This window comes from Monodelphis domestica, chromosome 8 (genome assembly GCF_027887165.1).
Source record: "Monodelphis domestica isolate mMonDom1 chromosome 8, mMonDom1.pri, whole genome shotgun sequence".
NCBI lineage: Eukaryota > Metazoa > Chordata > Mammalia > Didelphimorphia > Didelphidae > Monodelphis > Monodelphis domestica.
Genome location: NC_077234.1, coordinates 234,315,324 through 234,387,412, shown reverse-complemented (window position 1 = coordinate 234,387,412; position 72,089 = coordinate 234,315,324). Strand labels below are relative to the sequence as shown.

At 36.3% G+C, this 72,089-nt stretch overlaps 1 long non-coding RNA gene across 2 annotated transcripts; it reads right to left on the bottom strand.

The window, feature by feature from the left end:
* Nucleotides 1–31,792: 31,792 nt before the first annotated feature.
* Nucleotides 31,793–50,154, bottom strand: LOC103101334 (uncharacterized). 2 transcript variants are annotated; one of them, XR_008914044.1, is made up of 6 exons: nucleotides 50,070–50,154; nucleotides 45,132–45,256; nucleotides 42,367–42,460; nucleotides 40,273–40,397; nucleotides 33,900–34,046; nucleotides 31,793–32,681 (listed from the first exon to the last, which is right to left on the bottom strand). It is a non-coding gene; the product is annotated as an uncharacterized LOC103101334 (long non-coding RNA). The 2 variants fall into 2 exon arrangements; XR_008914043.1 differs by having other exon boundaries at nucleotides 31,794–32,681; nucleotides 50,020–50,140.
* Between the last annotated feature and the right edge of the window lie 21,935 nt (nucleotides 50,155–72,089).

Below are 72,089 nucleotides of genomic sequence, written 5' to 3'. Positions count from 1 at the left end.
ATATATTTTACATTAAGAAATTATAATGTATAGATATATCTACATATAAACCTAATAAATCCATTTTCCTACAAGCTTTCATATATATATATATATATATATATATACATATATATGTGTGTGTGTATGTGTGTGTGCACATATATATATATATAGAGAGAGAGAGAGAGACACAAATATGATTTTATCTATAGCTATATTCCTTACATTTATATAGGAGAGGGGTATTATGAACTTGAGATCAATGTAGTGACCAGTCATGATTCTAGAAGATTGATGATAAAATCATGTTATGTATTTCCTGAAGGAGGTAACAAACTTAATATGTTGAATGAGACACAATTTAGGTGAAATTCAATAAAGGGATTTGTTTTGCTTGAAAATGAAGATTTGTTCATAGAGTTTTGTTTTGATTTTTCTTCTTTTTATTTTTTTTAGAGGAAAGAGGAAGTGAAAATAAATTCGTGCTAACTGAAAAAAAGTCAATTTCTATAAAAGCATGGTTCTGTCTAGGTTGTGAAAGTCTTAAAAAGCAAAGGAAAGTCTGTAGGCAACTTCTCTGATGTCTTCCATACTTTGATCTGTATGGACGGACCTTTTAACCAGCTGCTGCTCATGAACTGAGATCATGGTTTTCTTTTTTTTTTCTTCATTGCCCCTAAAGCTGATATTTTTTTATCTAAATTCCTCATTTTGAACTTTGCATTGTTTTTCTGCTTTCTTGTGGAGTTCTTTGATTTTGACAATGCATTTAAGTTGTAACAAGAGATCTAAAACCTCTCAGGATTGTTGAATAGCTCTTTTATTGCCAAAACTCAGAGATAAACCTGTTATATAAACCCGATATACCCCACTCCCCCCGTCTATTCCTATATGGACCAGAGGAGATAGAACAGTGCCTTAGGGCCTCCAAAGTCAGGTGTTCTCATAAGTTTGGGGTTCAAGATTCTTTTAAATGTCTCAAAATTTTGAGCACCCTTCAAAGAGCTTTTCTTTAGGTGAGTTATATTTATTGATGTTTCCTGGGGGCAGCTGGGTAGCTCAGTGGATTGAAAGCCAGGCCCAGAGATGGGAGGTCCTAGGTTCACATCTGGCCTCAGATATTCCCAGCTGTGTGACCCTGGGCAAGTCCCTTAACCCCCATTGCCTAGCCCTGACCACTCTTCTGCCTTGGAGCCAATACACAATATTGACTCTAAGAAGGAAGGTGAGGGTTTAAAAGAAATTAAAGTGTTTTGACCTTGAAAAGCCCCTGAAAGACTATGAGGGACTCCCATGTGTTCCCAGACCACAGTTTGAAAACCACTGATCTTTATAGTAATTTTCAATGATTTAAAAAACAATCCCCCCCAAAAAAACTTTCTTATTGAACCTAAAATTTTCTATATATATAATCAGATCCAGGTGTTGTGGACCAAGTATAGAAGATACTATATTCTTTCAAAGGCAACACGCCATTCTCCCAATCATTTATTGTTCATTTTTCTGTCCATGTTTTAAAATTCGGATAGTCATAGCAAGGACTGCATGTATTGACATGACAACTCTTAGCTCATGAAATTTGACAAGAATACAGCAGATGGTCATATAGTTACTGGAGAGATTCTTTGTTGAGTTTTTTGTAATAGCCATTTATAAATAAGAGTCTTCATCATCAATTTTCCCATTTGTAAAGATGGGAAATTGTCCTTGCCACCTGCTTCTTCACAGGGGTCTGATGAGAATATGTCTTGATATTTGTATCGTATGTTCAGCTCATCTGAAGGAAATAGGTATATGGCTAACTGCAGAACCTGATGGGTTGCCAGAAATAGCATGTATATTAGAAGTGAGAGAACTTGCGTATTGTGTTGTTTCAATAATTTTCCTTCTGCATTTTGCAGACAGAGAAATAGATGTGATTAAGTAATTGCCTTAATTAAAATCCCACTTAAAAGAGAGTTGTGAGACTGGAACCAAGGACTTCAAATTCCTAACTAGGCTGCCATCTGATGTACTGATGCCCTTGGGCTTCACCCTTTATGCTCCTGACATATCCATAGAACTTCTTTCCAGAACTTTCCTTCGGCTCTTCAGCTTAACTCTCTCCTTGTATATTTTGTCTACTCCAAATAGAATTGTGAGTAACATTTCTATTTTTCTTCCAAGGGCTTATCACCATGGTAGACCCATAATAAGCACTTAATAAAAGAATTTTATTTCATTCATATAGTGGTGTTTTTGTACCTAAGAAAAGGCATAGAGAACAGGAAGCATGGAGATTAGGATATGTGAACTTGAATCCACAAGTTCCACTCACTGAAGTATTACTATATGCAGGATATAGAGCCATCATATAGATTGTCATATTCTTTTTTGAATTATAGTTGTGCTATTTTTCCAGTAAAGTTGTAAGCTCTTTGAGGGTAGGGAATATGTTGTTTTTCTAAATATGTTTTCTAAGACTTGCATTTAGGGGGGTCCTTGAGGAGAAGAGGCGGTGTGTGGTTATCCACTTTCATTTGTCTCTTACTACTGGAAATGCTACCAGGCTTCCCATATGGGATCTGGGCATCAAATAGCAGCCTTTGAAAGAAAAGGACCTTGGAGAGCGTCTGCTCCACCTCATTTACAAATGAGAAATCTCATATTAAAGAGATAAGATAACTGTCCCACAGTCATATAGGCATTAAAAATCAGAGACTAGTTTCAAACTCAAGCTCTCTGATGTCAGAACTCATTCCTTTATACTTTGCTACAGTAATTCAGCAAGTATTTATGAATCACCTATAGTGTGCCCTACATTGTATTTTGGGTGGATACAAAAGAAATTTAGCCAGAGGAGATCAATGGAAAACTTTGATGCTAGTCAGAGGAATTGTATTCAAGCCTTGCCACTTGTGCGACCTTGAGCAAATCATTTCCTTTCTTGAGATCAGTGCCTTCATCCATAAAATAGCGTTGTTCCAAACAATCTCTAAATCTTATTGATTTTATACCTAGGAATATGGTTCATCCCTTTGAAAATTTGATGGTCTTTTTGGGAAATGACACACATATGCACATCAATCAGAGAACTCAATATATAATAAGATGCTAAATTATATGGTATAAACTGGAAGTGAATAAGGAATTCTAAGAAGGGAGAAATGAATGTACAGTAGAAAACAGTGATTCGTTGAGGAAGGAGTTCAGGAATGACTTAAAAGATTCTAGTAGGCTAGAAGGTGTAGTATTTTAGACATGGGACAGGACATAACATAAGCAAAAGCACAGGCAGAAAAGTTATCAGGACACATGGGTATTCAGTAAGGAAAGACATTTTATTGGCTTGAAGTAAATGATAGAGAGGTCTGCTGTCTACCTGTTCAGGTATATTGGATGTGACGAACAAACTGCTGATACTTGTCATACTTGATGGCCTCCACCTAGTCTTGCTGATTCATGAGACATAAGCCACTATGAGACAAGACTTCAAAGGCATTGCTAAGGATGATGAAATATTGGCAAAGGAACAAAAGACCTTAGGAGCTTAGGTGTTCAATCACTGATTTTGATTGAAATAAGAACTTCAGAAGATAAAGTTAAGGTATATGCAGTCAGTGGTTAAAAATATGATGCTTGCAGCTGAGATATGGATTACTGGAGCATAATTTAAAATAAGGGAATAATGGCTTGCTAGTCAGGGACAGGGTGTGCAAAATGATCAGTGACAAGCAAAACTATTCGCCTGGAGTGTTTTGAATCTTTTCAGGATAACTTTAAATTGAAAAGGGAATAGCAAGGGGAGAAAACAGCCTCTAGAATAAACTACAAAATAAGTAGAAAGTAAATATAATATAATAAGAAAATAAAACATAATATAATATGTATATTGCATATTATAGCAGTCAAGAGGTCCAGTAACTTACAAGGCCCACTCTAGGGTACTTAGAGTATAGCTATAGTATTATATTTAGTCCTAAATGTTGCCAAGAGGGACATTGACTAGTTAGAGGACATAGAGAGGAAAGGGGAAGGATTAGAAACCATATCTAAGAGGAAATAGGTATGATTATCCTAAAGAAAGGAAAATATTGAGAATGAAAGAGATGTGCTAAATATTTTCAAATATTTGAGGGTCTATCATAGAGGAAAAGAGTCAAATTTGCTTTACTTAGCCCTAGAGGGCAGAATTAGGAGTCATATGTGGAAGTCACAGAGAGGCAGATTAAATCTAGATGTCATTTTTTTCTAGCCCTACTGTTAGAACTACCAAAACATGACAGGAGGTGCATGAGAGAGAAGAGAATCTACTTTTACTATAGTTCTTCAAGGGAAAAGTTTGGAAACTTTGTACAGAGAAAATTATTGTAGATATTATGGAGACAATTCCTATTTGATTATGGAATGGCCATGGTCATTTCTTTAACCCCTTCCAACTCTGATAGGAATGGCTCCATGCCTGTGATAATCCATAAAGATAGTGTTATATTTAAAAAGAGTTTGAGCCTTAAACTGTAATAATTAAAATGGTGAAGGCCATAAGCTGTAAGAGTTAAAATAGTTGTGGCATAAACTGTAGTGATTTAAATGGTGGAAGATATAAATTGTGATAGATATAAAGAGTGAGTGAGTAAAATGTGACCAGAGAAAATATGTTTTCACCACAGTGTCTTGTTTCAAATCAAATATAAGGTGGTCGCCAGGGAAATATTCCCAATTATGAATATACCCAAGTCAACTGGGTTTTATAGAGAATTTAATTAATAATACAATGAGGAATCAAAGAAAGAGAGAGAGAGAGAAAAAAAATGAAATAAATGAGAAAAGAATAGCCCGTCCCAGGCAGCCCTGGCCAACCCAGGCCTAAGCCCTAAAAGAAAAGGTCAGTCAGTCCTTATATCTAAATCACTCACCACAAGATCTGTCCAAGCAAGGATTCTAGTGACACCAGGTCAGCATCATCTCAGCTGCTTTCACCAGCTCAATCCTCAATCTGAATATTTCATAATGAGTCCCTTGAGCTCCTATCTGAGCTCCTATTTAAAGGGCAATTTCTCCTAAGTCACCTCCCCTAAGTCCTTACATCTACCAATCACAGTAAATGTTTTCCAAAGGACAGACCATTCTGAATTCACACCTGAGTAGACTAATCCTTTTAGTAATCCACACCTGAGTAGCTTAGAATCTCTGAGTAAGTTTCTCACCTCTTTGTCCCATGTAAGTTTGCCTGACCTTTATAGGTACTTAGCACCCCTTTGCATTAATTCTAAAAATAGGCATGTCTTAAGTATGGGTGTAAGTATTTTTCATTGTTCAGCAAGGAGTTTTCTCCCCTAAAGCAGTCTTAAGTATGGGTGGAGTAGAGGTCTTCACATTTCTGATCTAAGTAGAGTTCTCACTTTCCAAATAGGGAATGGTCCCAGTAGGGAATTGTTCCAATGGAGAATTCCCCAATGGGAAATTTTTTTAACATTCACAAGTCTGAGAAATTTCAAGACTCACAATAGCTATCAATAAATTCTATAGATCAGAAGTCAATGTAGATGCATAAAGAATGAGTATTAAGATGAATGAACTTCATCCTAATGACATCCTAATGCAAGGAAGCAAATTCAACCTTTATGTTTAACTGAGACTTGATGGAATAGAACTCATGACTAGAATATAGATATGGAAGGCTATGTTTAACTTATTACCCAAATCTCAAAGTGAATTTGAATGAGATTGCTTATTGGTGTGGAGGTTGATTAATCACTGCTCAACCTATACATGGGGTCATAGATGATAAGAACTTCAGAAAATAGAAGTATTAGTTTTCTGACTTTCCAGATTCAAGGAAAAATATATTCAGTTCCAGACTCTCTTTTCAAAGCACTAACTAAATAAAAAGACTCTGGGAAGAAGTCAACTGGTAGAGGAGACGGCACTTTGATCATGTCTTTATGCCCCTCTTACTACACTAGACTTCAGAGAATTTTCCCTTAGATGAGATATGGGATTTTCTTCGTTGTACTGATATACCTTGCTTCCAGTGAGAGAGAGTTACTTTGCTCTGTAAATTGTCTGGTATATATACTCATCTATATACTTTCTCTGATTTTTTTTTTTTTGCTACTGTTTTGGATAATTGAGTTTACTTGATATTTGCTAAGTGTGTAACTGATATTTGGTAGAGAAGGAGTCAAGCCTTGATTATATTACTTTGGACTATCCTTCTGCATTAAAGGATAGCAATCAGGTGCTTGTATTGAGCATAAAAATTGAAAGATTAATTATATTGGGGGGAAGATGATTTTAGCCTGATATATTTTAGCCTGATACCCACTTTCTTTGAGAAGAACAGAGTGGCCAGTCTCTGGCTCTAAATATCTGCTTCTGCTCTTGGAAAAAATCAAAGTTTCCTTGGAGAGGGGTGGGTGGAGGAGACTCTAGCTACATCTATTTTTATCTCCTGGTGAACCACATCTAGAAAGACTCATATGGACACATAACTTAAATGAGCAACATACCACACACATTTAAAAAAAGAAAAGAACAGGTGGGACTGAGTAGCATATACATACATGTATGTGGATGTGTGTATATATAACATATATACAAATATACATATATATACACTTATATGATATATTTATTATATATGATATATTTATAGTTATACAAGGAATCCCAGGGAAGCAGGAAGGTGGACATGAAGGGAAGTATGGATGAAAACATTAATTTGAGGGTCAGTGAAGAGGAAAAAAAGGAATTGAATTAATATGTGGGATAATAAAGAACACTTGGACATAAGGAGGAAACAGATGAGAGAAAAGAGAAAGTTATGTGGAACAGAAAAGAAATGGTAGTGGTGGGAGATTTCAGGTATCCAGATACTAACAGGAGATCTCTTTCTGTTCAAGGCAAAAAATTTGACAAATAATTGTCTTGTTTTTGAAAAATATTTCATTCCTTATAAAGGTTAAGGAAGTGATTAGAATGACTGTTCTAGATCAATAAGTAGAAACTAGTTTCTTAAGTAGAAGTGTTTGAACCCTTAGAAAGGGAAAGCAAGTGAGCACTCCATTTCTTCATCTGTATACTAAGGGAGGGACTAGATACCCTTCAAGCTCTGTATCTATTGTCCTCTAATCCAATATCTGTTGACTCCCTGACAACACCTTGGTAAAGGGGAGGGGTAAAATTATCTAGGACTTTAGAAAATTACCTAACTTCAGGTTTCTCTGAAAAACCTTTTCATTGTTTGGAAATTACAGGGATATGGTATACAGGTATATGGTCTATCCGTTTGCCTGAGGCTTGCAAGGGGATAAACATGGAAAGGTCATACATTAGACTTTAAAGTTGCATTCATTCCTAAAATCATCACACTCTCAACTACAGCTCCTTAAAACCTGATCCAAATGAGGGATCTGTCTCGTTGATCTTTCTGACACTCTGGGTAAACTCTTAGGGTTAAAGAGCTAATGCTTCTCTGCCTTAATTGCCAGATCATAAAAGAGTCCAGAAGGTATTGACCAGTGGAGAATTTAAATCTTCCTAATGCTCCAGGAAGGCAGTCTCTGTGGTTAGTATCAAGGACAGGCTTGCAATAAATAGAACTCAGGCAGAGAAAAGGATATGGGCAATTAATGACACCCTTTCAGGAGGGAATTTAAAATCATGTCAGATAGACAATCTCCCCAGTAGTTTGATTACACTTGCAAATTCGTTCCATTTTTTTTTAAACCAAACAGAAGAAGAAAAGACTTCTTTGACCAGTGCAGTGATTTTTACCAGTCTTACAGCCTATCGAAAATTATATTATCATATCATTACATTTTAAATTAGACAGTAGAAATGTTATAAACATAAAAATTTAAAATTAAATAGCCTGTGCATGTTATTCAAAGGTCCCACTTTTTGCAGACTGGTGTATAGAGTATTTTCTCAATGAATGGCTAATATTTCTTCTGGGTGAAAATTACTTAATTTTGCAATACACTCAAATAGCAACTCTCAGAATCATCCCACCCTTTACCCTTAGACACTCTCTTACGGAAGGGAGGAAATTTTATATAGATGTTCCTCATTTATCCATTAGATATGCATTTATTATACTAAATGTCTATGATAGGCAAGGTACTGGGGGCTAGTTAAAAATAATTTTATAGTTGTGACTTGAAATCTAAATTAATTATTGGTCACCAGGGAAAATCCCAAATAAAATACCCAAGTCGGCTGGAAATTTATGGTGATTTGAATTAATATAGAGGAAAAAAATTTAAGGGGGGGGGGTTGAGTTAATTTAAACTGCTCTGGCTCAGGCTGAGCCAGGCAGGAGTTCAAGGCCTTGGCCAAGGGACCTCCACTTAGAGCCAAGGGAAAAGGGAGTCAGTCTTATCACTCACCATGTGACTGTCCCAAGGAAGTTGTCTGAGGGAGCTCCTCCAGGCTCAAGTTCTAGGATCAAACTGGTGCCCAGGCCTGCTCACAGGAAGTGACCAGCCAGAGCCACCTCTCCGGGGAAACATCCGGAAGAGAGGAAGTGACGCAAAATATATGGACGGTTTTACATCACTTTCCTGCATCTCATCTGTACCAATGGTAGCTTAAGCTTCACTTAGGACAGCCCTGGGGTCTGTCAGCTGTTTTCTTCACATGTCTATCAAAGACCTTCTTCCTGAATACTTAATCCTTAAGTATGGGTATAGACATTCTTGATTTTGTCAGACTAAGTATCTTTATTGTTACAATCAGCAGATAGCAAAATCCAATCTTCACAGGCTAAAGATACAAAGACAAAAAGAAACAATCTCTGCCTTCAAGGAGCTCTTTTTCTGGGAAGTATAAAATATACATAATTAACTAAGTGCAAAATAATTTCTTGATGGGGTGGGGTAGGCCCTAAAAACTGTACATGTGGGAGAGGGCTACAGGGATCAGGAAAGAGCTATATTGTTGATGGAAGCTGAGCTGAACTTTTGAAGAGAGCTAGGGATTTCAAGAGAAGAAGGTGAGGAATTTGATGTATGGGGTTATAGTTAGGTCTGTACAAAGATCCAGAGGGGTGGAGTCAAGATAGCCACTTAAAAGCAGCAAAAGTCAAATCTTCTGTAAAAATCCTCCCTCACCAATCAAAAACAAAGTGCTTTGATGGGACAGAAAACCAAATTTAACAACAGGACAGAGCCTGGGTTCCGGCTCAATGCAACTTAAAAGGTATGCAAAGAACCCTGGATTCTCAGGTTTAAGTTAAAGGAAGAAGGAAGGTCCCAGGACCCCTCCCCCACCTACTGTTCTGAGTCTCCAGCAGTTACTGGAATCTTGGGGTGGAGGGCTCCATCTAAGAGGGAGTGCCTTGCTGCCACAGCTGGACCAGGCTCAGGGCATTGACCACAGCCTGCAGGGAGGCAGCTAGAGGAGAGGCACAGACAGGAAGACAGCCTGGTGCAGCCACCACTCTCTATCTTGGCAGCCCTGGCTTCTCCAGGTTTTGGCCTCAGGACACATACAGTTCCATAGATAAGCCCCACACTCAGATTAATCAATTCTATCAATAGGGCAGATAAGAAGCCTTCAGAGGGCAGGGAAGCTCAATCTCCAATTGATACAATTCTCTGCCCAGGTGGATCTGATTGTTCTTCCCTCTCTGAGTCAATTTCAATGTGCTTAAGGTTTAAGTATTACCTGTCTCCAAAGTCTTTTACCCTTCCATTGTATTGGTCTTCTCCCCCCACCCCCCAGTGCCTAGATCAATGAAAGAGGAAATAGAATACTTAAGCAATCCCATCTCAGTCAAAGAAATTGAACAAACCATCAAGCAACTTCCTAAGAAAAAATCCCCAGGGCCAGATGTATTCACAAATGACTTCTATCAGACATTTAAAGATCAACTAATCCCAGTATTATACAAACTATTTGACAAAATAAGCAAAGAAGTTGTTTTACCAAATTCCTTTTATGACACAAATATGGTACTGATTCCAAAGCAGGCAGTCTAAAAACAGAGAAAGAAAACTACAGACCAATCTCCTTAATGAATATAGATGCAAAAATCTTAAATACAATACTAGCAAAAAGACTCCAGTAAGTTATCAGGAGGATTATTCACTATGCCCTGTGAGATTTATACCAGAAATACAAGGATGGTTTAATATTAGGAAAACCATCTACAAAACTGACCATATCAACAATCATATCAACAGAAATTACATGGTTATCTCAATAGATTCAGAAAAAGAAACCTTTGAAAAAGTACAATATTTGTTCCTATTAAAAACTCTATAGGAATAGATGGACTTTTCCTAAAAATAATAAAGAGTATATATTTAAAATCATCAGCAAGCATCATCTGTACTGGGGACAAATTTCCAATAAGATCAGGAGTGAAACAAGGATGTCCATTATCATCTCTATTATTTAACACTGTACTGGAAATGCTAGCAGTAGCAATTAGAGGAGAAAAAGGAATTAAAGGTATTAAAATAGGCAATGAGGAGACTAAATTATCACTCTTTGCAGTAATATGATGATCTACTTAACGAATCCTAGAGAATCAACTAAAAAGCTAATAGGAATAATCTTCAGTTTTAACAAAGTTGCAGAATACAAAATAAACGCACATAAGTCATCAACATTTCTATATGTTTCCAACACAACTCAGCAGCAAGAGTAAGAAAGAGAAATTCCATTTAAAATCACTTTAGGCAATATAAAATATTTAGGAATCTATTTAACAAGACAAACACAAGAACTATATGAACACAACTACAAAACACTTTCCACACAATTAAAAATAGATTTAAATCATTGGAAAACATTAATTGCTTATGAATAGGATGAGCTAATATAATAAAAATGCTAATAATACCCAAATTAATTTACTTATTTATTGCCATACCTATCAAACTCCCAAGACACTTTTTTACTGAATTAGAAACAAATATAACAAAGGGCATTTGGAAGAACAAAAGATCAAGCATATCAAGGGAACTAATGAAAAAAAATGTGAAGGATGGGAGCTGAACAATACCAAATCTTAAACTGCACTATTAAGCAGTGATCATCAAAACAATATGATACTGCCTAAGAGATAGGATGTGGGATCAATGAAATAGACGTGTAAAAATTAAATCTCTAATAATGAAAACATTATATTTTATGAGGTTTATTAAGGATCATTAGAAATCAAGGAATAAAGAAGATACAAAATAAAAATCACGTGCCCATGGCTGATCAGCCAGTTCAAACCCTCACCTTAGCAACACTAAGCTTGGGACAGGAAGTAAAGAGGTGGGACCCTTCACATACTTGCCTACTATCCCCCATCTACAGGAAGTACATAAGGACAGGGAGTCAGTGGGCTCCTGGGAAATGTAGTTCTTTTTTTAGGGTAACAGATTTTCAATTATACATTCCCCCCTGAGATCCATGGAAGACTAGGCTCTCCAATGGATCTTGTAAACATAACCAAATTTGAAATTACAATAATTTGAGAATAAGAGGGAAAGAGAACAAAACCAATGATTGCTAGAAACGTTGACAAAAAAAAAAAACAGTTAGGGGGCAGTCCCCTTTGGCATAAGAATATACATGCAAAAAAAATGCATTCAACCCCACACAGTTCAAATCACCACATCCCAAATTTCACTCTGGATCTTCTGGTGCAGTTTGTGGTCTGTATAGGCATCTTCATGGTGCCTTCTCCAAACAGTTCACTTTTTAGATTCAGAGATATATCATGTTTCTTAACCTAAAATTACTCTCAAAAAGAATTTAAACTTTGCAGTTTAGAATAATTATACATTCCCTCCTGAAGAGGGTATTGAAAAACACAGGGATAACTTAGGAATGCATGGCTGAGTTATGAGGTGTATGATTCAAGTGGCAAGAAAAATAAAAACATTTTAAAAATCCACATAAAAAAAGATAATTTCTAGATGAAATATGGACTATCAAAGTCTTATGTGTAAAAATTCTATCTAAGTAAAGAAAAAGAAATCCATAACAGGTCCTTGAATCAGGGCCCAGTTAAAATGATTTAAGCAATTATGCATTTACCCAGTCAGTAGCCAGGACTATAGAAAGTTTGCCACACCATGAAAGACAGAAAAGGGACTAGATTATAGGAGCCAGGTAGGAGCCAAATTTGAGATACTTGGTAGAATGTGAGAAAAGGAAGACCTGCCTTTAACACCTGTCAAACAGCCACAACCCCAAACAAATTCAAGTCCTCTTGTCTTGGCTCAAAATTTTCATCAATCCCATCAGGATTGTTTGATCTCTTTGACCTTGTGCTTAATTGGCACTATGCAGTTTAGCTTTGTGCTTCTTTGGCACTGTGAAATGGTTCTTTTTTATTCTCTTGTCCTGGAATCAGACAGAATCATTAAGCAAAGTCCCATATTTTTTTTTTAAACAATCAGTGGCACCATTTTTATAGTCTCAAGTTTTTTGGGTATGCATTCACATTATAGCAAATATATTTTTAACTTATATTACTGCAAAATAAAAAAAAGTTAAAGAAAATTATTCTCATCAAAAAAATGATATCCATCCATCATCTATGTGACAATTAGCAAATGAAAAATGGGAGGAAAACTATTTATGGGCTTTAACAATATTTTGTTTAGTAGCCATAGGGGAAAGGTAACAGAATATATCTAACAGTTAAAACACAGTAGATTAAAATGATTCAGTGTAACAGAACAATATCAAATACATTAATATATGAACTTAAAACAACAAAATTAAATCTTAAACAAAACAATCAGCAAAATACAATAAAACACAGAAGCTTTTTATAAAAAATTAGAGTCTGAAAAGGCTCGAAAATTTCATCTCCAGTCTCTTTAAAGTTCCTTTTCTCATCCTTTGAAATTCCTTTTGTCAGTACTGTGGGATCTCCCATAGCAAGGGAGAACATGGGTTTTAGGAAACTCAAACTGGGCAGGACCAAATGGCAAAGAAAGAGTTGCAGGGTGATGAATTCCTCCCCTGAATCTTGGGTAAGATAAGTAAAAGGATCAGTGCACTCATGAATGGTAGAAGCTGTTTGAAATAGGCAATGCACTGCTCTTTCATAGAATACTGCTTGCTTGTAATCATCTTCCTCTTTGGAAGAGTCTCTTCCTTCTCCTTGTCCCCCCACCCTGCCCCAAAGTACCCTGCCACATGGAAGCTAATTGTTGCCTAAGGAACAAACACCCCAGTTTTTTACCATCTGCCCTGACTCCTAGCTTCTTGGTGGCATCAATCAGCAACGACAGTAGGGATCAAGGTTGGGTCGGAGGCCGATTTTAGGATTAGAGTCACTGTGGGACTGGGCCTGGAGGCCAGATGAGTGATTAGGGTCAGGGGCTGGAAGAAGCAGTATCAGCAACGCCAGAGTCAGCAGTGAGGAACGGGAAACAAAGGAGGAATGAGGAACGAAGGACTCAAGCAGTTGGGTGAGAGAAGTGGTTTCTCTCTTCTTCCCCAAGAGTCCCCCAGCTAAAAATAGTCTGGCCAGCAGGGAGAGCAAGCAACCTGGAAAAAAGTAGGAAAAGAAAAACGCAGCAGCTCCAAAGAGAGTTGGATTTTGCAAGGGTGAGTGGGGTGGGCAAAAAGCCTTGGCAGGTGGCAGGAGAAACTTGGTTTAAAAAAAATTTTATCTAGGCTATCTTTAAAAAAAATTGAGAGAGTTTCTCATTTCTTCTGGTCGCCAACTGTAAAAATTAAATCTCTAATAATAAAAATATTATATTTTTGAGGTTCATTAAGGATCATTAGCAATCAAGGAATAAAGAAGATACAACATAAAAACCACATGCCCATGGCTGATCAGCCAGGTCAACCAAGCTCAGGACAGGAATAAAGAGGTGGACCCTTCTCATCCTTGCCTAATATCCCCTTGTCTACAGGAAGTACATAAGGATAGGAAGTCAGTGGACTCCTGGGAAACATAGTTCTTTTTTTAGGGTAACAGATTTTCAATTATACAGACTTAGGGTAAATGTCCTCAGCAAGATATAGTATGATAAACCCAAAGATCCCAGCTTTGGGGACAAAAACACACCATTTGACAAAACCTGATGTTAAAATTGGAAACAGTATGGGAGAGATTAGGTTTAGATCAACATCTCACACCCTACACCAAGATAAACTCAGAATGGGTGAATGACTTGAATATAAAGAAGGAAACTATAAGTAAATTAGGTGAACTCAGAATAGTATATCTGTCAGATCTATGGGAAAGGAAAGATTTGAAGACCAAGGAAGAGAAAGAGAATATCACAAAATGTAAAAGAAATGATTTTGATTTCATTAAATTAAAAAGGTTTCACACAAACAAAACCAATACAACCAAAATTAGAAGTAAAGCAACAAATTAGGAAAAAATCTTTATAACAAAAATCTGACAAAGGTCTATTACTCAAAATTTATAAGGAGCTAAATCAATTGTAAACAAAAAAAAAATCAACCCATTCCCCAATTGATAAATGGGCAAGGGACATGAATAAACTTATTTTCAGATAAAGAAATCAAAACTATCAATAAGCACATGAAAAAGTGTTCTAAATCTCTTATAATTAAAGAAATGCAAATCAAAACAACTCTGAGGTATCACCTCACACCTAGCATATTGGCTATTATGACAGCAAAGAAAGTAATAAATGTTGGAGGGGATGGGCAAAATTGGGACATTAATGCACTGCTGATGGAGTTGTGAATTGATCCAACCATTCTGGAAAGACTGCCTGCCCTTTGATCCAGCCATATCCCTGCTGGGTTTATACCCCAAAGAGATAATAAGGAAAAAAAGACTTGTACAAAAATTTTTATGCCATGCTTTTTGTGTTGGCAAAAAAAAAATTGGAAAATGAGGGGATGCTCTTTGATTGAGAATGGCTGAACAAATTGTGGTATCGGTTTGTGATGGAATACTACTGTGTTGAAAGTAATAATGAACTAGAGGAATTCCATGTGAACTGGAACAACCTCCAGGAATTGAGGCAGAGTGAAAGGAGCAGAACCTGGAGAACATTGTACACATGGACTGATACACTGTGGAACAATCGAATGTAATGGACTTCTCTACTAGCAGCAATGCATTGATACAGGACAATTCTGAGGGACTTATGAGAAAGAACACTATCCATATCTCGAGAAAGAACTGTGGGAGTAGAAACACAGAAGAAAAACATTTCCTCAATCGATCACATGGTTCTATGGGGATATTATTGGGGATGTAGACTTTAAACAATCATTGTACTGTGAATATTAGTAATATGAAACTAAGTCTTGATCAATGATACGTGTAAAACTCAGTGGAATTGCTTGTTGGCTACAGAAAGGGGTGGGGGAGAAGAACATGAATCATGTAACCAGCGAAAAATATTCTAAATTAATTAATTAAATAAACAAATTTTTTTTTAAAAGTTCAGAGACCAGAGATGAAGTACTGCATGTAGGGAAATAACAATTTGGCTAGTTTGGGATGCTTAATGTCTTTGTGGCTCTGACATTCTTTTTTAAAGATCTTTTTTTCCAACTGTATTCCTCTCCCTTAGACAGCTCCAAATAGTCAATTATCTTCCCACTGGAAAAGGACTCTGGGATCATAATCATCTTCAGTCCCCAAGAATGGGTAAATAGGACAGAGATCTGACCCATGGATGGCAAATAGGGTAGTTGGTTATTCCATGGAAAGTTACCAGGGAATCAGTTTCATGGTTTCCCTTCCCTTTCCTTAGCTTTCCCACATGGATACTGAGAATGTCAAAGGTCCTTTCCTCATAACCCAAGGTTCAGATAAGCTAAGTGCCTTGCAAAGCTCACAGGTTGTAACGGTCACAGGTATTAGAACTAGGGCTCAAATCCACCTCAGATGAGTCCAAAATTCAGAGCTTTTCCCACTTGACCACATTGTTTCTCAGGACTCAGAAAAATCTCAATATGAAAAATAAAAGCTAGAGACATGATTCTTCCTTTTACAAAAGGATTCATTATATTTTTAAAAATAAAGTCTGATTTGTAGTCATTCAGTCACATACCCTTGGAGGGGAATCCTTCCATGGTAGAAAATGAACCCCCAAAAAAGTGGTGTGTGTTTCCTTCTTCATTAGTGCTCCATGAAACATAAACTAGTCTCACCTAATGCAACCATTTTTACTTTTTACCAGTTCAAAATAAAGAGAACAGTAGAAACAAAGGAATGGACACTTCATTTGAAATCAAGAAAATCCACTACCAATTAAATATCACATATGATAAGAGACCTAATGCTAGAAGGCACAGTAGAGGTCATCAGCTCCAGCTCCCTCACTTTATAAATAAGGAAACAGAAGCAGAGTTGAGTCCAGAGTTAAACATAGTAATAACTGGAAAAGCATTTTAAAATTGCTAAGTGTATGCCAAGCATAGAAGGTTTGCTAAGCTCTAGGGATACAAATATCAAATTTAAGACAACCCTTGCTCTCAAGGAACTCACACTAATTAAGGGTGTCCATAGAGTAATTCTGTTTTAGAGCAAATGGAAAGATCTAGAGTATTTTAGAAGCACTGAGCCCAACTCTCCTAAACTCTAAGTCTAGAACTCCATTTCCTATTCCTATTCCACCAGGTAGTGCTGGGTCTGAAGTCAAGAAGACCAGAGTTCAAATTCAGCCTTAGACAGTTAGCACCTGTGTGACTCTGGATAAGTGACTTAACCCCATTTGTCTCAGTCTCCTCATCTGTGAAGGAAATGATAAGTCACTCTTGTATCCTAGCCAAGATAATCCCAAATGGGGTCACAAAGAGCCACACACTAGATTGAGATACAACGGAACAACAATAACAAAAAAAAATCTGTTTCTTACAGCAAACTAGGTAGTAGAGAATTTGATATATGTTTATTTTTCTGCAGTAGAATTTTGTCCTTTAAAAAAGAGAAAAGTAGGGCAGCTCTGTGGCCCAGTGGATTGAGAGTTAAGCCTAGAGATGAAATCTGGCCCTCACACACTTCCTAGCTGTGTGACTCTAGGCAAGTCATTTAACTCCCAATGCCTAGCCCTTACCATTATTCTGCCTTAGAACCAATAAACAGTTTTGATTCTAAGATGGAAGCTGAGTATTTTAAAATAAATTAATAAAATTTTTTAAAATAAAAACAGACAATGAGGAAAAAAGATAGATACTTATTTGGTTGTTTTGTTTGGGGTTTTGGGGGGGACACGCTAAATTCTTCAAATAATTAGATTTGTTCTTTCCTATAGTTCTTAGTATCAATACCTTTCTAGAATTTACCCATTATAAATAATTGAGTGACCTTTGAAAAAATACAACAGATAGCAAAGACCCATTTTATTTGTTGAAATACAATGGAGCCAAAAGAATCGTCATTCTTAAAAGAAAAAGATGTTCATATTTTACATTATATCTGCTGTTTGAGAATCATTAAATCAAAGCTTGTCAACTTGGCCTTTTTAGTGGTAGAACAAAAGGAGAAAATTACCTCGATATGATTGGGGGTAAATTAATGGAACTGTTAAAAATCAAACTTCTAAAACTTAGATCCTGCTATATTTTGTTGCACAGAAATTCGCTTTCTACAAATCTCAATGAATTCTTACAGATTTATTGAGTAATTGATAATTGGGTTTTAGAGCCATATTGATGATTAAATTACATCCTTATTGTATCCATATATAAATACAAAGGTTTTACTATGTTACTCTTCTGTTCAAAAACCTAGCATGACACTCCCTTATCCTTACAGTAAAATACAAACTCTTCTGTAAACATTTAATGTTAAATGTTATCATTTAAAGATCTTTACTATCCGTCTTTGGGCAGCTAGGTGGCACAGTATGTAGAGTACCTGGAGTCAAGAAGACTCATCCTCCTGAGTTCTAATTCAACCTCAGACACTAACTAGTTTTGTGACCCTGAGCAAGTCACCTAACCCTGTTCGCCCCAGGACCTAATCTTTAAAATGAGCTGGAGTAGGAAATGGTATACCAGCACAGTATCTTTGTCAAGAAAACCCCAAATAAGGTCACAAAGTCACACAACTGAAAAAACAAAATAACAGGTCCTCCCTCCACTCACACTTTTCAGCAAATTAGTTTGCAAACTATTGTTTTAATTTATTCTATCCCTGGTTTGGGGTTGTAAATATCCTATAATGAACATTGAACTTCACATTGTAAATTTTTTTGTTTTATTCCTTATATTTATATAATTCTTATGTATATGAAAATGCCTAATAAATATATTTGCTTTTCATTGAAAAAACGCATGTTTTCTTCCCCAGCTAAACTTTAAACTTCTTAGGGAAAGGAACAAATTTTGTCTTTCTATCCTCAATGCCTAACCCAGTGCCTGGCACTTAGTATGTGTTTATGAAATACTTTTTAACTGACTAACTGACGGACTAAACTCTTAAGTACTCCCAGAGAATCCTCTATGTTTCTAAATGGCAAAGCAGATTCAGATCTGCCTGTTAAAGGGGCTTTCCTCAATGAGAATTTCCTTTACTTATGAAATTACAGGCCAGACACAAAAGAAAATGCACTTGACACTCAAAATGTGGTGGATGGAATTTAATCCTTGATGATTTAGAAGGGATTTCGAGACTTTAGAGTTCATCGTTATGAATACCAGTCCTCATTTTCCTCCCTCCCTTCCTTTCTCCCTGCTCCCTTTTGTTCTCATCCCCTTCCTTTCTTTCTTAAATATGTATTGAACATCTCTCTGTAAATCATGGTAACAAAGTAAATCAGGGAAATTCAATCAAGGACTCAAATTAAATCAGGATAAGGCGCATTCAACTAACTTTAATACCAGGCAGAATGTGATACGGTGGTTTCTAGCTAAGGGGATATGGTGCGACTTCATAGAAGATGCATTTGCCCCAACTAATTGTTGGGTTTGGGCAGTTTTGACAGGTGGAAGGGCAAAAATAGGGACAGGAAGGGGCATTCAAAGAATGGCAGTAGACAACTGGCTAGAACACAGGCTATGAGGGTGGAGGGGAGCCGGGGCAGCGAAGGCTGAAAGGATGGGTTGAACTAAAATTGAAGAGGGCTTTGAAGGTCATTTTAGGGATCATTAACTTCATTTTCCAGAGGGAAATGGGGGAGGGATCCTCTAAAGTGGGTTCGTTTGTTTTTTAAACAGGAAGGGGGCAAGTTCATAGCCATGCTTAAAAAATGTTCTACTGATAGAAATGTGGAGAGTGAATCAAAGGGACAAGAAATGAGGAGAGAATCATTCCTGTTTCAAGGTTGTTATGATGATACAGTTAAGAAATAATATTGCCCCAAGCATTTAGAGGAGGGATTCTTAACCTGGAGTCTGTAAAATTTGAACAGATATCTTGATAACTGAATTTCAATTATAAATGATTTTCTTTGTAATTGTATGCATTGGCTTCTACAACCTAAGTATGGTTTAGACAGAGGGAAAGGAGCAATAAGAGAAGGAGATATTGAAGATTTAAGAAATGGAAGGGATAATTTGATGGAGAAAAAGTCCCAAGGTGAGAGGATCTTCTAATCACCTGCCTTCATCAGAAGATGTATCCTCGTATCCACTGACTGCTTGGACTTATTCTCCAATTGTTGCCATAAAATGAATTCCTTTGACTCTCTCTCTCCATTCCAGTAATGCTGTCCTGCACCTCCACTGCTAAAGAACAAATTTTCTTGCTCAATCTCTATCTCATTTTCCCTCATTTTCTACCTACCTCAACCTTATACCTCCTCTCCTCAACATTTATCTGCTGACCCCTTTCGCTGTGCCTGGCTTCCTAGGTTTGATTCAATTCCTAATTAAAATGCTAGCTTTTATAGGGAGACTTTTTTCAGTCCTTAATACTGTTGTCTTCCCTCATTTATTTCCAATTTATCTGATATTTAGCTTGTTTGTTAGCTGTTAGCATGTTTTATCTTTAGGGGATTGTCTTTTGTTTTGCTTTGAATCTCCAGTGATTTGCACGGTTCTTGGCACATAGTAGATACTTATTTTTTAATTAATAAAGAATTTTAATTACATGCTAAATCCACGGTATTTTCCTAAGTCCTGTGTAATTAAAATACAATATTTGAATAATGGTAACAATAAGCATCCTTGCTTAACCCCTGATTTACTGGAAAGGCTTCTAACTTATCTCCATTAAATAATACTTTCTCACAGTTTTAAATAGATGCCACTCATCATATTAAGGAATGCTTCAATTACACTTATGCTTTCTAGTATTTTTAATAGGAATTAGTGTTGCATTATGTAAAAGCTTCTTCTGTAAGTATTCAGATAATTATTATTAAGTATTAAGTGACTGCCTGGAACTTTTGCTATATAATTTACCAACATCCTTTCATTTGAGATCCCTTCCTTTCATGTTCCTTCAACTTCTGGCTTTCGCTGGGGCCTATTTGGTCCTTAGAAGACATTGGATTTTCAGGTAGTCTTTCCAGTACTGTTATTACTTTCTCTCACATCCCCATATCCTGGTCAGAGAGTCAGAATATAATTCATTCTCCATTATCACTTCAGAATTCTCCATTTATAACCATAATTTTGCAACTTCGACTTCCCTTAAGTTCAATCCATATTTTTCACTATCTATATCGAGTATAAAAATGGAGGTTCCTGAGGTATTAATAAAGGTTCACTCCACTGATTTTGAAGGTATATCAGTGGAGTAATCAGAGTGCTTCTGGAGATGGATCTGTATAATGAGGGAGAGAGCTAAGGCTTGAATGAACTAGCCTCTGTCCCCCTCTCGCCTCTCTTAAGAGATGGGGCAATTGTCAGTTACTACACAAGGTATATGGAGGTTCCCTAAGGAAAGGGGTGGTCAAGAGTTGAAGACAGGTCACCCCTTACCAACTAAACCCAAGGATGACCTCAGTTCCTCCGGCACAGAGAGGCTTTGGAGACAAGTCCCTGCGGAAGCTTTGCCTCAATGGGGGATGGTCCTGATGACTCTCTGTTGATCTTGGATCATGTACCTATTCAGATATAATCAAGAGACATGGTGTTAAGGGTAAAATTAGGGTTGTTGACTGAATCTATTATTTTAGTGGTCGCCAGGGATTTAAATTAAATCCCAACAAAATAGTCAAGTCAGTTTGGGATTTTTATGATGGTTTAATTACAATAGTAGGAAGAAATTAGGAAGAATAGAGAGAGAGGAAAGGGTATAAGATTTCTCCAGCTTAGCCCAAGCCAAGGGAAGTTCAGAGGCTTCAGCCAAGGGACCTTCTCAGAAGATTAAATCTAGCTCAGCTTCTAGCCACAAGGTCTACTCTGAGATGAGGGGCCTCCTAGGAGGTCAAGGAAAGGAGGAATCAACCTAACCACTCACCAAGGTCACTCAGGGAAGATGCTGCACCTAAACCATGCTACAGAACCAAAACATTTCAAGCCCACCAAAACACCAACCAGAGAGAGAGAGAGAGAGAGAGAGAGAGAGAGAGAGAGAGAGAGAGAGAGAGAGAGAGAGAGAGAAAGTGATGTGAAATATATAGGCAGTTCTTTACATCACTTCCTGAGTCTCACATGTACCAATGGCAGCTTAAGCTTGGCTTAGGATGGCCAAGGGTCTGTCAGTTGTTTCTGATTTGTCACTTGCTAGCACATGTTGTTCATAGGCTATCCTCCTCAACACTTAAACCTTAAGTGAGGGTGTAGACATTACAGTTTGTTAGGATTTTAAAGATTTAATCAGGGTGGAGAAAATCTAAAAGTGACAAAATCTGACTGTTGTTGTAAGATTTAATGTAGGATTTATAGGTAGACTGGGAGAGGGAAAGTGGGGTTTGGCTACCCTAATATTTTCCTACATGGTCTCTCACCTGAGTAGTGAGTTATCATGGGCTCAGGTTTCTCTGTCCCGTTTCCCAACTAAACAATCCCACTATTATTTTATGTAACTACATGGCCTAAAAAAAACTAAAAAGATATAGGTACAAGAAGGCAGGATGGGGCAAGGGAGCTGGGCTCTCTCCTCCATGAGTCCACAGCCTCCCTTTGGGGTTTGAGGTATCCTCTCCTCAGTTGAGAGGTGGTTAGAGGTATCAGACAGATGATAGGTTTGTGGAAGAACAAGATATTCTCTGGTGACCCTTAGTGAAATCCTCAGCCCAGGAACAGGTCTTGTTAGGTCAAGGACTCAGCTCAAAAGCCAAGCATTCCCAATAGACCTTTCTCAGGTCAGTTTCCTTTCCCAGAATCCTTTGCTCTCCATCCAACGATTTTCTCCCTCAACTCTGATATCAAGGTTCCAAAAATCTTCTCTCGTGCACCCATCATTACATGAGGTAGTCATTTTCTTACTTCCAAAATACCCTCCCTCTTTTCTCAATGATTTCAATGTCTGGCTTATACCCTCTCTACCCAAATTCCTGTCTTCCTGTTAAGAGACTTTATCATACACTGATGTTCTTTCAAATACTCTAATTTCCCAGTTTTTCAACCATTCCATTCCCTTGACCTCTACCTCATATATGCACAGGAATAGTTATATCATTGATCTTGCCATCACCCCAAAAGTCTTTCTCTTCAATGTCCAATAACTGAAGTTTATTTAAGTGCCCATATTTTTCTATCATTCTAACTTTCACTATCCTTTTTTTTTACCTCTCAACCTATTCTTCACCTTCATCATGACTTCTAATTCCTCCATCCTTCAGTATTTTCCCTGAGTCATCACCCTGTTACCTACAACACACTTTTCCCCCTAATATTCACCTCTAATAAATAAGTTCAACTCAATGCCATTTTCTGCTTTCAAACATTTTACATCCTGATTCAAAAGCCACTCATTCCTTGCCAAATCCCAATCTCAGTTCATTTACACCATCTGCTTTCTTCATTCCTGCTTACATGCTACTTAGAAGAACTAGAAGAAGACATGCCACCATACTAACTAGGTCCAAGACAAATTCATGTATTCTTCCTATCTTGACTGAACCTTCCACTACATCAAGACAATTGTTATTCTTCTCTAATTGATTTTTTAAGCCACTTACCATGACATCTCTTCTAGATCTCTCATCAAACTTTCCACACACATACATATTCTTAGCTAAGAATCTTGTTTCCTAATTTACCAAGAAAATTAGTCCATTCTAATGGTCTTTCTCTCTTCATCTTACATGTTCCTGAAACAACTTTCTTACATCATTTCCTATTACCTCCATTTTTACTCTAGGTGACTCTTCTCCCTTAAACATATCATTTTCATTTGTTATTCTCATTTTTTTCCAGATTACATGTTACTCCAGTTTTTAATTTGTTTTTTGACATTTTGCCATCCATGTTCTCTTCCTCCTCCCTCCCCAAGAAGGCAAGTAATATGATGTAGGTTGTACACACATTATCATATAATACATGTTACCACATACATCATATTGTGAAACAAGACACATATTGCTTACACTAGAGAAAAATTCATGGAAGAAATAAAGTGAAGAATGGTGAATTTCAGTCTTCATTCAGACTTCATCTTTTTCTTTCTTCTTTTTTATCATATGTCACTTTGAGTTGTCTTGTATGTTGCCTTTTGAAAAAAATTGTCATTCACAGTTGATCATCATACATTATTGTTGTTACTGTGTATAGCATCCTCCTGGTTCTGCTCACTTTATTTTTCATCACTTCATGTAAATCTTTCCAGGTTTTTGTGATCATCTTGTTTGTCACTTCTTATGACTTAATAGTATTCCATTACAATCATATACCTTAAATTGTTCATCCATTTCCCAAATGACAGACATCCATTCAGTTCCAGTTCTTTACCACCACAAAATGAGCTACTATAAATATTTTTGTACAGGTAGGTTCTTTTCCTCTATCTTTAATTTCTTTGGATACAGACCTAGTAGTGGTATGGCTAGGTCAAAGGGTATGTACAGTTTTATGGCGCTTTGGGCACACTTCCAAATTGCTCTCCAGAATGGTTATATAAGGTTAGATCTTCACCAATGGTGTTTTAGAATCCCAGTTTTCCACATCCTCTCCAACCTTTACCATTTTCCCTTTTTGACATGTGTCTACATGTATTCTTGATCCCATCCCCTCCCATCTTCTCAATTAGATTGCTCTATACATTCCTCTCCTACTTCCTTAACACCCTCTCCCTATCTGCTCTGTCTTTTTCTGCAGTCTACAAGCATGCCCAAATCTTTTCCATCATAAAAACAACCCTTAGTGGATCTGACCATCCTTGCAAGATATTGCCCTATATCTCTCCCCTTTTCAATTAACATCCTTTGAATTTTTTTCTAACATTTAGTACTTCATATCTTCTCTCCTCTTGCTTTCTTCTAGATCCCCTATAAACTGGATTTTTCTGCAACTAACTGAAACTGATTTCTCCCAAGTTAGTAATGATCACTTACTCTTTCTTATCCTTCTTGAACTATTTTTCTTGATACTATTGGCATAACCCTCTCCTCCTGAATATTCTTTTCTCACTGGGTTTTTGTGACACTGATCTCTTCAATTTTTTTTCTCTACTCTATCTAATCACTTATTTCTTAGACTCTTTTACTGGATCTTTATCTGTATCTTTAACTATGGATATACTTTAAGATTCTGTCCTTAGCCCTCTTCTCTTTTCTCCTTGAGCTGAGCTCCAATCCCATATCACAAACTCAACTGTCTTTTAGATAGTTCAAACTAGATAACTCATAGGCATCTTCAATTCTTCCAAAACAAAACTCACTATCTCTTCCTCTAAACTCATTCTTTCAAAAACTTCCCTGTAACTTTTAATGATACCATAATATTTCCACTCATCCAGTTTCACAGCCCTCAATGTCTTATTCTCATTCACCCCACATATAAAAATCAGTTGCTAAATCTCCACAATATATGCAGCCTTTCCATTCACTCAGCCATTATCCAAGTTCTGGCTTTGTAACCTTTTAACTAGACTTTTGAAGTAGACTCCAAATTGATCTCTGCCTCAAATTTCACCCCACTCCAACTTCATAGAGTTGCCAAAATGATTTTCTAAAACATTAATTTGACCATGTCAAGCCCTTTACTCAACAAAATCCAATGATTCCATGTTATCCATAGGATCCCCTAAGTATATCCTTACTTATTATTCCTCTTCACATACTGTAGAGTCTAATTATTCTGACACCCTTGCTGCTTTCCTACAGAATGATCCATCTCCTACACCATTGCTGTTTCCCATATCTTTAATTCTTCTTCCTCACCTCTGCCTCACACAATCTCGAGCTTCCTTCTATGGTCATCTCAAGTGCCACATCCTGCCAGAGACCTTTCCTGATTCTCCTAGATGTTAGTCCTGCTACCACCAATGCCTGGTAACTATATATTTCTTGTATATATTCCATATTTATCTTTGAATTTTATCTAGACTTTATGGCAAGATCTGTTTCATTTTTGTCTTTCCATCCCAAGTGCTTAGCACAGTACCTGATACTTGGCAAGCATTTACCAAATGTTTGTTGACTGATTCTTTGGAAGACATGGATGAGATGAACAGGTATGGATGGATTAAAATTTGCAGCACAGGAAGCAGTGGGTGCATGTATGAGATCACAGATCCATTGATGTAAGGGAGTATTGTAAGACCAATAGGTCAATAAAAATAGTAAGGGATACAATATCTTACAACATAGCTTCTGCCCAAAAGTAACTAGTGGTCCAGGCAATTAAACCATCAAGAATAAAACAATGCCACTTCTCTTTAATTTTCTGTAAAAGAACTATTTTCCAACTCTATAGTCTTGTTGGAGCTAATCTCTGGATCCTTCCCAAATTTTCTACATCTTTTTTTAATTCCCAAGAGACCAAATAGGACACACTCCTCTAATTGTGTCAGAACAGTTCAGTTGAAGTGACTAAAAGTTAAAAATTAAATGAAGAGAAAACAAATTACACTGGTTTTTATTTGTTTATACCTAAATCCTTTTTTGTGCCAAGGCTGCTAAGTGAAAATTACTTTTCAGTGAGAACCTGTCTTGATAATTAAGAATTTAGCAATGGCTTCATGCTCAAAAGATTAAAAATAATAACTATATAACTCATTTTATTTGGGGCCTAAAGTATTTACTCTATTTGTTTTTAAAAGCCCTTCATTCAGAGATAGGTAGATGGCTCAATGGATAGAGTGGCAGGCCTGGTGCCAGGAGCACCTGAGTTCAAATCTGATATTTGACAATTCCTAGACATGTGATATGGCACAATTCACAACTCCAATTTTCTAACCCTCACAACTATTCTGGCTTGGAATCCTCTACTTAGTGTTAATTCAAAAACCACAGGTAAGGGTTTAAAAAATGAAGAAAGAAAAGTCCTTTATTCCAATCAAGAATACCTTAGTATAGTCCTTGTTATACACTTTGCTTTTGTTGTGTTTGTTTCTATAATCTTGTCCTTGACAAACACCACCAGATGTGAACATTTCCATAGACAAGAAGCATAGAGAAAGAAAATTGTGTGTTTGTTAAACCATAAGTCTCTTTTGTTTGTAGCTTTTTTTAAATAATAAATTCAACATGGTAGTTTAAAAATTGTCCTATGTGCCTCTTCTCTGCATAACCTTTTTGTCCTTCTCCTTATGCTCTTTTTCTTTTTCTTCCCCAGTTTCCTCATGCTCCTCAGATATCAAGATTCTATTAATATAATAGAATGAATTTGGTAGGCTCTTTTTAACTTCTATTTTCATAGCCAGTTAATATAATATTGGAATTAATTGGGGTTTTTTTCAAAGCTTTATAGATGAAAATCCATCATGTCCCTGATTTTTTCCTTGCTTGTTCAGTGATGACATTCAATTTCTTTGTCTGAGATTAGGTAATTTAAATTCATTTTCTTCTATTGATTTGAATATTTTATATTTTATAAATGTTCATCCACTTCAATAGTATTTTAGAAAAATACATGGGCAAATAGTTTCTGATAATTCATTTCTTCTTTGTTTATTGTGAATTCTTTTTTTATTTTTAAGTTGCAAACTTAATTGTTCTCATAAAAATCTTATCTTATTCTCTTATAAAAATCAAATAAATTAACAGTGTATTGTATATGTAGTGTATTTTTAACCAGTTTCTAGTTTTATTTATCAATGTAATGGTGTTTTTGCTTTCAACTTTCTTCATTCTTTGATTTTCAGAATTTCTATTTTGTTGTTTAGTTGAGAGGTGGTTTTTGTTGTTTTTTCTAATTTTCCTTTTTTTTTTAGTTACATGCTCAATTCATTTTTATCTCTTTTTTTGTGGATAATAGTGTTTTAGGGAAAATAAATCCCCTTCAATGGTTGATTTGGTTACCTCTCAAGAGTTTTGGTATGTTATTTCATTTCCATCATTTTCCTTTATGAAATTTTCCATGATTTATTCTTTGTTCTACCAATTCTTTATGATTATAACTGTTTTACTGTAACTTGAATCTACTCTTTATAAACCTTTCATTGATTATAACATAAACATGATGCATTTACTAGTTGAGCTTTTCTACATTTATGGGGTTTATATTCCCTTGTACATGATGATTTTTTGGTAAAGGTGCCACTGAGAAATATGCTTATTCATTTCTATTCCCATTCATTAATTACCAGAGAACTATTGTACATAACTTTTCTAAAACTCTATTCAGGCCTTTTCCTTCTTTAATTCTCTGTCTTTCTTATTCAGTTTTATTGTTCTAAAAGAGATATTTTGAGGTCTCCAACTATTAGAGTTTTGTTCTCTTTTTCTCCTAGTAATTTGATTATTTTTCATTTAAGTACTTAAATTTTATGTTATCTGTCTAAAACATCTTAAGCAGTAATATCAGTTCATTATTTATGATGCCTTTAAGCAAAATTACTTTCCCTGACTATCTCACTTGACTACATTTATTTTCACTGTTGTCTTATTTCTACCTCTATTTTTTTAATTCATTTAGGCAGCGATAAAATCTGCACCTTCATTTGTGAGTCTTCATTTTCAGAGTATTTCTTCTAAGCAACGTATAGTTGATTTTTACTTTCTAATCCATTCTTCCATTCCCTTCCATTAGACAAATAAGTTCATCCCCTTCACATTCATAATTAATTATGTATTTTCCCAGACATCTGAAGTATCTTAGCTCTGGAAGACTCTTGGCTTGTTTCTTTAAATTTGCTCTGTGTTTTCTGGCAGGACTCTTTTTCCCACTGACCACAGACTGCTGGCTATTTTTTTTCATGTGTGCATTTCTTGGCTTCCTGAAGACATTCACTGTGCTTTGTGTGTTTTTACATTATTAGTTAGTCTCTTCTTCTTTTTAGATCTTTGCTAGAGTACGCTTGGGAAAGCTGAGCCCTTCTATGACCTTTCATCTAACTAGCTTAATCAGTAGCTATCTTCCTTATTGATCACTGTAGAAGTTAAGTACAATTCCATTCCTAAGCATTTTTAACAACCTATATTACAATCAATATTGAGGCTTCATATGTAAAGTCTGAAGTCACAGAAACTTTTTAATTTACATCTGGAGAAAATTGGTTTGGGAATTAAGATGGCAAGGGGCAGAAATGATTAAACTCCTTCAAGGAAGTGTTATAATTGCAGTCTAGGCACAGGACTACAAGCCTGACACCCCAGTTTTGAACTCTACTACCTGTTGGCTATGTTATATAGAACAAGCCACTAACCTTACTGAATCTCAGTTTTCTCACCTGTAAAAAGAAGCATTTGGACTAAATGATACCTAAAGTCTCTTCTAGTAATAAATCCTCTAAGTGACCACCTTCGTGTGTTTTCTTGACATAATTACAAATAGTCAGTGAGATATAGTGGATAGAAAGACAGCCTCGATTTTTAGGAAGGTCTGTATTCAAGTCCTGCCTATGAAGCATTTTGGTGATGTGGCCCCGGACAAGTCACTTTATCACTCAACGACCCAAGCAATAATAAAAAATAATAATCAAGTTATTGTATATTATATATATATGTATATATATAAGTATATTATATATATATAAGTATATTATATAAGTATATTATAAAATATATAAGTATATTATATATTTTGTATTTGTATTTGTATAGTCAATTATATATATATATATATAAAAATAATAAGTATATTATAAAATAATAATCAAGTCTCTATTTCATAGAGAGTTTCATTACCCCAATGAAATCACAAGACCAACTTTTTTAAAAGCACAGGGTCAAACCTAAAAATTAGAAATCTCAGACTCATTACAGCAAATTCCTAACTTCACATTATCTAACCTTTTCCACTGCAATGTACTATACTCCCTTCACTCCTTCCCCCATTTTCATTCTACCTAAGAATTGCAATAAACTCTTGATTAACCAGAATACTCAGAGAAAGGAAGATTCTATTAATTTAATATATGTTCAATGTGGTAAGCCATTTAAAAAATTCCTACCTTCATGGAAAATCCTTCTAAAATAAATCATTTAAGTGATTATCCTACAGGGAACATAAATGAGTCTTTAATGATAAAAGTTTTCATAGTATATAAGGTTAATTGGTTGATTGTTGTCCTTTGTACTCAAAGAGGACCAAAATGACATTCTCCAATAATGACTTTTGACTCATGCATAAGTCAGATTTAAGTGAGGCAGAGCTGTATAAATTGGTCAATTTCCCACCTCTTCCAGAATCATCAAAGTCCAGTGACAAGACAAAGGTGAAGACAACCAGTTGTGGCTCAAGAAGCAGTGGATGACCTTGGCTTCTTTGTATAGTCAAGCTTTAAGAACTCCACAGCACCCACTTCTGCTGCCTTTATGGCTGTTGGAACAATTTTTTCTCATCTGTCCCTTTTGCTTGGAGAAGTCTTCATATGCCTGGGTAGGCAAAATCCTATTTCATCAATGGGTTTGAGGACTGCTTGCTATGCTCAACTCAGCTTAGCCCATCAGCTGAGATTAAGTTGGGGTATAGCCATACATGTTACATCTTCCTGGAGCCCCAGGTGAGAGCTGAATGGCAACTGGACAACAAAGAATGAAAGCAGCCCTGAAAAGGGAAGACTATTGTAGTACACAGGAGCCACCTTTCTGGACATTAATGTTAATGACTGCAGGACTTTGGAAACAGGGTAGTACAGAGTAAAGCAAACCTTGTTTGTGTCATGGACTCTTCTGACAGTCTGATAAAACCTATAAACCCTATCTCAGAAAAAAAAAAGGTTTTAAATAATTAAAGGAAATGCTAATTTTTAGTTAGAGGTTGGTGAAAAGATATACTTTTTCCCATCTCAATTCATGAAGCCTCTGAAATCTGCCCTATAGACCCCATGCCCTCTCCAGATTAAGAACCCCTGGAAAGAGGATTGGAATAAGAGTGCTATGACTTTAGGAATATCACCTGCAATTGGTGCTTTGCACCAAATCCCTGAGTCTGGTTTTCTAAGTGTCTTATTTAGTCCACTATGCACTTCATTGGCCCCTTCCTCCTTTGAGGGTTCCAGTGAATCCATCTTTAATTTCAAAATTATTTTTCCCCATTTCAAAGCTTTGGAATTTAGAATGTATCTATTAAAAATCACACTGGACAATGATCATGTTGTGATTTAATGGAAATATCCCAGATAGCATTGTCACAAGACCTATTATTCTTGATGGTCAGCCTTTTTCCTTGCACACTGGCAGTGAAGTAATATCCTCCCAGAGAAATGAAATATGATTGTGTGACCATGCCCTAAGTAACCTGCTCAGAATTACCCTAAACAGTCTTTCCTGTCAGAGAAAGATGTCTCTTAATTTTCTTTAAACTAAAAAAGTATGTGCTATGAAAAAAAAAGACAAATCCCTCCTCCAAAAATTATAAGAGTAATGTTCCTTTAATTCTGGGAAATTGAATGAGTGGTTGAGTCCAATAGGAAATCAGAGAACAGGGAACACTAGAGAACATTGGTGGTGATGGGGAGCTGGTTTGTGACAACTACCTCAACTGATAGAGCAAATAAGGCAAACAGAGAACTGCTCCACTGATGCTCTATTCCAAATCTGATGGGCATTCTGAGTTGATGCATTTGCAAAGAAATGCTTCCCTTCTAACAGAAAGGCTCCTCTATCCTGTTCCACTTTCTACTTCCAGGGCAGAATGGATGTCCATTTAGAGTAGTTCATTTTCTTTATAAATGAAACAAAATTTGCATTTATATAGCCCCTTTCCCACCACAGGGGCTCTTTAAAAGCTCTGCACAACAGAATCCATTCATAAATTCAGAAATAAAGCTCCATTCTCCTCTGGAAGCCATATTGTGATGATTTTCTTTAGAAATTTGGAACACCTAAGGTGACAGTCCCTGGGTGTTTAAAGTGTTAAACAAGGTATGTGGATGAATCAGAGTGAGAGAAAGAGATAAAACAAGAGATGCAGGATTTTTAAAGGGTTGGTGTGTCCAGTTTTATCATAATGTAGATTACATCTTTGTTTTCAATTAATTTGTGCAGATTACAATCTATCTGTAGATGTGGCTACAGAGAGGTATTTAAATCAATATCATTTTTTTTCTTCAAGAGATTGACATTGATGATGGTGCTGTCTCCTTCTGTTATGGAAAACTATTATGGAGCAGTATAGAAAACAGTAAATTTACTGAACTGTAGTAAATCCTTTGAATTCAAATTCATGTTATCTACTCCAGGAAGCCTTCCTTAATTTAACTATTCTGTCAAGTAACATTTATAAAGCATCTACTGTGCCAGGTACCATGCTATGAATTGAAAATAGAAAGAAAGACGACTAAAGAAAAATACTCCCTACCCTCAAGAAACTTACAATCTAATGGAAAAAATATTATAAACGATGTACATAGAAGAAATACAGGGACTAGTCTCAGAGAAAAAGCACTAAAACTGAGAAAGATTTCCTGCAGAAGTTAGGGCTTTAGCTGAGACTTGAAGGAAGCCAAGAGGTAGAAATGAGAAGCAAAGGCATGTGAGGCAGGGACAGATGAATACTAATGCATAAAACTATAATTAAGCAGTATTAGGTGCAAAGACTACACTTTACTAGACAATGGGTATGTAAAGAAGAAAAGTGGTATAATCACTGCCCTAAAAAACCTTGTATTATAATTAGGGAGGGGGAGAAAGGAGAAGACATGAATGCAGAATTGGATAAATTTCCCTTGAGGCAAGAAAATTGAATGCTAGCTCTGCATCCTGGTAAGTATTGTTAAAGGTCTTGATGGAACTGTAAAATAATTTGAACTTCTCAAGATTGTGAAGAAATTGAGGAAAGATCTATGCAATGGAAGAAAGCCATCAGGAACAACCACAAAAGCAGTGGAGACAGAAGTAATTGAGTTCCTTCCCCAGAAGTTACTGGTAGTAAGGAAGACAGTTCTGAGCACCATGGATGCTGATGGCTATTTGTACACCTTGTATACCCTTGGAGAAGGCAAGAGATGAGCTGAGTATTGGAGTGACAGCTGGAAAGCCACAAGATTACTTTGGCCATTGGGACCATGGCTAAAAGAGTAAAGCATATGACAGTAGACTTTAGCTTCTTGATTTATGATAAGGAATACTGACTGTGTTTGATAAGAGTGGCTGGTCTTTCTGTGAAGCACAGGATATGATCAAATCTTCATCCATGAATATTATAAGGGACAAGAAGCAGGAAAGACCATGCCTATTCCTTCAGCCCCATCTGATGTGATTCATCTGCCACTGGTGACTTAAACTCATCAAGGGAAGCTGCCTTATCTTGGGCATCAATTTCCTATCAGCCATTTGTGTTCTGTTCTTCCAAAGCCAAAGAACATCCTCCTTGACAAAACAAATGAACAAATTTAAAAAAAGAAAAGAAAAGAATATTTGAGCAACCCTGCTTCCACTCCATCATTATTTATTGTTATCCCATCCACCCTAAATATTCCTAATATTCCTTGATTCTCCTTTCTCTCAATATAACTTCAAACAATATATTTGTTTTTCTTTGCTTAATTTCTAATGTCAACCTTTTCTGAGTATTAGTACACTTGAAACCATTCTGTCAGACATTACCACATTTTTGTAGTCTTCTGTTAACTGTCTTTGCTTCCATCTTCTTTATATACCTGGTTGGTTGATGACTTCCCTGTCCAGCTATATTGAGCCTTTTGGATAGTATTACTCATTTAAATATTTCTGTGTCTTTAGTGTTTTACTCTTGAGAGTTTCCTATTATTGATTAAATTATTCTTTAGAAATTATAGATCTTTGGATCCTATTATACTTCCTTTAAACCCTCTGAAATAATGTCCCTCAAAACCTAGGGTATATGTCAGATAACATCTATTGTGCCTTTCTGTTATTACAGATGCTAAGAGAGAGTGGTCATTTCCAAAGGATATCATTATTTCCATCCCAGCAGCCAATTCCCCTTTCTTATATCCTCTTCCTATTGACCCAAAATAGGATTTCTCATTGTTGGTCCCTCTCTCTTTTGAAAGATGAAGTTCTTAAAATGACTGAAGATTTCAACTGTTCCTTTGCTATCAGCATAGAGAGATCTCTTATACATATATACATGGAATACAATTATATATGCATGTAATGCATATATAATTGTGCTCCCCATTACTACCAGCCTGTACTTCAGTGTCAGACTGGTGATTTGTTTCCCAAACTCATCAACTAATTCCTCTTTCTGTCCAGGTCGTCTAGCATAATGAGATAACAATATTGCTATTGTTTCTACCTGCACTGATTTTTACCCAGATGCTTTTCTTTTATTGTTTCTCTCTGGGTCCCCAATTTCTTCATATGATTACATTTTAACATGCAGTGTTGCTCTACAAGTCTCCTTTCACTCATCATATCTCTTTAGGTATAAGTAAGGTATACCCTTTCAGAACCATATTCCAGTTAAAATCTCATTCCATTAAATCTCAGTGATAGCTGTGAAGTCAAATTTCTACCCTTCTGTTGGGTAACCATGTTTATTACCTACACTCTATTTATATGTATATCAACTTCTAATGCTATTCATCTTCTTACTAGTACCTTCTTTGAGTTTTGTCTTCTAGGAACTTGTGGGTGTCTCTATGCCTATTTTTCTTCATTAATTAGAACTGCTCTTCATAACATTTAGCTTGATGGATATGCAGTCAATTTTATCCTTCCTCCTTTTCAAAATGTTCTGTATTCATTCTAGAAACAGAGAAATAAATTATCTTCTCAAACTCAATTTTTCATTTTAGTATAGAGTCTCTCTCTTACAACTTAGCAGAGATGCCTAATAGAATGATTAGTCAATGATACTAATGTTATGTTTTGAAGCTGTTAATAATTATGATGACAATCAGATAAAATGTAGAATTATATGAAGGTAAAACTATTAACTTTAATTTAGGAGCATATATTACTTGTGTGGAAAATGAGACAAAATATACTAAATTGTATTTGTATTATTGTATACAATAAATGTATATTGTATTTGTATTAAGGGGAAAATATACTATTTTCCCCTTAAAAGTGAAAGTTAAACTTTTGTAGAATAATTTCATTATTACTTTGGATCTGACAGGGTGAAAAAGTCAATAGCAAAAATCTGTGGCAAATATCACAAAAATCCATAGCATATTTAAACAAGAATCCTTGAACTGCCAACTATACCTCCAAATAGCCTCAAAATATTTGCTTTGACAAGATAAGAAGAAAAATAGTGAATATTTTTAATACCAGAAATAAAAATCTAAAGGCCTCATCTATTCAGAAAGTAACATTCTGGAAAGAACAATGGACAAAGAGACAGACAACCTAAGCTCTAAAACCAGCTTTCTTTCTTAGAAGCTTTGTGACTGGAGAAAATCCACTGTCTCTAAACTAACTGTCTCTAATCTAACTGTCTCTAAACCTTGAAATTCTCATGACTAAATCAGAAATAATAGCAATTGTCCAACCTACCTCAGATGCTTTAATAGAAAATGAGATAATACATATTAATGTGCTTGAAAAATGTTAAATATAAATATATATGTATTAATATTATTATTATATTATCATTAGATAATGAATGTTGTTGGTACTCTTTAGACTAATCAAAGAGGTGATTTATGTCTAGTTGATTTACTGATCAGTACTAACTAAATTAATACCATCCTGTAGTAAAAAGCTGTTGTTGTTTTTTAAACTTGTAGGAAATCTCCCTTTAGTTGAACATTGAGAATCAGAAGCATGTGCTACCTCATCATTTCACATCTTGTAAAATTCCTTCCCAGGAAGATGGAAAAATTAGGTCACTTTCCATAATGACAATGTAGATAAATGATTTTTTTTAATTCTTGGGAAAAGATTTCTTATTATCCATCCAAAAAGAGGAAAGGGGATCAATATTTGCCCTTGAGTCTATGAAGATTCACAAGGATTAAGTATCGAATATTTTAGAACAATTATTTTTGTCCCTAATGCCTGAAGTTTGAAGAAAAATACCAGAGGACTTCTCAAGGTCGAAGGATGCATCATTCAGGCCACATGAAATCTTCCTGAGCCATTTTTACTATATCTGGGAAATACAATTGATTTCCCCAGAATGAAGAATACTGTTCATCAACTGGCCATATACCAGCTAGTATCTGCTAGAACAGGCATTCTTCACCATTTTTGTGCCATGACTCCTTTGATAATCTGGCAACGCTTCTGGTCCCCTTCTCAGAATGTTGCTAAATATATAAATTAAAACATAAAATTACAAAGAAAACAAAATACACTGAAATTTGTTCAATCGTTTTCAGGAGGGTACAACTTTTGTTGACCCCATTAGAACTTTTCTTGGCAAAGATATGAAAGTGGTTTGCCATTTCCTTCTCCAGCTTATTTTACAGATGAGAAAACTGAGACAAGCAGTGATCTACTCAGGATCACATAGCTGGTTAATGTCTGAGGAAGATGAGTCTTCCTGACTGCAGGCCCCAAACTCTATCCTCTGTTCCACCTGGCTGCCTACCTTTGAAATATGATTAGCCAAGTATTTTATTTTTAAAAGTTTGTGGATGTGAGTTTAAGAATTCCCATAAAAGAATGTTGATTTGTATGAGGTCTTCGAGAGATTCTAGGACAGCAGCTAAGAATGGCAGCTTAAAATGAAGCCCCAAAAGATGTTCAATGTAATCTTACATGTTAATTACCTGAAAAAAATTACCTGGCTGCCAATGAAATACATTAACACAAATCTCAATTCCCTGTCTTGGAACACAGCAGCCTAGAATAACTCCAATAAAGAAAGGAAGAGGAGGAAGAAGAGGAGGAGGAGGAAGCAATAATTTCCAGTTTTCCTCAATTTGAAGGACATTGTGGATAACAAGGCAATGAATTTGAACAAGTCAGAATTTGAAAGTAAATAGCACAGCCTCTTTATAGATGAAGAACCTGAGATGAAAGAAGGTAATCTCCTCCAGGTACCAAAACTACTTAAGAAAAATGAAAGAAAGAATACTGTGGCTTTTCTAATGGCCACTTTGAATAACAGTAACTCAAATTTATATAACATTTTAAGGTTTACAACATATTTTTCTTTCCACAATCTTTGCAATAGATAATATACAGCTATTATGATCCCCAGAATACTGAAGAGAAAGCCATAGGTAAGAAAGGTTAATTTATTTTGGTATGATTGCTCAGCTAGTAAGCATTTCAAAGCCTGGTCTTCCCAACACCAACCAGGCCTAAGGTATTATCTACTGTGCCAGAAAGCAAGAGCTATAAGTCTGTATGGTTGTCAGCCTATTAGCCCTTTAATTTCTTCCATTGTGTGTGTGATTTCATAATATTGGATAAATCTTAGGTAGCCTTCAGCTAACTTCAGGCTAAAAATTAATAAGAAATGGAACAGAAATGAGCTACCTTGTGGCATACCTTACATTTGCCTCCCCCTCTTCCCTTAAATGGGTAAAATAATATCTCATCTTAAGTTTTTGTTTTTTTTAAAAGAGGATCATGAGGAACCAAACTTATTAATGTAATCACAGAGATCCCTAAAGGCAAAGAATTGTAATACAAACTGCAAAGCTGCAAAATAATGCCCTGGGGTGGGTGGGGGTGGGGTGCTAACAGCTTTCTGTAAAGTCAGTAAGAAAGTTCCCACTATGGGAAAAAAAAAAACGTTCCATTTATCTCCACTGTGCTGATTGCTGAAAAACAATGTTTTTCATAATGACAATGAATTCTCTTAAATTTTTTGTGAATTAGAATTGTTTCAATCCAAAATCCTCTGGAAGCATGGAAAGCATTGGATTTTGGAGTCTAAGGATATGGGTTTGGTTCTCAGTACTTCTCCTTAATACTTGTGGGGTCATGAGCAAGTCATTTACATTTCTTTGCTTTGGTGACCTCATCTGCAAAATGAGGGAGTTGGACTAGATGAAGTCCAGATCCCTTTCAGCCCTAAATTAATAATCCTCTGAGCCTCAAGAGCTCCTTTAAGATTATGTTCTGGGGGACTTCCGGTCAAGATGGCGGCTTAGAAGCAGCAAAAGTTCAGACCAATGATAACCCTTCCTTACTGATCACAAACTGAATGTTCCTAGGGGACTGAAATTCGAACTCAACAACAGGACAGAGGTGGGGAACCCTCCTTCTGGCCTGAAATCAAAAGGTATGCTGCCCAAAAGCAATAATCCTAGAACACTCGGATCTAAGGGGAAGGCAGAAAGAAGGTCCCAGGACCCCTCCCTCCAACCCAGAGCGCTGAGCCCGCAGCAGCAGTGGGAACCTCAGGGCCTGCAAAGGTGCTGGTTTGAAGGGCGTACCTTGAAAGCAACCTGGGCCAGTCTCGGGGCATCCAATACAGACGGCAGGGAAGCAGCCTGAGAGAGGCAGGGAAGCAGCCTGAGAGAGACAGGGGAAGCCTGTATGCCCTGGCTGTGTCCTTCCATCAGAGTCTCAGTGGAGGTTTTTGCCTCAGGGCACATCCAGACCAACCCAGCTGAGCCTAATCCCATCAGGAGTCCTCAGAGCTAAGGGAGGCCAAGACCCTTCCCCCCACAGAGTGCAGGGCCTTCTGAAAGGACAGGAACCTCAGGGCCTGCAAAGATGCTGGTTTGAAGGGTGTACCTTAAAAGCAACCTGGGCCAGTTTGGGGGAATGCAATACAAACGGCAGGGAAGCAGCCTGAGAGAGACAGGGGAAGCCTGTATGCCCTGGCTGTGTCCTTCCATCAGAGTCTCACTGGAGGTTTTTGCCTCAGGGCACATCCAGACCAACCCAGCTGAACATAATCCCATCAGGAGCCCTCAGAGCTAAGGGAGGCCAAGACCCCTCACCCCCCTTAGAGTGCAGGGCTTTCTGAAAGGACAGGAACCTCAGGGCTGGTAAAGGCACAGGGGTACCTTGTGGACAGTACTGTGCCAGTCTTGGAGCATGGAAGTAAGACAGCAGAGAAGCAACTGGAGGGAAGTGACAGCAGTAACACCTGAAGCACCAGCAGGCAGGGGAGGGCAGACCCTGGGATTCCCCAGGAAGACAGCGCAGCTGAAGAGAAAGGACAATTTGCCTGGGGCTAAAGCCTCAGACCATCAGACAGATACACTAAAAACCAGTCCTTATCACTCAGATTTCTGACTGGAAAGGGGAAGAAAAACCATACAGATGTCAAACAGTACAGAAGTGCAAAAACATTCAAACACCAAGAAAAGCAAAGAAAGAGTTGACTTTGGACACATTTTATGGAGAAAAAATACAAAATACAGAGGAGATTGAAGAGGAAACACAAACAAATGCTCCAAAACCTTCCAAAGGAAATGGAAATTCTCCACAAACTCTTGAAGAATTCAAATTGGAAATTATCTAAAAGATGGAAGCCTTCTGGCAGGAAAAATGGGAAACAATGCAAAAGGAACTCAGCAATCTGAGAGACCAAAATATGCAAATGCAGAAACAGCTCGAAGCCTCAAAAAACAGGTCAGACCAAACTGGAAAGGAAAACCAGGCTTTAAAGGTCACAATCAGGCAACTGGAAGACAATGATCTTGCAAAAGAGCAAGAATTAATAAAGCAAATTCAAAAGACTAAAGAATTAGAAGATAACATAAAATATCTCACTGACAAGGTGACAGACCTGGAAAACAGAGGAAGGATAGACAATCTGAGAATCATTGGTCTACCAGAGAAGCCATAAATAAACAGTAATCTTGATATCATAATACATGATATCATCAAAGAAAACTGCCCAGAGATTACAGAACAAGGGGACAAAATATGCGTTGAAAGAGTCCACAGAACACCCTCTACACTGAATCCCCAAAAGGCAACTCCCAGGAATGTAATTGCCAAATTCCAAAGCTTCCAAGCAAAAGAAAAAATCTTACAAGAAGCCAGAAAAAGACAATTTAGATATAAAGGAACACCAATCAGGGTCACACAGGACCTAGCAATTTCCACTCTGAAAGACCATAAGGCATGCAACATGATATTCAGAAAAGCAAGAGAGCTGGGTATCCAACCAAGAATCAGCTATCCATTAAAACTGACTATATACTTCCAGGGGAAAGTAAGGGCATTCAACAAAATACAAGATTTCCAAGTGTTTTTAAAGAAAAGACCAGAGCTCTGTGGAAAGTTTGATATCCAAACACAAAGAGCAAGAGAAACATGAAAAGGTAAATATGAAGGAAAGGAAAAAGGAGAAAAATGTTATCTTTTTCTTTTATTCAAACTCTCTTCTATAAGGACTACATTTATATCAAATTATATATATTGATATGTAGGGGGAAATGTAATGTGTAACTCTCAAAAATTGTATGCATCATTGGAGTAGAAGAATCATGCATAGGGAAAGTTTGGGGCATCAAGATGATATGGAGAAAGGGGGGGGGGGAATAGAAAGAAAAAGGGAGGGCAATCATTGATGGTACTAAGATATACTCCAAGAAATATAGAAAAAAAATTAATAGAATAATCTTTCTCACACAAAGCTGCACATGGGAAGGGGAGGGGAAGAATTCTCCTATAAGAAGGAGAGGAAGAGAGTTTTTACTTAAACCTTACTCTCAGTGAAATCAACTCTGAGAAGGAAGAGCATCCAGATCCATTGGGATATGGAATTTTATCTTATCCAACAGGGTAAGGGAGAAGGGAAAACCAAGATGGGTAGGGGGGGAGGGAACACAAAAAGGGAGGGAAGGAGAGGGAGGAGGGGAAGAGAACAAAGAGGGAGGGGCTAGAAAGGGAAACATATCAAGGGAAAGGACTAGGGGGACTGATTTAAAGTAAATCACTGCCTTAAAAGGTTATAGATAAAGAGGAAAGGTCAGAATTTAGGGGAGGATATCAAAATGCCAGGGAGTCCACAAGTGACAATCATAACTTTGAATGTGAATGGGATGAACTCACCCATAAAACATAGACGAATATCAGAATGGTTTAGAATCCAAAACCCTACCATATGTTGTCTTCAAGAAACACACTTGAGGCGGGTAGACATCTACAGGGTCAGAATTAAAGGATGGAGTAAGATCTTCTGGGCCTTAACTGATAGAAAGAAGGCAGGAGTTGCAATCATGATATCTGACAAAGCCAAAGCAAAAATAGACCTGATTAAAAGGGATAGGGAAGGTAAATATATTTTGTTAATAGGGACTACAGATAATGAGGAAATATCACTAATAAAAATGTATGCACCAAATAGTATAGCACCCAAATTTCTAATGGAGAAACTAGGAGAATTGAAGGAGGAAATAGACAGTAAAACCATATTAGTGGGAGATTTGAACCAAGCACTATCGAATTTAGATAAATCAAATAAAAAAATAAATAAGAAAGAGGTAAAAGAAGTGAATGAAATCTTAGAAAAATTAGAGTTAATAGACATATGGAGAAAAATAAATAGGGACAAAAAGAAATACACCTTCTTCTCAGCACTACATGGCACATTCACAAAGATTGACCATACACTAGGTCACAGAAACATGGCATACAAATGCAGAAAAGTAGAATTAATAAATGCAGCCTTTTTAGATCATAAGGCAATAAAATTAATGATCAGTAAGGATAAATGGAGAACCAAATAAAAAACTAATTGGAAATTAAATAATGTGATACTCACAGTCATTTTGACTTAAGGGATAATATTTTATAATTGATAACTATCATATCATTTTTATAACTCTCATAGTGAGTCAAAACCTAAATTTAATTGTTACACAAGTATAAGTTTCCCTTCATAGGAAACTCTACAGCAGTAAAGTCTCACTTAAAGAGCAACAAGAGATTGGTCACATAGAGCAAAAGAGTACGTTAACAAAGTATTAGATGTGGCATGCAAAACAAAGGGAATTTAATGCAGGAACATTGTCCAGGGACAAGAGCAGCAGGTTTCAAGATGGTGTCAATGAACAGGGAACAAATGGGAAACTTGCATCAACGTCAAGTGATATGGCAAAGAAGCTGTGTCCTAGAAAGTCTAGGCTTGAATATTCACACACAATTGTTCCATACCTGTAAATCAGATAATATAACTGTTCATATTAAGGCCCGAGTACTTGATGTTAACTCTATTCTCTTCCTTCCTCCACACTTCAGCACTGGACAGTGCCAAGAAGTCCCTACAAGCTTTTCTCCCTTTATGATAGTGGGCACCTTCCCAGAAATTCCTCAGTCAGGACCTCAACCACCTCAACCACTTCTCCCTGCCCTCCAATCCTGAAGATATATATTTTTTTAACCCTTACCTTCTATCTTGGATCTAATACTATCAATCCGAAACAATCTACCAACCATTTTAACTCTTACACTAGTACAATGTTAAATAATAGAGGTGATAATGGGCATCGTTGTTTCACTCCTAGCTGGCTCGCCAAAAAATGTAATATTTATTGGGAAAGGAAATCAAGGATTGGAAAAATGGGGGATAATGGGAGGTTTGTATGGGGGTATGGAGGAGTGAGGGGAGAGAGGGAATATTGCTCGGTGAAGCAAAGGAGAGAGATGCCCCCTGCTGAGAGGAAGCAGCAGGGGTCCAATAAGGACTATTTGTCCTGGAATGACTGAACTGAAGTTCAGATCCCTCTGTGACTAGAAAAGATAGTCTACTTGTCTGACTGCAAATTCAAATAATATAAAGTTTAATAACCAGTTGGGATTGGAGTTTTTTCCTCAGTTTATGGAGTTGAGGCCAGGCCCCAGAGGCTGATGGAGGGTTCTCCCAGTCCCGTCTACTCTATATCAGTCCTGCTTAGTTTAATTCAGAATCTTAGCAGTAGACAGAAAGCAAACAAGAACTAGTCTGACCTTCAGAAGTAATTGGGCCTAAATCTTTGGGCTGAACCAAGAAGAGGCACATCACTCCAAACTGGGTTGAACAAGCTCCTCTCTCCTCCAACTCCAGGAAGCAAGTCCCACCCAGCAGGAAGGAAATGCTAGTCACAAGACCCAACTGCCACTCCCAGTTGTCCCTTCCCCCACCAACAGTTAATCTAGATTCCTTTCCACAACTTGAATAACAACCTTTCCTCATCATGCTATGACTTATCCTCACCTTTCAACAGAATAAAACTGCTCACTCCAAAGCACTTGATGGGTTCTTCAGGTTCTTCTCATATCCAATTTGAGAAGGTAGGCTACATAAAGTACTGGAATAAGAAAAAAAATGTGAATTTTTCCAACCCTTAAACCCAAAGCGATGAAAATCATTGACTACTTCTATTATTACCACCGAGAAAAGAAACAGACATAATTTGTCCTTAACATATCTAATTCAGAAATTCAGTTCCATTATATGAGAACAGGAATTTTACTATGCACAAATTAATATTGAACTAAAGTAAAGGTAGACTTAAAGGCAAATAAGCTGTCTTTATTTTTTTTTAAACCTATCCCTTACTTCTACTAAAGCACTTTCATTTTAAGGAACAAAAATAAGATTGGATTTTTTTTCCCTCTGAATAATAGTACCTTACCCTTCTCTCCAGTGGCTGTTTTGGAATCTGTAGACTTGGTCCTAGGAGTGATCACATTTGCAAAGTAGCATTTGAGGCAATGCTTACCCATATTTATAGTCTTCTAGCTTTATTAGACATTACTGACCTCCACACACTCTATGATCCAAAATTAATTTTTTTGTTATTTTCCCAAATGACACTCCATCTTTCAACTATATACTTTTTCATTGGTTATCTTCTTTGCCACTATCTTTGTCTTTTGGAATCTCTGGTTACTTCAAAAACTCAAATTAAATGCTATATTTTGGATAAGTCTTTCCAGTCTCCCCTAGATGCTAAAGCCTTCCCCTTAAAAAAAGACATCCTATAACTTTATATATATATATATATATATATGGATAGATATTTAATATATAAATTCATATATGTTCATATATGATATGTATATATGCATTTTATACATATTATATATTTATAAATATATGTATACATATGTGTATATACCTATACAGTATATGTATATATGTACATATATATATATAAAAAAAAATAGAGAGAGAGAGAGAGAGAGAGAACTATATGTGCACAGATTATTGAGGCCAAGGTACACTTTTGCCTTCAAATTCCCAATGTTGAGTACACAGAATAAAAAGGACACACTTAAGTAGCTAGGAAGCAGTACTAGACAGAGTCAGGAAGACCAGAGTATAGTGCTTCAGACATTTACTAGCTATGAGACCCTGGGCAAGTTACTTCACTTTCTGTCACCTCCATTTCCTCATTAGAAAAAAAAGAATAATAATAGCACCTACCTTAGAGAGTTTTAATAATCAAATTGGCTAACATATGTAAATCCCTTTGAAGAGCTTAAAGTGCTACATAAACACTAGTATTTCTATAGAAATGCTATGCTAATAGCAGCAATGCAGCAGTAATAATAGTAGCAGTAGTAATAATAATAGCAGTAGTAGCATCAGTAGCAGTAATAGGTAGTAGCAATAATAATAATAGTGGTAGGAATAGCACTAACTGGAGGAGAAGGAGTGAAAGTAGCAGTAAGTGTAGTAAAGAGGAATAGTTGTAAATAGTAGTAGTCATAGTAATAGAATCTCAATCAGTAGTAGTAGTAATAATGGCAGGAGTAACAGTAGGAAGAGGAATAGCTGTAGTAGTAACATCTGCATTAGTGGTACTAATAGTAATAGTGGCAGGAGTAGCAGTAGGAAGAGAGATAGCAGTAGTTGTAGCATCTACATCAGTAGTAGGAATAGGATTATAGTAATAGTGGCAAGAGTCGTAGTAGGAAGAAGAATAGCAATAGTAGTTGCAGCAACAGCATTAGTAATAGCAACAACAGAAATAGCAATATAAATGCTTGATAATTGCTTAATTGATCTGACAGAAGACCCAGTCTTCTTCCATACTGGATGAAGATACCAACTTCAGATTCTGAATGGTCCAAACTCAACTCTTGCCTTTGACACTTGCTGGATGTGATTATGGACAAGTTATTTAAACTTTTAGGCAATTAGGTGCATATCTATATTAGCAGGGGGAAGTTCATCTGTAGTTCTATACACCAATAAAACTGCAGGATTGGATTTTTAAAAAAAGGATCTAATAATCCATTGCTTATGTTCCTACTTTTTTATTGGGGTGGGGAGGGTTGTATTTTGATATGTTGGTTTGTGTTTGAAAAGAAGAAGAAAGAATTAGATCTCCCCCTCATCGGTGTTTTAGAAAGTATTGCAAAGAATTTTTGAAACAGTAACACAGAAAGACCTTGCTATACAGGCTTCTATGATGCTATTTGGATTCATTAAAATAACATATTAAACATGGAAATAATATATTTCTTTGATTACAGATTGAACAAAAGGGGATTGTGGGGAATTTTTTTTTTGCTTTTCTTATACAGAAAAATAATTTCATTGAATTATAAGACATGAAAGCACACAGATATTAAGTGACTTACCCAAGATCACACAGCTAGAGTAGTGACTGAGATGAGAATAGAATCCAGTTCTTCCCCCTTCCAATTTGTTTTTTTTTTCCATTACAACACAATGCCCCATACCATCTGATAACCTCTTTAAATCCCTCAACCATGACTCACTACCCCATAATAGAAGTTTTTCAACTCCCTATACTCTAGTCATCCTATGAGAACACTAAAGAAAATTATCTGTTCTTCCTGGGACTGTTAGATTTCTTCAACTACTGTGTACAGGGGATCTGAAAACATGTATGCCATTACTTCCCTCATCTTCAGCCTTAGAGAGATAATATACAGGAAAACACAATGAAAAATCTTATTATATTTGCCTGTTACAGTTGCTCCCCTTAGGCAAGAACAACTAACCTGGATAATTCCTGTATCATAAGCCTTTCTCATCAGGATCTAGTGGTTTCTGGGATTTGTCAGAAATTTTCCTGCAGAATGGCTCTTTCCCCATGCATATCCTCACTGCCCTAGAAGGAAAATATCTACAGGGAAAGAAGAGGGGATTAAGAAAGTAAATATGGAATAATCTCTGCCTTTACTAGTTAATCCTCTAACTTGCTGGATGGTTCCCTTTATCTTCTATCTTTGCTCCCTCTGGGCCTCTTTGCTCATCACCATGGCTGTCCTTTAAGAACTAATAACATATTTCTTTTTTTCTTTCTTTTACTGATATAGTCTTCTGCCAAATATATATATATATCCTTATTGTGGGCTACATTTGATGTAGGGATTTTGTGTAGAATAAATACATCATGTTTTATGATAGGAATACAGTTAGTGCTCATATCAATACCAATAGACCACCAGTTTCCCTACTGAAAAAGAAAAAGGCTAAAGAAGTTCCAAAAAACCTTTTCCCACAACCATCAGTTTTAGGTGAACAATTCCCCTAATAGGCAATGAGGTGCCACAGTGGGTAGAGCCTTCAGTACAAATATATCCTCCGGTATTTACTAGCTGTATTACCCTGAGCAAGTCACACAGCTCTCTCTGTTTGCCTCAATTTTCTCATCTGTAAAATGACCTGGATGAGAAAATCGAAAACCACTTCATCATCTCTGACAAGAAAACTACAAATGAGGTCCAAAAGTCAAACATGACTAAAATGACTAAACAAATTACCCAATCTGTTTTTATTCCTATTCCCATGGCCACAACCAAAATGATAGCAAGTCAGAGTTGGAAGGGAAATTAGAAATCATCTAGGTCATAAATTCTCAAAGTATGGTCTTCTAAACCCTGAGGTTTCTTGAGACGTTAAAATAATTTTCATAATAATATGTATTATTTGCCTATTAGAATACTTCTCCCTTTCCCAAATACATATCTGTGTAAGGCCAGATTTTATTAATATACTTCAGCCAAAATATGAGACTCTCACATTAGATTTGCAAAAAAAAAATATTTAAAAATGTCACTCACTATTTTTTATTTTGAAAAATAAGATTTTCATTAAAATGTTAATGTTAACATGTAATTGAGTTTTTTTAATGTATTAATATAGTTTTATAGTATCTGTTTTCATTTCTAATATGGTAAATATCAAGTTGTACACAAACAAAGTTCTCATTTTTAAGTGTTAAAGGAGTCTCAAAGCCAAGAACTTTGCAAACTGCCAATCTGGTACAATTGACATGTTACAGGTAAAGAAACTGAGGTCATGAATTATCCAGAATCATATAGTGATTCATCAACTGAGCTGTACTAAACCACTATGTTTGTAGTTCCCACCTACCTCTGCCCCATTCCATAAAATAATAACTGTATTGGTCAATATTATCATCATAGCATACATAAAATTCTTCATTTTCCTCAGTGCTTCCAAAGGCCAAGCCACTAATAAAGAAGTTATAAGACTGAAGAAAGTAATTAGCATTAATGACATTTATTATAAATACTAATTTTCTTAGGGTTCCATGACTTCATTTTGTTCTGTAGAATAAAGCATGATTCTGTTAGAGTCCCAGTTATCCTTTAGCTGTCAGACAATATATGCCCCATAATGCATAACATTCAGAAAATATTGCTCAAACTTGCAATATTTGCTCTCATTTGTGACATTCCTTCCCTCTAGCTATGGCAGGTAAGTCTGTGAAAGTAACATCAGAGCATGTTTTAATAAGAAATAGGGGCCTTCTGTCAAATGAGATGAATTTCCCTTCATGTATAAATTCAAAGTTTTTCTACAAATGTGCCTTCTACAGGACTGATATAATCAAATATCTTGGGCTTATTGCAATCACCTGGGCTGCTTCCGCTACCTCTATATTGAAACATATCAAGCTTTACAGGGTAAAAAAAAATCTGTCACTGAGTGTGATTTGAGTTCCTCTATACTAGCAAAAAGCAAATATATCTACAAAGATAAACTATATGTGCTAGACTGTTTTCATATGCTACTCCAAATTTCATTGGAGTTGGATACCAATTGGGTCTTTCCAAGTCATTCAACAATTCAAAAGTCATAGAGTGACCCATTCAATTTTTTGTTTCCTATGTCAGATGCTATGCACCATTCTCCCAGCAGCCAAACAATCTCTGTGGTCTAGTGGAGGCAAGCATTTTTGTATAATATTACCATCTCCCAATTTACAATGAATGCTAGAGAAAACTACTTACCTCTCCTCAGAATGTGTTCCACTTTACACTTTATATTTCAAAACTTGGAATAAAAGGACAGCTATATAAAAAGGGCATCATGGTTCCCTTTAAATAAGATTTCACTCAATGAATTCAAATTTTGGTTCTAGCCCATTATAGGGCATTATAGGGATCGGAGGATGAGAGTCGTGGTTCCTACAAAGAGAACTGATGACATTACTTAAAATGAACTCAATTACTCACTTAAGTTGAGTTGCCAACAAAATTGTCAGCCTCTCTTCAAGAGTTATCAAAATCCAGTGACAGAACAAAAGTCAAGATGACTGGTTCTGGATACAGTAGATGCATCTCTTAGCATCTCTGATATCTGATCAAGCTCTAAGCACTCCACAACACCTACTTCAGCAGCTTTCATGGACCAAATTGTTCTCATCCTCCCCTTCCACTGGGAGAAGTCTTCATATGCTTTGGCTAGACATTTCCCTAATTTGCCAATGGATTTGATGCTTGTCAGGCACCCTCAACTTTGTTTAGCCCATCTGTTCATATGGTTTTACCAGGTTTGACCACTGTGTATGCTACAGCTTCTGGGAACCAAAAGTGAGAATTGGTTGATAGGTTGACACGAAGGGTCAATGAGAAGCCCTGACCAAAGATTGGCAAGCCCTCACACCAGAAGTGCTCATCCTCTCTGAGAATCCTAAGAAAGAAAGCAAAACTAGTGGGGGAACTTAATCCATTCATTGATGAATATAATCTCCACAATTTCTAATACTCTTCTCCAAATTAATTCTATAGTGGAAAAGTGAAAGTATTATAGAAGACATCACTGACAATCAAGTTCAATACGAATAATGTAACTCTGAAATAAAAATATAAAATAAGGGAAATAAATATATAAATTGCTTCACCACCAAATCCATTTTCTCATAATATGTCTGAATATATCCTTTAAGCAGATGAATTTCCCCCTAGTCATTAATTTGGTGTATTAAATGGTATTCTAGTGGTCTGAAGGGGCCACATGTATAATCTACTGATACCTGGGGATTAGCCTGAGTAGGCAGAGCAGTGTTTCCCAAATTAATGTGGTTTGGACTTAAAATAATATTTTGAAATAATCAGTAATTTTGATCTGGAAATCATAGGACTATGGAATATCCAAGAGATAATGGAAGGCCAGAGAAATTCTGGAGTAAAACAATGGAAATTAAGTATACATTCACATGGAAAATTGGTGCTGTAAAAGGAGCACATTTAATATATTAGGGGGAGGTATCATTAAACACCATAGTTCTCTGATATAATCTTCTATTCACTTCATAGAGAATATCAAGTTTCCATGGAACACAGTTTGGAAAACACTAATTTTGAGGTTCTATAGGAAACTTAAATAATAGCATGTTAGAGTTAAAATGGAGTTAGAGATAACCTAATCCAATCCCTTCATTTCAAGGATGCTGTTACCTAAGAACATTAGTATGTGATAGATAGATAGATAGATAGATAGATAGATAGATAGATAGATAGATAGATAGATAGATGAATGGATGGAGAGATGGAGAGATGGAGAAATATATGGAGAGATAGATAGATAGAAATATGTATTATATGGATACAAATATATATGCATAAAATATATATAAAATTATTCATTTACAAAAATAAACAATATGGAGATCTGTTTTGCATGATAATACATGTATAACACATATTGAATTACCTGACAGCAGTAGGAGAGGGAAAGGAAGGGAGGGAGAGAGATAAGTTCAATCATATAGCTTAGGAAAACTTGTGTGGAAATTTATTACATGTAATTAGTAAAAATAAAAATAAATGTAAAAAAAAACAAATAAAAGTGTATATAATAGACCAATCAAAAATAAGTCCTCCTATCCAGATGTGCCAATACTTATTTAACAACTGACTCAGGAAGGGGAAGGGGGAAGATATATATTTAATAATTTTTAAATTATTTTTTAATTTAATTATTAATGTTGTAAGGACAATTTTAGGGTTGTGACCTAATCTAAATTAATTTTTGGTCACCAGGGAATATCCCAAATAAAATACCCAAGTCAGTTTGGAAATTTATGGTGGTTTAATTAATATAGAGGGAAGGAATTAAGGAGAAGGGAGAGGGAAAGGGTGTAGGATTTTTTTTTTGCTTTCCCACCCTTGTTACTCACAAAAAACATCTCTCCAGTATTTTTTTTAATATTTAATGAGGTCTAAACTCCAGCTGAAGGTCATTCCCTCTAGATTACCTTGATACACGGGCATTTCAGGAAATTTCTCATGGGTCTGAGTAAGTTCTACTTCTTCAGGAAAGCATTTTCCTGAGGTCAATTTCTTATACTGATATAGGGTTGAATATTGTCTGAATTTCTCTGCAGTTTCATCAAATTCACATTCACTCTTAGGATTTTTATTTATCTGGATATTAGAGTCACAGATTTCTCTCAAAGGGACCCTCATTCATGAACTTAGTGTAGTATTTCTACCTGGCCTGTGCCAGGGGGAGTTCAAAGTCCTCCACCACAAGATCTCTGAAGATTAGTGGCTTTCTAAGAGGATAGTGTTTGGAAGGTAAAGGAGAAAGAATCAGCCTAAACTCTGATAGAGCTCAGTAAAGATGCCTCACCTGAACTAGGCTACTCAGCTTCCTCCAGTATGGTATCAAGGAAAACTCACCACTAAACCCAGACAATAGTAGCCACCACCCAAGATGCCAAAATGCTCAGCATGCTCCACCAGGCACCTCTCTGTTGCCAAAGAGGTCAGAGAGAGGAAGTGACGCAAAATATGTAAATGGTTTTTACATCACTTTCCTGCATCTTACATGTAACAATGGTAGCTTAAGCTTGACTTAGGACAGCCCAGGGATCTGTCAGTTATTTCTGATTTGTCATTTGCTAGCACATGTATGTCATAGGCCATCCTCCTAAATACTTAATCCTTAAGTATGGGTGTAGACATTCCTGCTTTTGTTAGACTAAGTAGGGTGGAGTAATCTAAAGTTCACAATATTGTTATTAATTATTTTTATTATTTATATTCTATATAATGTAACTGTCCATATAATTATTATTATTAAAGATTAATAATTATTATAATATGCCTGATTAATATTTTCCATCACTTTCTTAAAGCAAGACAAGAATAAAACAATAATCCAAGCCCTGACTTGTAACATTTGGTGATTTACAAGAAGTATTGCTCACACTGAACATGTAACAATTGATTCTGGTGTGATATGGCTCCTTCACACCCCTGGATCCCATCCTTACCTTGTTGATAACCAATTATGAGACTGGTCTCCAATAAAATCACACCCATCCTCCCATTATAGCCCAACACTCCCTAATTCCACCCTTTCTTGACTGTGTGAAAATTCCCAATGTCTCTTTTTCTCAGATTAAGTTTGACCTCTGAGGTCAGCTGTGCCCTAACCCCAATTTAAGTACCTTAAGCATTAACATTTCTGGTGATGAAGGGAAACTTCTCCCATTGATCCCCCAAAGCATATATCCACTGGGAGAAAAAGATACTAACTAGGGTATGTGATAAAAAAAAAATTTTAGACAACTGCCTTATACAGAGCAATCATCCATAAATGAATATTTGTTTACTAAGTTCTTACTATATGGCAGCACTGTGCTAAGCCCTAGGGCTTAAAAGCAAATGGCAGTCGGTGCCCTTAAGGAAATTACAATCTGATGGGGGAAGCATATCCAAGCACATCTATACAAAGCAAGCTATATAGAGGAGAAATAGAAAATAATTTAAAAAGGGAAAGCACTAAAATTAAGATCAATTGAGGAAAGTTTCTTATAGAAAGTGGAATTTTATTTTATACTTAAAGGAAACTAGGGAGTCAATAAAGACATTGGAGTTTACTGAGTTAGTTGGGGGTGGAAGGTGATGAAATCAGATTTGCATTTTAGAAAAAATCATTTTAATGATTTTGTGGAGTGAGAAATTAGTGTGTTATTCTCAAGTTATTAATTCCAAGAAGTTAGTAAAGATGGTTCTCTCCCTCCCCATCCTTCTCCTAGCAGGACAAGATTAACCCACTCCATCCTTCTCCCTGCAGAACAAAGGCCTTTGGGTTGGATCTTTGGAGTCTGTCTAAGACCTTGCCTTGGGGAGGTATCCTAGACTTATCTTGTGTTAGACCCTTAAGTCAAATCTTAAGTGCCCCTTTGTCTTAGAAGTTTCTCTCATTGTATCACCTCCTCCCAGATAATTCAGCTCTGTACTCCTCTCTTTGTATTCACTGTAAAACTATTCAAATTACTATTCCTGCCCTTTATTTCTGAATTAAAACCTTTGTCTCGATTTCTTAACCATTTCTTTAAAATGTTAATTTGAAGGAATGCTTGAATGTGTAAAATAAGTCTATTGTATTTCCCTAAGTTGAGTATCTCTGTAAATCTTGGAACATTGTATAAGGGTCATTTAGTATCTGATTGATGATTTGAGGCATCATCACACATCTCTCTGTCTCTGTCTCTGTCTCTGTCTCTGTCTCTGTCTCTGTCTCTCACTCTCTCTCCCTCTCTCTATCTTTCTCTAAATCTGGAGAACATTGTTTTAGGTCTGTGGTGTGAGACATTGCTCCACATTTCTCTCTCAACAAATATATTCTACTTTAAAGATGGTTTTCCTCAGTCTTTTTGAATCCTGGTTAAGGAGGGTGTTCAAGGTTCCCTTAAACTTCCACTTCACACAGTGGTTGAATGGAGGATGGATCCCATGTAGGAAGAGAGTTGAGGCAGGCAGACCCACAGCAGGCTATTGCAGTAATCAAAATGTGAGGTGATGAATGTATTAGAATAATGACAGTGCCAGAAGAAAAAAAAAATCACAAGTCTATTTTTTTATTTGAAGATACAAACGTTTGTATATTTTTTTAATTTTTAAAATTAATTTATTTAGTCAATTTAGAATATAATTCCTTAGTTACAAGAATCACATTATTTCTCTCCCTCCTCTCACCCCACCCTTCCCAAAGTCAACAGGAAAATTCATTAGTTATTACATATGTCCTTGATCAGAATCTATTTCCATGTTGTTGGTGTTCATTTAGAATCTACATCCCAAGCCATATCCCCTCGACCCATGTATTCAAGCAGTTCTTTTTCTTCTGTGTTTCTACTCCCAAAGTTTTTCCTCTGAATGTGGATAATGTTTTTTTCTCATAGATTCCTCAAAGTTGTTCAGGATCACTGCATTGCCACTAATGGAGAAGTCCATTATATTCAATTGTACCACAGTGTATCAGTCTCTGTGTACAATGTTATCCTGCTTCTGCTTCTCTCACTTTGCATCAATTCCTGGAGGTCATTCCAGTTCCCATGGAATTCCTCCACCTTATTATTCCTTTGAGCACAATGTTATTCCATCACCATCATATACCACAATTTGTTCAGCCATTCCCCAATTGAAGGGCATCCCCTCATTTTATAATTTTTGTCACCACAAAGAGGGCAGCTATGAATATTCTTGTACACATTTTTTCCTTATTATCTCTTTAGGGTACAAACCCAGCAATGGTATTGCTGGATCAAAGGGCAGACAGTCTTTTATCACCCTTTGGGCATAGTTCCAAATTGCCTTCCAGAATGGTTGGATCAGTTCACAACTCCACCAGCAATGCATTAACATCCCAACTTTGCCACATTCCTTCCAGCATTCATTACTTTCCTTTGCTGTCATGTTAGCCAATCTGCTAGGTGTGACATGTAAGGTGATACCTCAGAGTTCTTTTGATTTGCATTTCTCTGATTATAAGAGATGTAGAACACTTTTTCATGTCATTATTAATAGTTTTGATTTCTTTAACTGAAAACTGCCTATTCATGTCCCTTGCCCATTTATCAATTGGAAAATGGCTTGATTTTTTGTACAACTGGTTTAGCTCTTTATAAATTTGAGTAATTAGACCTTTGTCAGAGGTTTTTGTAATGAAGATTGTTTCCCAATTTGTTGCTTCCCTTCTAATTTTGGATGCATTAGTTTTGTTTGAACAAAACCTTTTTAATTTAATGTAATCAAAATTATTGATTTTACATTTTGTGATTTTTTTTTCCAGCTCTTACTTGGTTTTAAAATCTTTCCTTTCCCAAAGATCTGACATGTATACTATTCTGTGTTCGCCTAATTTGCTTATAGTTTCCTTCTTTATATTCAGGTCATTCACCCATTCTGAGTTTATCTTGGTGTAGGGTGTGAGATGTTGATCTCAACCTAATCTCTCCCATATTGTTTTCCAATTTTCCCAGCAGTTTTTGTCAAATAGTGGATTTTTGTCCCCAAAGCTGGGATCTTTGGGTTGGGGTTTGCTCTGTGTTTCTTCTCTAACAGTTTCCCCACAGCCTGTGTTGGATGCTCTGAGCCAAGCACAGCTTTGCCCTCAAGGTGCTCTCTCCAGACCAGTGCCTTTGCCCACCCAGAGGTTCCAGCTGCTGCTGGAGACTTAGAGCTCTAGGTGGGGAAGGGGTCCTAGGACCTTCCTTCTTCCTTCCCCTTAAACTCAAGTGTTCTTGAATTCTGGCTTTTGGGGGAGTACCTTTTAAGTTGAGTCCAGCAGGAGGGTTCCTTGGCTCTGTCTTGTTGTTAGGTTTGATTTTCAGTCCCTAAGGGAGGGTTTTCAGAGCTGAGAAAGTTCACTGCCTCTATGCCGCCATCTTCAAGTCTAATTTTTTTTAATACTTTCAAAGTGCTTTCTTCACATCAACCCAGTGAAGTAGATAGTATAATCATATGTGTGTACATACATATATATGTATTGCATATGTACATATGTGTGTAAATATATATTTTATTTGTACATGGGTATGTAAACATACATGAGAAGGAATTTCAGATGGGTTCAGATGAGTAGTTTACCCAGGTAATTTAATTGTCACATTTTGTTTCTCCATCTCATTCATTTCTCTAGATAGTTAGTCATCTATCCCCAGTAGCAAAAAAAAAAAATTAAGAAAGAGAAAAAGCAATTTAGCAAAACTAACACAATCATGTATCTCTGACAGTATAAGGAATAATCCATGAGAATCATCTCCCATTTCTGCAAAGAAGAAAGGGAGGTCCATTTTCTGAACTCTGTTTCAAGGTCAAGTTTGGTTATAATATTTACACAGCATTCAATTTTTTGTTGTTGTTATTCTTTTCATTTTCAGTCCTGCAGTCAATTAGTTAGGGCAAGGTAAATTGACTTGGTATTTTAAATACCTCATTTTATTAAGTGATATGTTCCTAGGAGAAATTAGACTGAGAATTAGAATATTTTGGCTTCAGGGACATTACTGCTGTCTAGCATCTGCGTGACCATAAACAAATTTTTGGGACTCAGTTTCCTTATCTGTAAAACAAGAGAATTAAAATAAATGGTCTCTGGCATTCCTCCAACTGGCATTTCAGGATTATGAACAGCTCTGACATTACCTGCTATGATGTTTCTCTGACAGCCCATGAAAATTGTGTTCTACCTTGGCTCCCCTACAGAGGGATCAACTTTGAAAATTGGCCTGTGACAAGATGTGGTCCCAGGACTTTAAAATGCCGTCAGGTTATATGCTGTTTGTTGGAGCTGCTTAAAAATCTGTCAACAGCATCCTGGGTTCAGTTGTTCAGAAAGCAAACGCATCCACTCCTAATGTCCTTGAATACTTTCTGACAGCATGTGATGGCTTCTTTACATGTTTCTGTCCTTGTCAACCACTGGATGTAGCATCTTAAAGCTAGATGAGTTTTTGTGAGCTAGAGAACGTCAAATATGGTTCAGTCACTTGTATTTCAAGGGCATTATCTAAGGCTGTCCTAGTTCTTTGCTGCAGTACTAAGAATTTTTCTGATAGACTTTGTTCCCAAAGTAAACAGCTCTGATGTTCAGATGCCACAGTGAGGATAGCTGGCATTCGAACATTGGAATTTCAGCACTGTTGACAGAGCTTACCCTGGGGTACAATGAATCAGGGCAGATTACCCAGACCCTAAGTTTTCAGGATGGGGTAGAAGATGCTTCAAGGGTGCTTGGAAGCCATGCAGTATGACCTGCCCTGTGCTCTGTACCCTTTAGGAATCACTATCACTATTAGAGATACAAGTTCAGAATTGAGGCCATTAATATAAATTCAAATAGAAGGAACAGTCATTAGTAGTAAATATCATCATCATCAACATCACCCATATCATTATAGAAAAGTATTTATTAAAATACTATTTGGAGAAGAATCCCAGGAGTGGAAACAAGATGGTGGAGTAGAAGCAGGGAAGGCTTGAAACATTATAAGAATCCTCTCCAACCAATCTTGAAAATTATAAAACTCAAAATAATTGAGTGAAAGAACCAACAAGGTGATGGAGTGAAGCAACTTTCATGCAGGGGGCATCTTAGAAGGTAGGCAGAGAGGGTTCTGGTTCACTGGCGTGAGACAGGAGCACAGCCTGCAGTAGACCACATCAAAAAATACCAGCAAACCAACAACAAGCACCTCTATCCCACATCTACTATTCCAGATTTTCAGCAGCAAATGGTACATTCACAAAAATTGACCATGTATTAGGGCATAAAAACATTGGAAACAAGTGCAAAAGAGCAGAAATAATAAATGCAAACATCTCAGATCACAATGCAATTAAAATAATAGTAAGGGAACATGTATACATAAAACAAAAATTAATTGGAAGTTAAACAATATAATTCTCCAAAACCTGTTAGTTAAGAACAAATCATAGAAAGAATTAATAACTGCATTGAAGAAAATTACAATGATGAGACATCTTTTCAAAACCTATGGGATGCAGCCAAAGCAGTACTCATGGGAAAATTTATATCCTTGAGTTCATATATTAACAAATTAGGGAGAGCTGAGGTCAATGAGTTGGGCATGTAAATCGAAAAACAAGAAACTAAACAAATTAGAAATCCTCAGATTAAGATTAAATTAGAGATCCTAAAAATCAAAGGAAAAATCAATAAAATTGGAAGTCAAAGAAGTATTGATTTAATAAAGAAGACTAGAAGCTAGTACACTAAAAGAAAACAAATAAAATAGACACAGTACTGGTCAGTTTAATTTAAAAAAAGGAAAGAAGAAAACCAAATTGACAGTATCCAAGATGAAAAGGGAGACCTCACCTCTAAAGAATAGGAAGTTAAGGCAATCATTAAAAACTATTATGCCCAATTATATGGCAACAAATATGGAAATCTAAGTGATATGAATGAATACTTACAAAAATATAAATTGCCTAGACTAACAGAGGAAGAAATAGATTAACTAAACAACCCTATTTCAGAAAAAGAAATTGAACAAATCATTACAGAACTGCCTAAGAAAAAATCTCCTGGTCCAGATGGATTCACAAATGAATTCTATCAAGTGTTCAAAGAACAACTAATCCCAATATTATACACTATTTGACAGAATAAGCAAAGAAGGAGTTCTACCAAATTCATTTTACAACACAACCATTGTACTGATCCCAGCCAGGCAGGTCAAAAACAGAGAAAGAAAACTATAGACCAATCTCCTTAATCAATATAGATGCAAAATTCTTAAATAGGATACTAGAAAAAAGACTCCAGCAAGTCATCACAGGGGTTATTCACTATGACCAGGTAGGATTCAAACCAGGAATGCAAGGATGGTTCAATATTAGGAAAACCATCCACATAATTGATCATATTAACAAGCAAACAGACAAAAATCACTTGATTATCTCAATAGATGCAGAAAAAGCCTTTGATAAAATACAACACCCACTCCAATTGAAAACACTAGAAATTATAGGAATAGAAGGGCCTTTCCTGAAAATAATTAACAGTATATATCTAAAACCATCAGCAAACATCATCTGCAATGGGGATTAACTTGAAGTCCTCCCAATAAAATCAGGAGTGAAATAAGGATGTCCAGTATTACCTCCCTTATCTAACATTGTACTACAAACACTAGCAGTAGTACTTAAAGAAGGAAAAAGAAATTGAAGTTGTTAAAATTGGCAATGAGGAGACAAAGCTGTCAGTCTTTGCAGATGATATGATGGTCTACTTAAAGAATCCTAGAGAATCAACCAAAAAGCTAGTTGAAATAATGAACCACTTTAGCAAAGTTGCAGGACACAAAATAAACTCACATAAGTCATCAGCATTTCTATATATCTCCAACACATCCCAACAGAAAGAATTAGAAAGAGAAATTCCATTTAAAATCACCCTAGACAATATAAAATACGTAGAAATCTATCTGCCAAGACAAACACAGGAACTATATGAACAGAACTACAAACACTCTCCACACAATTAAAACTAGATCTAAACAATTGGAAAAACAGTGACTGCTCATGGGTGGGACTAACTAACATAATTAAAATGACAATACTACCCAAATTAATATGCTGTTTTAGTGCCATACCCGTTGAACTACCAAAAAACTTCTTTAAGGGAATTAGAAAAAAATCATAACAAAGTTCATTTGAAAGAACAAAAGATCAAGGATATCCAGGAAAATCATGAAAAAAAAATGCAAAGGAAGGAGGACTTGCAGTCCCAGTTCTCAAACTATACTATAAAGTAGTGGTCATCAAAACAATTTGGTATTGGCTGAGACAGAAAGGAAGATCAGTGGAATAGACTAGGGGTAAATGACCTAAGCAAGACAGCCTATGATAAGCCCAAAGATCCTAGTTTTGGGGACCAAAACCCACTATTTGATAAAAATTGCTGTGAAAATTGGAAAACAGTATGGGAGATATTGGGCTTGGCTCAACATCTCACACCCTATAGAAAGATAAACTCAGAATGCGTTAATGACCGGAATATAAAGAAGGAAACTATAAGTAAATTAGGTGTACACAGTATAGTATACATGTCAGATCTATGGGAAAGGAATCAAGCAATAAGTAGAAAAAAATCACAAAATGTAAAATCAATAATTTTGATTACATCAAAATAAAAAGTTTTGTACAAACAAAACCAATGTAACCAAAATTAGAAGGGAAGCAACAAATTGAGAAACAATCTTCATTAAAACCTCTGACAAAGGTTTAATTACTCAATTTTACAAAGAGTTAAATCAATTGTACAGCAAATCAAGCCACTCTCCAATTGATAAATGGGCATGGGACATGAATAGGAAGTTTTCAGCCAAAGGAATCAAAACTATTAATAAGCACATGAAAAAGTGCTCTAAATCTCTAATAATCAGAGAGATGCAAATCAAAACAACTCTGAAGTATCACCTCACACCTAAGCAGATTGACTAAGATGACAGCAAAGGAAATTAATGAATGTTGGAGGGGATGTGGCAAAGTGGGGACATTAATTCATTGCTGGTGGAGTTGTGAAGTGATCCAACCATTCTGGAGGACAATATGGAACTATGCCCAAAGGGCGTACCACAAAGAGATAATAAAGAAAAAGACTTGTACAAGAATATTCATAGCTGTGCTCTTTGTGGTGGCAAAAAATTGGAAAATGAGGGGATGCCCTTCAATTGGGGAATGGCTGAACAAATTGTGGTATATGTTGGTGATGTAATACTATTGTGCTCAAAGGAATAATAAAGTGGAGGAATTCCATGGAGACTGGAACAAGCTCCAGGAAGTGATGCAGAGCAAAAGGAGCAGAACCAGGAAAACATTGTACATAGAGACTGATATACTGTGGTACAATTGAATGTAATGGACTTCTCCATTAGTGTCATTGCCATGTCCCTGAACAACCAAGGAGGAAAAAATACTACCTTCAAGCACAGGACAAACAGTGGGAATAAAAACACCGAGGAAAGGCAACAGCTTGACTACAGGGACAGAGGGGATATGATTGAGGAAAGACTCTGAATGAACACCCTGATCTAAAAACCAATACAACAGAAATGAGTTCAGATCAAGGACACATGTGATACCCAGAGGAATCACGCATCACCAATGGGAGGGGTTGTGGGGGGGAGGAAGGAAAAGAAAATGATCTTTGTTTCTAATGAATAATGTTTGAAAATGACCAAATAAATAATGTTAAAAAAAAAGCTTATAGCCATGTCAAGATGCCAAAAGGCCTAGCACACTGCCACCAGCCAAATCTCTACCACCAAAAGGTCCCAGAGAGAGGAAGTGAGCAAAATATATAGACCTTTTACCCTTGTGTCCTCTCCTCTAAATGCCCATTCTTTAGTTCTCATCTTCTTTGATTAGATTATATCTTTTGAGTTACTTAACACTTCTTTGTTCAGTTCATCTTTTGTTAGTTACTTGACCTTTTCATGATTAATTTACCCTTTATAGTTAATTTAACACCTCTTTGTATTAAGATCTAAAAATAGTCTTCACTTAAAGTTCTAGCTTCACTATAGAGTAAGAACTAAGTATCTTCATTGTTCAATCAAGAGATTATAATTCTATCTTCACCATAATGTAAGATCCAAGTAGGGTGGAGTTATTTAAAGTTCACATTCCTGATTTTGTTAGACTAAGTATCTTCATTGTTACAATCAGGAGATAGCTAAATCCAATCTTGACAATTTCCAGCAAAGTCAAGTAAGAGTTAGAAAGAGAAATTTTATTTAAAATAACTGCAAAAAATAAATATCTGGGAATATATTTGCCGAGGCAAGCATAGGAAATATATATACACAACTACAAAACACTTTTTACACAAATAAATTCAGATCTAAACATCTGGAAAAATAATAATTACTCATGATTAGACTGAGCTCATATAATAAAAATGATAAATCTACTGAAATTAATTTACTTATTTAGTGCCATACCAATCAAACTACTAAATAATTATTTTATAACTAGAAAAAGAAAAACAAAATTCACCTGGAAGAACAAAAGTTCAAGAATAACAAAGAAATCAATGAAAAAAATGTGAAAGAAGGTAGCCTAGCAGCACCAGATCTCAAATTCTACTATAAAGCAATAATCATTAAACTAGTTTGTTACTGCCTAAAAAATAGAATCGTACATCAATGGAACAAATTACATACACAATATCTTGGCAACATGGTGTTTGATAACCCAAGGACCCCAACTTTTGGGATAAGAACTCAATATTTAACAAAAACTGTTGGGGAAACTAGGTATAGACCAATATCTGATACCCTATACCAAGATATGGTCAAAATAGGAATATGGTTTAGATCTAAATAGTGATAACATAAGTAAACTAGGGGAACTTAGAGTAGTTTACCTGGAAGATCTATGGAGAAGGGAAGTTTATGACCAAACAAGAGATAAAGAGTATTATAAGATGTAAAATGAAAATCACTGTACCCAAGATTAGAAGGGAAACAACAAATGGAGGGGAGAAGAAATTTTATAACAAATTTCTCTGATAAAGGTTTAATTTCTCAACTCTATAGAGAAATAATTCAAATTTAAAAGAATACAATTCATTCCCCAATTGCCAAATGGTCAAAAGTTATGAATAAGCAATTTTCAGATGAAGAAATCAAAGCTATCAACAATCATATGAAAAAATTTTCTAAATCACTTGATAAGAAAAATGCAAATTAAAACAATGCTAAATATCACCCCACACCTACCAGATCGGCCCATTTAACAGTAAAGGAAAATAATAAATGTTGGAGGGGATATGGCAAAATTGGGACACTAATGGTTTGTTGGTGGAGTTCTGAACTGATCCAACCATTCTGGAGGGCATTTTGGAACTATGTCCAAAGGGTCATAAAATTTGATCTACTTTATCTATATACCAAAGGCATAATGTAAAGGGACAAAGGAACTACTTGTATAGAAATATTTACTCAGTTCTTTTTTATGGTGGCAAAGAATTGGAAATTAAAGGGATGTTCATTAATTGGGGAATGATTGAACAAAGTGTGGTACAGGTTGGTGATAGAATACTGTTGTGCTATAAGAAGTAACAAGCAGGAAGATTTCAGAAAAAAAACTGAAAAGATCTATATGAACTGATGAAGAGTGAAATAAGCAGAACAAAGAGAACATTGTACATAGTAACAGCAATATTATACAGTGAGCAACTGTGAAAACTTGGCTATTCTCAGCAATGCAATGATCTGGCACAATTCTGAAGAACTTATGATGGGGATAGAGTCAAATGCAGATCAAAGCATACTATCTCACATCAGTTTATTTACAGTTTTATTTAGGGGTTTTGATTTTGTATGCATGTGCTCTTACAATAGTGACCAATATGAAATATATTTTATATGATAATGCATGGATGGCCCAGATCAAACTGATTACCATCTGAGTGCTAGGAGAGAAGGGAGGGAGGAAGACACTTTGAATTTTATAAATTTGGAAAAATACATTGAAAATTATTATTGCATGTAATTGGGAAAATGAAATATATTTGAATTTTTAAAAATTGTATAAAATAAAATGATACTTGCATGTAGCACGTGAAGTTGTACTAGATTTATTCTTCATTTCTACCTATGAGATTTCCAGGTTTCCTTTAAATCCTAGCTAAAATTCCATCTTCTACAAGAAGCCTTTCCAAACCCCTTTTGATGCTAGGGCTTTTCACTCTTAATTTTCTCTATGTATGATATACATATCATTTGTTAGCATATATTAATTTATCATTTCCCTCATTAGACTGTGAGCTCCTTAAGAACTGAGGATGTCTTTTGTCTTTAATACAGTGCCTGACATCTAGTAGGCACTAAATAGATGCTTAGTGACTACTGATTGGATGCTAAATATAACAAGTTTTAACATGTATCTTACTTCAACCTAAATCAGGAATGTACTCCCCACTCACATCCACCTTTTAGACTCTAACATCCTACAAGAATTGACTATGAGAAGTTTTGGCAGGAGCTCCATCAACTATCTATATATCCTCACATATAGCTAGGCTAGCTTTTGGATTTGTGTTTTTTTTTTTTTTTATATATAAAGCCATCCTCAGATTTAATTGGTCCATGTGGCTAAGTTCAAGCTGTTGCCATAGCTTTCCATTTACCTAAGTATGAAAGTTCAGCATGTAAGGAGTTGGAGGCTCCCCAGGCTTGACATCTTGTATCAAGAAATGCTGCCATGTCAAACACAGAAACAGGGAAGTTGCACCCAACTGAATTGGCACTGTATCTTTGTTGAATACCATTGCCACGTTATCACTAAGTAAAGTCCCTTTTGATAAATGTTAGATGGTCATTTTATTCCAATTCTGAGCCTGAAGCACTGGATCTGCCCAAGTCAGGCCTGGCTCAGAACATTTGGCATTGATCATGTAGAATGGATTCGAATGACCTCCTGGTTGAAATAGGGAAGGGCAATATGAAAGAAGGGAACACTCAGGTGAAGATACTGGAGCTCTAAATCCCTTAGCTGCCATGATTCTGCCTGTATACTCAATAAAAAATAATAAATAAATAAAAATACTCCTCTTAGTATCCCAGGTAAATCTATAAGACAAAGAGTATCAGTCAGTTTGGTACATTAGAAAAAGCAATGAATTTGGCACTATAGGATTGGAAGTACCACCATGCTGATGAAATAACCAGTCTGCATTAGACCAAAAGAAAATAGAGAAAAATAATTGATGACAGAACTTTGAGACAGAAAGAACTGTTTCCATTTCTTTAAGCATTTTAAAAATCACCCTTAAATCCATCAAAGTCAGAGGACCATAAGAACATAGATTTAGAGATGGAAGGATCAGTCATCTAGTTTGGCATTCATTTTACAGGTGAAAAACCTAGGCCCATGGAGGTTAAATAATTTACCCAAGGTGCCATATACAGTAAGTGCCAGAATTGAGATGATTGACATTTCAAAGAGCAGAAGTGGGAAATTTGAAGTCATTAGTACTATACCCTAAGAAACAAAGATCGGACTGAGGTAAAGAAATGCCCAAGTGTAAACAATCTATTTATCCTAGTTGAGCCATATTCTCTCTCATATAACTGTATACATCTTAACATACAAGTATAAAGAAAAATTCATATGTGCCCTAATTCTTGAAAGCTTTTTTTCACTGCCAATTCATTTATATTGTGAAGATTAAATTAACTCCCCTGCCCATTTTTTAGATGTAATCACCAAAAGTGTAAACATTCCATTTATGCTTGAGTGGGGGAGGTCTGTGACCCACATGTGAGATAGTGGGTAATGAATCAGAATCAAACTAACTGCCCCTGGACAGTCCTAAGCAAAGCTTCAACTATAATTAGTAGATGTAAAAGTGGAAGAAGGCACAGGAAGTGACACAAAAGAAAGTGTCTTTAAAAGGGAGTTACAACTTCCTGTGGGAAGAACTTCGACTTCTTCTGGAGTTCTGAGTTTGAGTTGGAGGCTTGTGAAGAATCTGTTTACAGGACCTGAGACCCTGTATTTGGTGAGACTGTTCTTAAATCTCTCCCTTTGGACTGACATGTGGTGAGTGAAAAGAGCTGACTCCTTTTCTGGATTTTCTGAAGAGACTAGCCTCAGGAGAGACCTACCCTCTTGAGAGAGTCTCCCTGAATCCCCAGGTCTTCAGCTCAAGGCTGAAGCCTCTCCAGCTAAGCCCTGCCTGGGTTGAGCCAGGGATCGGAGCAAAATACTTACTGCATAGACTAGATATCTTCCCCTATCCTCTCTCTTATTTCTTACTCCAATCTCCCTATATTTTGTAAATAAATTGTTAAATAAATCTTTTTGGAATTTAATAAAATTCCTGGCAACCCTATTCTTAAATAATCCAGTCAAACATTTTAAAAAATCCCTTTTCCCCCCTTACAATACATTAATTTAACAAATTTTCCAGAGGACTATTCTATGTAGAGAAGCGATCTGGCATTTTTGAATAGAGAGCTATCTTCATATCCAGAAAAACCAGGACCTAAGTCCTGCCTCTGACATATACTGGCCATGTGACCCTGAGTGAGTCATTGAATGTCTCAGTACTCTAGATGATTATCTAAGACTATAGGTTACAGAGAAAGTTCTAACCTCCAGCAGAAAAGGAAGTTCCTCACTGGCAGATAACTATCTCAGCACAATCACAGGTCCAGTTCTCTATCTCTCTTCTATGTTTGATACTCTGCTGGAAGTGGTACAGGCTACAACTGATGCCAGGCTCAGACTGTCTCTGTGCACTGCCTGTTAGCTAATGGGCAGGTGTGTACCCAGAGGCAGAAGATACAAGCACAGTTCTTGCATTTTCCCCAGTCTGCCTGTGTCACAGCCTGTTAGCAAGCAGTGAAGAATAGGACAGAGTCCAACGACTCCAAAAACCTCTTCTGCATACAATCTTGAGCACACCCCTCAGTCAGACACTCTTTCTAGGCTTCCTTATGGAACAGAAAGAAATTGTACTCCCCCATTCACTTCTTGAAAGTAATTTAGGGTGCCTCTTGACTTTACCAACCCAGTGTATTTGTGGACCAAGAGAAAAACATGGTTGACTAAGCATCCTTATCTCTGCTTTACACAGAGGGAATGGCTAGACAGAAAGGTCAAATCAGATGGCCCAGAGCACAAAGTCATTCATGGTTAGATGTGACTACTGAAGCTAAGAATAATAGCTCTGATGACTGATCTCTGCATTGTGCTATTATAGCCCATAAAAAATAGGATAAAAAATTCCAAGGACTAGAACAATAATGTTGCATCCTTTTATTCAATGACTGCTCTCATTTCCCTGGCAGATCAGGATTTCTCCTGTGCCTTCCCTCCCCTGAGCTCCCTTTTCTTTTCCTCTTATACTGCCTTTGGTGAACAAACAGGGAACAGAGTCCTGCTACAGACTAGCAACTTCCTGAAGCAAAGCTTCCGGGACTTGCATTCCTCTACTCTACCACTAGTATTGGTGCCTCGGGAAGATAAAGGGAACAAAAAATAGTCAATTTAGAGTACCCAGCAGTAACAATCTCTCCAAAGAGTATCTTTAAAATTAAATAAGCCTATATACAAATAGATGAATGCATTGGAAACAGCTGCTAACTGGCAGAAGGTCAATGTCACATCTGTCTGCCCATGTTTCAGCATCACTGGTGAGGAACACTAAGTGTTAAGGTAATGACTTCCATTTGAAATATTGATGTTGAATTGGTGAGAGGTGAAAAGAAAGGGAAGTCAAGCATGTTGTCATCAAGGTAGACTCTCCACATGTGCAAGAAGAGTTCAAGGCTTATTTTTTTCTGGCCCCTCAAAATTGGAGCGAGAATACTTTCCCCAGGAAGCTTTTCCTGATTTCCTCCCCACCTATCAAAATCACTTTTAAGATATTGTTATATATTTTTGGTATAGACCTATATTTTGTATCAACTCAACAGCTACCATAGGGAAGCCACTCCTGTGAAGGAGGGATCAGTCATCCCCATAAGCTGCTAATAAAGAAGCCAACCTACTGGAAGCAGCAAAATATTAAGAGACAGACAGACAGACAGACAGACAGACAGACAGACAGACAGACAGACAGAGACAGAGACAGAGACAGAGAGAGACAGAGAGACAGAGGGACAGAGAGAAAGACAGAGACAGAGAAAGAGACAGAGACATAGAGAGGGAAAACCCAAGTACCCTGGGAATAATACTGTCCCTAGACTGTTGCTTCTATGCAACCACTGTTCAGAGGAACTATCTTTGTGAAAGAGTCCACCTCCCAAACTTGATACCACCCATTTCAGCTCTGGATGATCAGATAAGCCCAAGACTCCCAGAAGTAGCAGCACATCCCAGACTGTTGATGGGCTTCCATCACTATCTACCCAATGTGGGAACTATAGGAATTGAGTGAATTACATTAACTCCATCTTGTGACATTTGCTCTGACAAGCTTGGTCTAACTGTATAGTCATTCAATTTAAAGATGACTCCCACAGCCATAACGTCTTTTTCTATCTGTTAATATAAAATTTATTTCATTTTTGCAATATTTTTTGCTGCTTGCCATTTCCAGAGCCTATCAGTTATTTTACTGAAGAAAATATTCACTGTGGCATATGATTGTGATGGAATACTACTATGCCATAAGAAATGATAAGCAGGTTAATTTTTTTTAACTTGGAAAAAGTTACATGAAATTATGAAAAACAAAATAAGTAGAACCAAGAGAATATTACATGCAGCTACAGAAATAATGTTTAAAGAATAACTTGTGAATGTTCAACTCCAGAGAAAGAACTGATATATAGAAACAAAAGACATAGTTTATATATATACATTTTTTTTTTTGCCAACTGATGTCTTTTCTAGTGCAGGGAGGGCAGGGAGAGAGAGACATATCTGAGAATTTTAATGTAACCAACAAACAAAAGAAAAGAAGAAAAAAATTTAAGTGAAAGAATTCATGATGAAAAGGATACTATGTAGTCTACATGTCTTTGACCTCTGTTGGGTTTTTCCTAACTCGGGTTTTCTGCAATATTTCTCACTATCCTCACCTAATCCCTACTTTTAGAAGCTACTAAGAATTGGAGGGTCTTACCATATTCTCTGCCTAATCACCCTCTACAATAGATATTGATACATAAGCTACAATGATTAGCTATGGCTTTTTGGCAAATATTTATATTTAGTACCACAAATGTGGTAATTAAATAACCCATGAAATAATGTGGTTTATTGTCTTTGGACTTTAGCAAAACGTAGTCTTATTTTTTAAACCCTTGTCTTTCATCTTAATATCATTACTGTGTATTGGTTCCAAGGCAGAAGAGCAGTAAGGACTAGGCAATGGGGTTTAAGTGACTTACCCAGGGTCACACAGCTAGGAAGTATCTGAGGATGAATTTGAACCCAGGACTTTCTATCTCCAGGCCTTGCTCTCAATCCTCCGAGCTACCTAGCTGCCCCCTAAAATCTACTTTTCCAACACCTTTCTTTACTTCTCCATTTGTAACCCATACTTCCCTACAATTGCAATATCTTTATTCTACTTTAATTTACAGAATGTCAAGTATTAATACACTCCTCCATCAATATATCTATTCATTGGTCTTTAGAGAAAACTCTCATCTTTAGAGAACCAAAAGCCAAGTATAAGTTCATAAATGGTGAAAAACCTGTGTAATTCTTAGGACTTTCTATCCCCTTTTCTCCTATTATACCACCATTACTGAGGAAGTGGAAGATAGCACACAAATATAAATATTTTCTGTATTACAATATATCTTAAATACATTTTATCAAATATTAATTCTTGAAAACTGCCTACTAAGACAATATGATACAAAGGAAAGAATACTGAATTTGGGATCAGAGGAGCTAGGTTTGGTCACTTGATACTTACTGGATTGTCGATAATTTGTTTACTTTTTCTTGGACCTTTTTCTTTCTGGGCCTCAGTTTCCCAAGCTTTATAATTAGACATTTGGACTAGTTGATCTATTGAGTCATTTCTGGACCTAATGATTCCATATAGTAATCCACTCAGGCTAATTTAAAATTCTAGAATCTTAATACTGAAAGGAATCTTAAATATAAAATAATCTGACCCCTTCACTTTGAACAAGAAGAAAACAAATTTAGGGAACTTTTACGATTATCCTAAGGTCACACAGAAGAACTAGTACCAGAAATTGCTTCCCTATTCTTGTTCCATATCAATATGATGCCTCAATTCCCCTGGCAGCCCAAATAATGATAGCTCAATATAATATTTTTCATTTTCATGTTTAAAATATTAGGATTCTGGCAAAAACCAAAGAAGTTTTTTTCCCAAGTCTGTGCAGATGGTGATATGAGCTATTAGCAATAAATGACTGTTTGTTGTTCAAAGCTAGCTTGAAAAGCTTATAAATTCACATAACAGATGCCAATAAGGAACTAGCACCACTGTCAAGGAGAAGTGAGTGACAAGACATAACTCAGTCTACTATTATAGACATTAGGGTTTTTTTTTTGTCACCTCATCTTAGTTTGGGTCCATTTTTCCATATAAAGGCTGGTTCTATAATCAACAAGCAAATACATATTACATTTTTCCTAGGGAAACAAAGACCAACTCCATATTTAAAATTCTAGCAATTATCAAACATTAATGATATCTGAGGCTGTTTTGTGAAAAGCCTCATATCCAAGACTAGGGAAGGAACAATAAACTCTATTCTGTCCTGGTCAATCCACATCTGAAGGTTACTAGCAGATCAAAGCAAAGTTAGACATCCCTTGAATAAATGATTTTGGCTGAGGAAAAGGGTCAATTTCATGATCCAATATTTACTGAGGAGCAAACACACTTAGCAGTTACTACTCAAGTCAAGGGAATAGATGGAACTCCCCCAAAACAAAGATGTAGCATGGTATAGTTTAGAAAGGGCATTGCATTTGGAATTAAGTTCAAATCTCATCTTTGCTACAAACTAGTCACTTGGCCACATGAGTTTCAGTTTCTTCATCTATAAAAAGGAGAAGAGGAGTTTGATTTAATGGTCTCTCAGCTCCTTTCCAATTCTGCCTGTGTTCCTTTGAGACTAAACTAGGGTAGGTAGACATGGAGACTAGCAGTTGCAAATGAGAGGCTCAATGCTATCCAGCAATATTTGGATTATCCAGTAAATATAATCACTAGTAAAGAAATTAAAGCATGAATTGAACAAGCAGGTTGGAATGGAATATTGACAGAGTATTGAATCAATACAATAAGCAAGATAGACTGCACCACAGTCAATGAGGCTAGATAATCAGAAGTGGAAACTGAGGCAAAAGCCAAGCTAGGATCTAAAATAACATCCAGAATTTCTCCCAAAAAAAATTGCCAACAGATTTCCATTGGCATACATAGATTTTGACTTGGGGGTGACTTGGTGCTTCCATCAACAAAATCCCCCTAGTTATATCTTGTAAACCCTGACTAGTCATGGTACATGCTTTCTCCAAAATTTTCTCTCTATATCACTTAAGCAGAAGTTTGTTGACACTCAGTTGAGTCTGTTGAGTAGGGGAGAATTAGTAGTGGGGATAAGGAAAAGTAGAACAGAATAAAAATAATTTTACATAATTTTGAATGAAACTAAAGGAAATCTTAATACCCAGAGAAGCTTTGGAATCAAGTTGTTTTATAATAATAGTAATCTACTGACTTAAACTTATATGGTAATGTATGTATGTTAATGTAAGTCGATCCTTATGACAACCCTGTTAGATACTGTGTATGGTAGTATTTCCATTATACAGTTGAGGAAACTGAGACCCAGGAAGATTGAGTTATTTATCTATGTATGATTACACAATTAGTAAATTTCTGAAATAGAATTCATTCATATTTTGACCAGAAATTCACTACTTTTTCCACTGCATTCCATGTCTCTTTGGGCCAGTGATAGTTAACAATGAACCAAGAGCTGAGAGAGAGGATTAAATAATTTTTCAAGCCTTTAAGGAATAAAGAGGGGAAAGTATATAATTAGTAGGAAAAGATATCAAAGGGTATCACTGGCTTTTTAAAAATGTCTTTCAAGTGTGATCTAAAAATGTCATTTTAAAATACAATAATTTATAATATTTCTATATTATAATATTTCTTTAATAGATCTCTCTTAATAAATAATGATTTTTAAATTCATGACTATACTTTTGATCTCAACTATGACACATGGCTTGGAGTACAGATCATGCTGTAAGGCATATATATGTATTTCTATCTAGTGGCAGCATTCCCTAATTGGAGGACACTTAAGAGGAGGTGGAGTTGGGGCACACACACACACACACACACACACACACACACACATACACACACTTTGAACTTTCATCATAAAATTGTAAAGTCACACTATTATTAAATCTGGCTTCTCTGTATTTAGACTCAGTCTATTTATTACATAGACCACCATGTTACATTTTGCTTTGACTAGACCCAGTGATTTCATCTGCATAGGCAGTATTCAATGAGAAACTTCCTCTCCTGCTGGTGATGAATATCTTCTCAAAAAATTACACCCTTTTGAATTTCCTGAGACATCATTAGTTTAAGGGATTTTCCCAGAGTCACACAGATATCATGTGTCAGAGGCAGGATTTGAACCTAGATCCTCCTAGCTCTAAGGGCAGCTCTCTGCCCTCTACCATGTTGCCAGTCATTATGTTATATAACTCCATAAAATTCCAAATGAACTATTTTTCTATCTCATGTATGAATGAAAGTCTAAAGGTCTTAAGCCCTTTCATCCAATCTCAATTTCATAACCTGGTAGGCTTTAATCACCTAGTCCTAGGGGTAAACTTCAATCTCCTCTGATTAGGTTTCTCAGAGGTCTGATACTCAAGTTTTTCTGGGCTCTGGGTAAGGGGAGGAGGGAGAGAATGAGTGTCTTGCTTCATTCTTATAAAGTACAAGCTTTTCTGCTTGCACAGTCTTCCCTTTATGAGATGCCTCTGGTCCAAAAAGCTCATAATGTGCTTTAAAAACTTTACTGGCTATAAAAAAATATGTGCTGCATAGACAAAGTTCTTGGACCACCACTGAGATGGAGCCCCTCCAGGGTGTAATGCAGCAGCTGCTAAACTGGGCAGAGGAACTCTGGGCAGCAATTAGAATGGCAAGAGAATTCTGTTCCTACTTAAACTTGGGTTGGAGTGAGGTGGAGGTGTATCCATGGGAGTGAGGGAACAAGAATCTTGGAAGGTAATGACTTCACCTAGAATTAAAAGCAGAAACAAGAGATTATTGAACTTTCCTAACTACTAGTAGGTAGGAGGCTTGTTTTATAGCTCATCACAGGTTTTCTCAAAGCCAGCACAAAGTTTAGGAAAGGCTGGGGGGTTTTGTTGAAGTCTTTTGGCCATGCAAGATCCTTAAAGCCCTGATCCTGCTTAAGGTAGGATTGGGGGAGATAGGGAAAAGAAGGGCATCAGTAACAATTCCTCATCCTCCCTAAATTAAGATTAGGAAACTCAACACAGGGTCAGTGAGCATGAGTACAATTCTATTTATCAGAATAGTCAATAAAGCTTACACTTGAAATGTATATATCCTTTGGTGATGTAATCAAAATAGCAGTAATAAGTTTCTGTTTGGAAATCAAAGAGATAGAGGGAAAGGAAGATGAAGAAAATAAAAGAACAGAAAGATATGTAAGCATTATGCAAGGTATGACTGGGGTATAATCTGGGTTCTTTTTTCAGTTGGTTGTTGGAAATTCAGAATGCATTTTACTAGGGATTTGAGGCAACTGGTGATATCATGGATAGAGTGATGGGCTTGCTATCAGAAAGACCTGAGTTTAAATCCAGCCTTACATACATTAGCTGCCTCAGTTTCCTCAACTGTAAAATGAGGATAATAATAATAACACCTACTCTTGGGTTATTGTAACAATCAAATGAAATATTTGTGAAGTACTTAGCACTGTTAGGCACTATATAAATGTTTATTCCTTCTTCTTCCCACCCACCATAGAAAAATGAGATAATTCTTCATCATAGCAAAGAAGAAACCCCGAGTTTTCAAAGGCTATTCCACTGAAGCACAAGTTTTTTGTGTGTTAGAAAAATTCTGAGTTAGATCTTCATACTATGCCTGCTGTCTGAGATCCAGCCTTACTAAGCACCAAGAGGCTCATTACTGTAAGGTTGGTCTTGAAATAGATACAAAGAGGAAACAGCCCTCTGTCCTAGGTGGCTTCCCTCCATTTCTTCAGTGACAGTGGCAAAATGATTTTTTAAAAGCAAAGGATACTAAGAATCACAGTTTTATTACTCTCTATAAACATTAATTTGACTAGTGTTGTTCATAATTTGTGATCATCATCTGATGACTGAGTTGATGCACTACTGGAA